The sequence below is a fragment of the Hakea prostrata genome, chromosome 1 (genome assembly GCF_041222555.1).
Source record: "Hakea prostrata isolate BN-2017 chromosome 1, UWA_Hpros_2, whole genome shotgun sequence".
NCBI classification, from domain to species: Eukaryota; Viridiplantae; Streptophyta; class Magnoliopsida; order Proteales; family Proteaceae; genus Hakea; species Hakea prostrata.
Window position 1 is genome coordinate 38041745 of NC_142600.1, and position 72089 is coordinate 38113833.

The 72089-nt window shown below is 39.3% G+C and overlaps 1 protein-coding gene across 1 annotated transcript; it reads left to right on the forward strand.

Annotated features, from left to right (window-relative positions):
* The first annotated feature begins 17024 nt into the window (after positions 1–17024).
* On the forward strand, positions 17025–52942 carry LOC149028913 (T-complex protein 1 subunit alpha). The gene is made up of 17 exons (XM_089139367.1): positions 17025–17200; positions 17275–17339; positions 22466–22555; positions 22822–22908; positions 23021–23080; positions 23181–23231; positions 23668–23763; positions 33722–33787; positions 34496–34713; positions 35545–35641; positions 36470–36556; positions 38087–38221; positions 38612–38716; positions 39716–39844; positions 39955–40058; positions 52426–52516; positions 52608–52942. Exons 1-17 carry the CDS (start codon positions 17128–17130, stop codon positions 52692–52694), a joined length of 1641 nt encoding a protein of 546 aa, XP_088995493.1. The 5' UTR covers positions 17025–17127; the 3' UTR covers positions 52695–52942.
* Positions 52943–72089: the final 19147 nt, after the last annotated feature.

Here is a 72089-nt window from a genome sequence, read left to right on the forward strand (position 1 = left end):
ATTAAAAACTCTGCTTTCTGCAGGCTTTTGGGCAAAAGTACACCATTCTAACACCTTGTCAAAATTGCCCATCATAAAGTCAAACTTTTTCAACTTCCAAGAAGGCTTGTACACTTCATCGTCGGGATGCGGACATTTTTTTCCTGGAAATAGCACCTTTGGCCTCCTGGTGAACCTCCTGATTCTTCTTCATCAGAGTGGAAGTAAGATGCACAAATACCTCCAAGACTAAGGAAGACTTAGCCGAAGGCACTAAAGGAGCCGTAACTGACGCCTTCAGGATCTAAACTTTGGAGGGTGGAATCACGCCCTCCTCTTTGGACCAAATGATTTGCTTCTTGGCCGAAGCAACCTTCTTAGCAGCATTGGCCTTAACAACGTCAGGGTTATATTTTGAAAAAAAAAAAAGGAAAAACATTATTCAAAAAACAGAATGACAAGATCCTAGGGTCTACGGGGCAACTAGAAAGAAAGTTGAAATGAAAATTTCAATTTTCTCTTGGAAACACTCCTGAGAGGTTTGTTGGCTTCCAAGGGATGAGATTCCTGCACCCAACAATGACTCTCTCACTTACTACCAAGTAACCCAAAGTGCATGAGTGGTTGATAGAGCCTGCACCCTCAGGTAGAAAAGTGATAGAATCACTACTTTGGAACCTCTTAGAAGGAAAACCAAGGGAAGACATCAAAAGGCTATTACGAAGGAACAACGGAAGGAACAAAAGAAAGGAGGAACTTACTTCTGCAAGTCTTCAACCGAAAGGAGTACCGAAACAAAGAGAGTCGCGAAGAAGAGCTCTGGGACTTCAAACACTGATGAGTTTGCAAAATGAGGAAACAAGAGTTGATGATCAGCAAATGGGTTTAAATAACCTCAAGAAATAAGGCATGGAAACATGATCCAATCAAATCAAGGGCAAAGGATGAGTGACGGTTTGAATACCGATCATTCAATCCAAGATCAACAGCTAGCAATCAACGACCCTTCGGATTTGACAAAAGGAGAGATTAAAGCCATCATATGCATCCACGTGGAAGTTTCGGCGCCTGTTATGAAAGATGTGCGACTCGAGAAGTGAACCGTCAACCAAAGGAACAAATGCGAAGGGATGTTTGATTTTCTTTGGGTGATTAACCTGGAAATAAATGCGAATGGACATTTGAGTTTCTTCAGATGATTAACCAGAACACAATACTAGGAAAATATGAAGAAGTAAAGGCGGACCAACAAGAATGGGAATCGGAATGTGAAAAGAAAACCAAAAGCTTAGGGAAATTCCAAGAAACTTCCAGAAGTACGAGGCTTCAGGAACATTCCAAATGTGACCTCCGAATGAAGCATCGGTTTCAATTGAATGAGACTTCCGAAAACGAGGCTTCGGGAACGTCCGAATAAGACCTCCTAAACGAACATCGGTTTCGACTGAATAGACTTCCAAGAGGTAGACTTCGAAGCTACCAAGTAAGGCTTCAGTACGGAACATAGGTCACGCTTGAACAAGGCTTCAAAGAATAAGGCCTACACATTCTGGATGTCTATGAAAGGGAACCCCAATGGATTTATCATGACTACAATTACTAAATTCCAAAGACAATGAAGTCAAAAGATCTTTTCGTTACAGCATAAAGCGGCCATAGGGGGCCAACCCTTACAAAAAAAAAAAGAGAAAAGGAAAAGAAGACATTTCATTCTTGAGCAGGTTCGTGAACAGGCGTGGCCGAAGGATCCACTGCTGGGGCTTGCTCCTGAGGGTTATGATTTTTGCTAGCCACTTCATATTTAGGGAGAGTTGGAGAGTCACTAAGATAGAGATCTATGTCTGGGTTGGCAGGACGAGGATCATCATCAGACCGAGCACACTCTAGAAGAGGCATTTCAAGCTTCTCGAATGCTTCCGGATGGCAAACTGTCTGAAAAGGAGTACTGTCAAAGGAGGGGTCAATCGAGAGAATGGCTTTCCATACGTCATTCTGTCCATCTCTATAGGCTTGAGTGTTGTAGGGAATCATCAAGTCACTAAAAGGAACGCTATTCAAGTATTTCTGAATGCAGGTTTTCTTGGTGCTCTCGGGAATCATCTACTCAGTCGTATCATGTCAGATTCGGATACGTCCATTCCTCCCATCCCGAGATCCTTTCTGGTATCCTTCACACTAGAGTCAACGTATCCGACTCTCTCAAATACGGACTCCTCAACCCTATTGGTCATCCACAAATAGTATATGGGAAGCTCTCACGTCCTTTCACGGATATAACTCACCGGTCTCAAGCGCCCGTGAGCCCAAGTCTAGCTATTTGCAACCCTACCAATGAATGGCCCCTTTCGGGTATCCACAGTGTGATTTATGTCCTCTCACGGATATAATTCACCGGTCTTGAGCGCCCATCAAATCACACTACTACCACGGGTTGTTCGGTCTCAATGCCCTTCCGATTCGGGTCTGATACAACAAGGACATCCTAGCCAACACATCTAGACAAGTCCTATGTATATCATCCAATAATCCAGGAAAGCGTCGATGGGCATCTTCGAAGAACATCCCATACTATTCCCTCTGATGTCCAAGGACAAAAATGTCAAAAGGACATTCCCCAATCCCAAATCATACTTATCCAATCACATTCTCAATTTCATCATATCATACATACATGATACATCATCATATTGAAAGATACGTCATAACATCACATGATCAAGTGTATAAGTAAATAACAAGAATGAATAGACATGATAAACAAGAGTAAATAAACATGATGCTACTGTCACAAGGTACCTGCAGTAGTCATATGATGTCCAAATACAACCAATAAGCTAAGCCTACTAACTGGTCAACATCAGTGTAATAATCACATGGTCTATGTTATATGGGTATAACCATCCTTACCTTAAGTCGCGACGATGATAATCCAATAATCTCAAAAGAATGATCCAAAGATGGTATTAAGACCCTAGACAAACATAAATGAAAGATTAGAAAAGAAATCGGGAAAATCTGAGGTCAAACGGGTTGATTGTAACAGATTGGTTGACTAACTTGGTCGACTGGGTCAGTCGACCAAGTGAACAGTGCGGGGCTGAATAGTGAATTTTTATCTGAAACCTAGCTTCTGGGGCTCGGATCGATCCGAAACTTGGACGGATTGATTGTAACAGTATAAGAACACTATCTAGCAAGTAATTAGCATAATCTAATGGTCTAAATAGAAATCCCCAAATTGAAACCCTAAGTTCTAAAGACAAGAATCATCGCATCAATTGAAACTAAATGAAATTGCAATGGAAATGAAGGAATTAGCTAGGGGAATTGATGTGCAATAGATTAGGATTATATGCTAGCATAGAAAATAGACTTAGCATACTACATACTTCAGTTTAGGACAAGAATACAAGAAGTTAAAAAGAGAATCATAGAAATGCATATGCAAGAATCAGAATGATAGCATAGCATAGGTAGAAATGAAATGAAATGAAATCATGCATTAGCAAGGAATTAACACTTGAAGTGATGGTTGCAAGGTTGCAGCACCAACTCCAAGGTTACACAGCATGAAGAAGAAGAAGAGAAAAGAGTAGAATAGAGAGCAAGAGAGAGGAATCATACCTTGTAGGTGCAAATGGAAACAAGAGGCAATGATTGGCAATGAATTGAATGGAATAACCTTCACCACTACCAAGGAAGTGCCTTGGGAAGCTCTCTCCTCATTCTCAGCAAGCTAGAATTTTAAAATATGGTTCAAGACAGGAGGCTCCCTTAAGTAGAGAAGAGAATATCCAAAAAGCATCCTTTTCTCGGATTTGGGCATCCTTTGGTCGACTGGCTTGGTCAACTGGCTTGGTCAACTGGCCCAGTCTGTCACATCCTCCCAGCCAGTACCCTAACTGGCATACCCGAGAGTGTGATCCACAGCCCCGAAGATCAAGTATCGAGGAAATCATCCTCCCACATATTCAATAACATAATCATAAACAAGAAATAATCAAGGTTTAATATTATAAACAAGGTTCAATATAAGAAATGAATAAATAACATAGTCGATTACGGAAAATGATACCCAGATACCTATAGATATCAAAAGAAGTAAAGTGAGGCGGAAACTCACTCCACAAATACAGCGAAACGTTGTATAAGTCTAAAAGGAATAATAACTGAAATCAAAAGAAAGATAAACAAAACTAAGAGTCTTCTATCCTATAGATGACGTCTTCAAAATAGTGGACTTCATCAATCCAACTGAGATGTTCCAACTCCACGTTGCCTTTAATCGTAGTACGGAACTTGATCAACTGAGGGATCATCAGAGTAATCTTGATTGTCGCCAACACCTTGCGTGTAGTACGCTTCATCGACTTGCACTTTAGTGTACTGTCCGTCATAGTAATCAGTACCTGTAGAATAGTCTAACAAAACAATATACAAAAAGAAATGAGTTTCGAAGAAACTCAGTAAGGTAGTTAATCCATAACAACAGAAATAACATGTGGCAAAACATAGCAAGATGCAATGTAGTATGAAACAGATAATGTATGTATGCATCTAAACTCTATGTATGTTGGTCTCTATTGGCAGACATGCTTTAAGTCATAGCACCATACTTCTTTGGGTAGGTCACGCATACGGCTCCTGTTGGTAGTGGGTCAAGCATCCCTCTCGGACATTCCATGGCTGGGGGTTAAGTCATCTCTCTCTCACATTAACATTTGGTCTAAGTACCAGCGCATGTCAGGGTAAAGCCTATCCCAATGCAAGTCATCTACTCAGTTACATCAACTCAGGTCCAAATACTTCCATTCCTCCCCTCTTGGGATCCTTTCCGGTATCCTTTCCACTAGAGTCAGCGTATCCGACTCTCTCAAATACGGACTCATCAACCCTATTGGTTATCCACATATGGTAAACGGGAAGCTCTCATGTCCTCTCACAAATATAACTCACCGGTCTCGAGCACCCATGAGCCCAAGTCTAGCCATATGCAACCCTCCAATACATGGCCCCATAATGTGATTCCCGTCCTCTCACGGGTTGGTTACCAGTCTTGAGCGCCCGTGAATCCCCATTGCTGCCACGGGTCGTTCGGTCTCAATACCCTTCCGATTTGGGTCTGATATAACGGGGACATCCCAGCCAAACACTGCTAGACAGCCCTAGGTATGACAAACAATAATTCGGGAAAGCGTCGATGGACAACCCCGGAAACATCCCATACTATTTCCGATAATGTCCAAGGACAGAAGTGTCAAAAAGACACCTCTCAATCCCAAATCATACCTAATCAGATACAATCCCAGATCAGTCATGACATACACAGTCAACACATCATCATATAAAATAGAGTATACAATCATGATCTAATCATTAGACAATATAGTAATAAGCAATTCTTATAAGCTTGAATAATGAAAAGAAAACATAAGTAAAGTGCTACTATACTTACAGTAGTATATCAGAAGTATAAAGTACAAGAACAGTAGTTAAACTCAGAGTTCCATAAAGTATAAACTCAAGAGTATGCGATCTATGTAATTAAAGATAACTGTCCTTACCTTCTAACTCGTAAAGGAACTTAGGGAAATCGAGTAAGACCTTGACTAAACCTGAGAAGAAAGTCTTAAACAAGTGTATACAACATGTTAGGAAAGATACATAGAAGGAAAGATCTCAAATTAATCAAAACAGACCAAGAATGAGGTTGTTGTACTCATTGGTCGATTGATTGGTCTACTGCCTCAGTCGACCAATGAGTCGACCAATAGAGACAGTGGCCTTCAAGAATCAGAATTTTTAGATTAAGAAACCAAATTTGGTGGTTCAAAAGGGTACAAAATAAGGGGGAAACTATAATGGTAGCATCCTAGTATATAGAGGACATCAAACCACCACCCAAACCAAGTTTCCAAGTTACAACTTAGGAACCAAAAGGTTAACCTAATTAGGTTAAATCATGGATCATGAAGAAAATACAGTATGATCAAGGATAAAGAATTATAGGATGATAGGATAAAATTCTTGTAAGGAAAACACATTGATTGGCTATTAACAGGGTCAATAACATATATCCAAGAATTAGGGTTTCACCCTTTTTGGCTCCCATGAAAAGGTTGAGATCACAGGAGGAAGGGAAGTAAATTGTTGGCCAATAACAACAAGAAAAACTATAGAATATTAAATTTAGATCAACCTAGATATTACCCATGAGGTTTCCCTCACATGGGAGGTTACCGAAAGGTTTCCAGAAAGGTCATACAAGGGTTAGGGTTTCAAGGGTTAGTTCGGCTAGGGTTGAGATCATGACGATGATCATAAATCTCAAGGAATCGAATGAGATCATGGAATAGATGGTTGCAAGAATGCAGCATCATCTTCCTGATCTCAACCAAGAACAGATAGAAAGAAAAGAGATCATAAACATACCTTTGATGCGGGAGGATGAAGATCACTTGAGTTCTTGCGAGATATCAACCAAGGATGCTAGGGAATTGATTAAAATGGAGTTCTAACTCGTTCCAGAGGCTTAGGAGGCAGATGAGGCGGAGTATTCCCGAGATTAGACTTAAATAGAGTAGCCACGACCTAATTTTCAAAAACATAATCAATTGGTCGATTGATTGGTTGAGTGGTCCAGTCGATTGATTGGTCGACTGGTCCAGTCGACCAATAAGTCGACCAATCAGAACAACAACTTCAAAACAGGGAATTGAAGGCTCAGATCAAGTCCAAACATCAAGGGGTTTTGCACACACCTAAAGTGACATACCTAGTAGGTAGAAATGCCTTCGAACCAATACAGAGAGCACTCCAAGTCCATCAACTAATCCGATCTTCATCAGGGTGCAGTTTCCATAAATGGAACACTGACATCAACACTCATAGATTTCAATTCAGCCACCAAGTCTTCTACTGAAATGGCCCAAAGCTGACTTCTTGCCTTACTTCGGGTTGCTGGACCTACAAACAACAGGGTTTCCGGGTCAGGGTTAGGGCTGGGTTTCACACAGTCGACCAATTCAATCGACCAAGCATGGACAACATGCTTGATCCAGGGAATTGAAGGGCTAGATTGATCCGAATTGAGTTGGGTTTTCTCCTACAAGTCAATCAACAAGTCTAGATTAGAGAAATACCTTCGAAACAAGACTGAAAGCACACCAAGAACTTCAACTAAGATTCCCCTTTTCTAGGTGCAGTTTCTCATTGAACACTGACTGTCACATCCTCCCAGCCAGTACCCTAACTAGCATACCCGAGAGTGTGATCCACAGCCCCGAAGATCAGGTATCGAGTAATCAACCTCCCACATAAACAATAACATAATCATGAACAATAATAATCGATGTGCAACAGATAAACCAAAGATCCAAATAAGGAAAGAATACACCATGTATATGATCAGAGTACGAAAGATAATCAGAATGTCTAAATCAATAAGTAAAGTGAGGCAGAATCCCACTCTACAACCAGCGGAAAAGTAGTTCTAAAAGAAAAGGAACAAGATAAAATCTAATCCCAATAGCAGGTACAATAGGTAACTAAATTGTTCTCAATCTTATAGACAACGTCTCTATAAGTATAAATCTCATAAATGGCAAAAGGGCGCTTCCATTCTATGGTCGGACTAAGCATCGTACGGAGCATAACCACCCGCGGAATCTTCAGTGTAATTGTTGTAACCGCAATCACCTTCCTAGAGATATGCCTCTTCTCCTTGTGCTTCTTCATACGAGCAGTCATGATACTCAGAACCTGTAGAATAATCTAACAAAACATTGTACAAAAGGAATGAGTTTCAAAGAAACTCAGTAAGGCAGTTAAACCGTAATAACATAAATGGCAGGATTTCAAAGCAAACATAAATGCAATATGGTATGAGACAAACAATGAATGTATGAATCTAACTCTATGTATGCTGGTCTCTATTGGCAGACATGCTTTAAGTCATAGCACCATACTTCTTTGGGAAGGTCTCATCACACAACGCCTTTTGGTAGTGGGTCCGGCATCCCTCGGGACATTCCATGGCTGGGGGTATAGGTCACCGCTCTCTCACATCACCATTGGTCTTAGTACTGGCGCATGTCAGGGTAAAGCCTAGCCAAATGCAAGTCTTCTACTTAGTTATATCAAGTCGGATCCGAGATACGTCCATTCCTCGCCCCGGCGATCCTTTCCGGTATCCTTCACACTAGAGTCCTCATAGTCCCTGACTACGGACTCATCAACCCTACTGGTTATCCACATATGGTAAACGGGAAGCTCTCACGTCCTCTCACGGGTTGGTTACCGGTCTTAAGCGCCTGTGAGCCCAAGTCTAACCATATGCAACCCTACCGATAAATGGTCCCCACAATGTGATTCCTATCCTCTCACGGGTTGGTTACAGGTCTTGAGCGCCCATGAATCCCCATTGCTACCACGGGTCGTTCGGTCTCAATACCCTTCCGAATCGGGTCTGATATAACGGGTTATTCCTAGCCAAACACTGCTAGACAGCCCTAGGTATGAAAATCAATAGTTCAAGAAGGTGTCAATGGGCATCTTCGGAGAACATCCCATACTATTCCCTTCGATGTCCAAGGATAGAAGTGTCAAAAGGACACCACTCCTTCCCGAACCATACTTAATCAATCACAATCACAAACCAATCATATCATGTACATTTACAGTATATAGAAAATATACCATAATAAGATCCATCTCATATACAGTTAACAATTAAAGACATTCATAAACTAAAGAAAGCAAGTAAATAATACAACTGTAATTGAAGTAAATACAACAGTAATATATTCATAAAAGAATCTAATTATGGTAACAAATCCGAAAGATTCTAATATAGAAACTAAAATCACACAATCTATGCTATTATAGAAGTAACCATCCTTACCTTTTATAACTTGCAAAGGAATTTTAAGAATTCAAGTAAGACCTTGACAAACTTGAGAAGAAGGTCCTAAACAAGTGTATACAACATATTAGGAAAGATCCCTAAAAGAAAAGATATCAAAACATCCAAAACAGACCAAATGCGGAGTTGCTTGTACTCATTGGTCGATTGGATTGGTCATCGTCTCGATCGACCAACAGAGACAGTGGCCTACAAAATCAGAGTTTTAAGAATAAAGAACCGAATTTGGTGGTTCAAAAGGGTACTAAACAAGGGGTAAACTACATTGGTAGTATCCTAACATAAAGAGGACTTCAAAACATCAATCGAATCAAGTTTTAGAGTTACAAATTAGGAAATAAAAGTTACCATAATTAGATTAATCATGGTTCTTGAAGAATTAAAAATAAAAATCATAGACACGAACAATAGGAGAATGAATCGTTGATTTTGATAAAGATATCATAGAAGGCATACATAGGTCTTCAAGAAATAGATCTAAGAACCTGAATCTAAATAAGGAAACAAAACTTACCATAGATGTATCAGTCATGATACTTGAAGAAAGCATGGTATGATAGAGGAGAAACAACTAGAGATTGATAGATCATGGATCATGTAAGGAAAACACAGCGATTGACTACTAATATGGTCAGTAAAATAGATCTAAGAAGATCAGAATTTAAATCAAAGACAAACGAAGACAAGATCATGATTTAGATCATGATTCCTTCAAAAGCTTGCAATGATCATGATTACGGACATTGCTTTAGCCATTAATCCTTAGGAAGATCATGAGAGATAAGTTTAGAGATGTTTGCAACAGAGAATGCAGCATCTCCTCTTCTGTCTCAACTCAAAAAGGAAAGAAAACAAGGATGAAGAAGAAGAAGAAAGTGTAAACATACCTTTTTGTATAAGAACACAAGTTTTGACGAAGATCCGTCAAGATAAACACCAAGAGTGCAAGGGAGATGACTTGCAGAGGTCTTTGGTTCGTTCCAAAGAGTTTGGAGGCAGAAAATACGAAGTAGACTCGAGATTGGACTTAAATAGAGCAAGCAATACCTAATTACCAAAGACAGAACCCATTGGTCGAGTGGATTGGTCGACTGGTCCAGTCGACCAATGAGTCAACCAATTAGTTCAACAAGTTCAAAACAGGGAATTGAAGGCTCAGAACAAATCCAAACATAAAGGGGTTTTGCACACACACCAAGTGACTTACCTAATAGGTAGAAATGCCTTCAAACCATGATAGGGAACACTCCAAGTCCATCAACTAATCCGATCTTCATCAAGATTCAGTTTCCATAAATAGCACATTGTCATCAACACTCATGGATTCAAAGCCAGACACCAAGTCCTCCACTGGGATGGCCCAAAGCTGACTTCTTGCTTTACTTCGAGTTGTCGGTCCTACAAACAACAGGGTTTTTCCGGGTCAAGGTGAGGGCTGGGTTTCATACTGACAATGCATCCAAGTAAGGCGCATCACTGTCAATGTCCATGGGCTTTGAATTATACACCGATTCTTCAACTACGAGGGCCCACAAGTCTCTTCTTCCACCACTCCGGGTCTTCGGACCTACAAACATCAAAGGATCCGGGTCAAGGTCAGGGTTAGGATAGGGCTGGGTTTCACAAAAAGTCTAAGTAGTTAACAAATTGGTTGGTTTTAAAGAAACAGTTATGGCCTTCGGTTATCAGAGGGAGCAAATTTTGACAAGAACTTGGATGAGTTCAGTAGGATTTTGACAGAATTGTGGGCTCTTGAGCACGAGATCAAGGAGGAAGACTATGTGTTACTCTTGTTGGCATCATTGCCTCAATCATTTAATCATATTGTGACTACATTACTTTTTGATAAGGATACTTTGAAATTTGATGATGTTATAACCGCATTGTTGATGAATAAAACAGGGTGGAAAAATAGCGGTGATAAGGAGTCATACGAAAGTAGTGCCTTGGTTGTAAGGGGTGGCATAGTAGAGGAAGATCAAATGGGAAAATGGAGGGCTCTAGCAAGTCAAGGAATCACTCAAAGTCTGCTTGTCGCAAAGTAGTCTGTTACTATTGTAAAGAGGAAGTTCATATGAAAAATGGTTGTCCAAGACGTAAGGAGGATAGGAAAAAGAAGGACAAGAAGAGTGATGAATCATCTGCCATTGTCTTATGGAGTGATAATGGAGGAGATGATGTCATTTTGACTTCATCATCAGGTTTGGATACTTCAAAATGAATTTTAAACTCTGGGTGTTTGTTTCACATGTATTTAGTCAGGGATTAGTTTGCTACATATCATGCATGTGATGATGCTATTGTCAAGATGACAAATAATGCGAAAAGTAGGGTTGTCAGAGTTGGGATTGTATGGATTTGCATATTTGATGGGATTGTGCGAACTTTGAGTGGGGTTAGACATGTGCCTGATGTAAGGAAGAATCTGATTTTATTGGGTATCCTAAATTCTAAAGGTTTCAAATGGTCACTCTAAAGGTGGAGTTCTCAAGGTTTCAAGAGGGTCCATGGTTGTGATGCAAGGAAAGATGGTTAGTAAGTTGTACAGCAGCTTAAAGGGAGTGTTGAAACAGGTGGAGCTCTAGTTGACACTTGGGCAAAATGTACAGTTAGGTTGAATTTGCAGGTTATTCAGGAGCCAAACAAGGCAAATCTGGAAAGAAGCGGGTGACTTTCACTTCGGATTTGGTGAGTGGTGATGATCTCTCAAAACCGGCTGTGACAAAAAGGAAAGGTGGGGCCATGTCACATCGTATAGCAGCGATGAGCTATATGGACACCCCTGGTGGGGGTGTGTGCCACATGTTGGTTTAGTGATGGCGATTAAGAAAGCATCCTTAGAGGGGATGTGGGCCATGCGGTAAGGTGTGGTGGATACACAAAGACGGGTGATTGCAGAGAGACATCATCAACGGTTTTCTTCAGGGTGGTTTGTCGAATTTAAGCTAAAGTGGAGATTGTTGGGTTTGGGTGTCTTGTATTCTGTGGGTCCATGTAATTATACTTTTTGTTGTATTTGTAATTGAAATAAGGTATGTGTCAATTACTAGTACTGGATTAAAATTGTAATTATATTGAGAGTAAGATTTTATGTTTCTATGTTTCCCTATAAATAGTCTTTGTGGATAATCTAAGGGAAAAAAAAAAAAAAAAAACAAGGCAAGCAAAGGGTAACACTTGTGGGTCTGAGGTTTTTTGAAATAGTGAAACTTATTTTTCTCTCTGGTGGACGTAGGCAAGTTTTTCCGAACCACGTTAAATCTCTCTCGTGTGTTTTGTTTATGTTTCTTCTTTGTTCGTATTTGGGGATACAGCGGGTCAAATCTGAGTATCTCCCCAAAACCAATTTGGTTTCTAGGTTTTGCTCCCTTTCTGAATCATTTGCAGATCCTTCACGCTTCGTCTTCTTCAAGCTTCATCTTCATCTTCTCCATTGTGATTTGCACATCTGAGAGGTAAAACCATTTGGATCGAAATGGGGGACTCAAAAAAAATACAATATAAAGACTCAAGTGCTTTAACAAACGTTAATTTCAAGTTAATCTTATAGGCCGGATCAACTCGGTTATTGCAGGTTTTCAAGTAGCAAGTTGGACCATCACAGGAAGCGTGTTGGTTGGGAAGCTAACAAGTTGCGATTCTAACTTGCAATTAGGGCTTTCTTCTATTCTATCTTTTATAGCCTTAATTTTGCTCGGAAATTAAGATTTCTTTCTTTATATATCCACTGAGATTCTCAATCTGATTTGCAGGGATAAAGTAGAGACTAAAGATTGAAGAAACCTAAAATCTCCCATCATTGTTAGCTATTATTACCAAAAAGAAAATATTGGGTCTTCATCCACAACGTAGATTTCAAATCTGGTTTGCAATTTTTACCAGGGTTTGGTGGGTTTTAGTGGGGCGGAGTTTTTTTTTTTCCCACAAGGGTTGAACCCACAACTTAGAGGTGAGGTTTACAACCACTCCACTAACCCTCCATTGATTTAATGGGAGTTCGGATCAGCTAAATACACTTTGTGCTCCCCGATAACTTTATCACCATAAATACAGGGGGACCTAAGGGTTGGGTGATGGGATCTTTTTTTATTTTATTATTTTTTACTTGTGGGTTCTGTTTGCAAAATAAAATAACCGCAAGTGCACAGTATCGTGTAGCTAATGGGTCGATCTCAGGGAGATATGCCACCTATAATTCAATTTCTTAATAGTAATGCGAGAGTGGAATGATTCAATTTTGTTAACTAATTAATTAAACTAAACCAACGATCCTAATCTATACATCTAATGCAATCGAATTAAAACGAAAAATAAAGCAAACATAACCAACGCATAAATAAAAGACAAGAAAAAAATGCGAACAATAAAAATAAAAGGGAAGTGATCCGAGTGCCAGCTCTGGATCAAGGAAAGGGGAATATAATTATAATAACTTTGACCGTGGACCTTTTGCCGTAGCTTACAGTCCACTGATCAAGGGAATGAATATTAAAGAAAAAGAAATTACATAAAGGAAATAACAGAAAGTAAATAACAAAATAATAAACAAAGCAATAAAAAGGAAAAGGGAAACCTTAACCAAAGAGAGGCACGACTGTAGGCATCTTTGATCAAGGACCCATGAGGAAGGGAGAACAATAAATAAATGCTGAAATTAAATCCTAAATTAAGAATATGAAGGGGGTAGATAGAAGCGGGAATGAAGGGGGGAGAAAAGATTATTGAAGAATGTTACTTACATCTTTGAATTTCCAAAAAAAAAACTTGAATAAACGATTCGAATCTCAACCAACCTTAATAATCAGATCTAGAATAATCTAGATCTGCAATTGCTAGACCTAGAGAGAAAACGAATCCTCAAACTTGAAATTTGAACTTGAACTTAAAATTGCATTGATAGAAATAAAGGAAATACACTTGCATCAAATAAATTATACAACTTCAGTCTTCCTTGCAAAACATTAAAGCCTAAACATTTAATCTAGAATTAGAACCCATACATTAATCAAAGAACTAGAGAAAACCTAAAACAAGCTAAAGAAAATAGAAAGTGCAAGACTAAAATAAATTAAAGAGAAAATAAAGTGTCAACTAGACCTAAGAGGGGAGGTAATATTTATAGAAGAAGGAGAATAATTTACACACAAAGAAATAAAATAATAATAATAATAATAATAATAATAATAATAATAATAATAATAATACTAATAATAATAATAATAATAATAATAATAAGAGTAAAATAGAAAAAGAAAAACAAATAAAGAAAGAGGAAAATTCGTTCGGAATAGAGAGAGAGAGAGAGAGAGAGAGAGAGAGAGTGAAGAAAGAGAAAGAAAGAGAATAAATGGAGAATTAAATAAATAATTAAACTTGATTTTAACGTGGAGAAAAGTGGAAGAAAGAAAGAAAAGGTGGAAAAAGGAAATAAGGGAATATATATATATATATATATATATATATATATATATATATATATATATATATATATATATATTAAAAAAAAAGTGATTTTAGGTTAATTAAAGAAAAAAAATAGTGAAAAGAATACAAAGTGGGAAGAGAGAGAGAAAATTAATTAGAGAACAAAAAAATCTAAAAAAAAATGAAATCTTCTAGTAAATATAAAATCCTAATCTGTGACTACTTGTGTGGGCCCATACATTCATTCAATTACAATAAAGAAAAATAAAATAAAATTCTAATATAATTTTATAAGATATTTTGGAGTTGGTCCATAATTACATCTTTAGCCCATCATGCTCTAAATCAGGCCCATTCGCGCACTTGAGAATTTGAACGGACCTCCTGATGTGTAAAATCGCACGTTTCATACCCAAAACTCCAAATATTTGCTAAGTCTTATAAATTCATAAAATCTGCAAAAACAACATAAAACTCAAGGTAGTTCTACTCTAGTATGTAAAATGCATGTTTTATGCCCAAAGATTTCACACATAAATGTGCTCATCAGATTCCACAGAATTTGTGATGGTAAAGCTGCTGGGGAGCACAGAGTGCTTCCTTGACAGGGTGATGATTCAGATTCACGGCATGTTTAGACGAATCTCTTACACGTGTATTCCCTCGATTGCTAACCCACTATATTTCTATGTGGGTTACAACAACTGAGAATTCATTAAATTCTATGGATTCCCATGTAACAACTACACAAACCATGTAAATATATCTCTATCCTACATGTAATTCATGGTTTTTACTCCAATGAACTAAACACATAAATCCCCTCTCAATTCATTATGATTAACAAATCAGTTGATTAGTGGCCAATTAATCAAAAGCATGAAGAATAGAAGTAAAAAATTCAATCAAATGAAACAATATTCAAAATTATATTGATGAATTCAATAGTGGGAATTCGAAGATAGGCTACATCTAATCCCTAGAAAAAACTAAATTAGTTCATACTCGAAATTAAAAACATTACAGAGGAGTTCAAGAACATTGAAAGAAGATCAAGAAAAACTTATTCCTAAGCTCCAGATCTCCAAAGCCATCCAACATCTTCTGGTTCGACCTCTCCGCTCCTCCAAAGCTCCAAGAAGGTTCTCTCTGGTGTTCCAAAGCTCCCAAAAACGTCCTCCCCCTTTTTCTGGAGTTTGCTATCCTTTTATAGATTAATTAAACTCAGAGTTTGAATCAAACTCAGAGTTCTTATCTGACTTAACCAAGGAGTGTTTTGACGTATAAATCGGACTAACTTAGAGATCTCCAATGAACAAACTCACCGTTGGCTTTGAAGATCAAGAAGTCGTGAAGCTCTCCTCCAAATATCGGCTCGATCAGACACCAGATGACTATCCGATGAAGATCTTGATCAAAACTGGACAGAGACACTCAAAAACGAGATTCTTCTGTCTTTCTTATTTGAATTGGATTTGTCTTCCTCTTCTTTGATCAAATCCTAAATAAGAAATAAAACATAGAAGCATGCAAGGACTCATTCTCTCTATGTTTTTGATTTGAGTAGGCCTCTTGCAATAATACCCAGATTTGATTGATAATTTCCTACACGTAAAAGTAATAAATCTTATTTAGAATTTGTTAGGAAATATATAAAATTATCAAAATTATAGAAATTAAAGGAAAAGGTACAACATATTCATTTTCATATCATATTAGGGTAAATTGATATAAAACAATTGTAAATACATGGAAATATAGTAAACTAATCATATAAAATAGGGATAATTACTGTTGCCCCCCTGTAGTTAGATTTTATTATTAATAAACCCTGTCCTTTACGAAATTACTGTTGCCCCCTTCCTTATAATGGTGTTAAGTTGCCGTTAAGTTTGAATATGTAATGTCTAATTTGCCTTTCATTAAAATTAAGAAATCAAAAGACGATGCTACCTCATTTATAAAACCAGATTAAATGTCAATTTTACCCTAAAATTCATTTATTTTGAATTAATGAAATGGGCAAAATCCAAATCTGATTTGGTTTCCCACCTTCACTAAACTTCATTTATTTTGAATTAAAGAAATGAATAAAATTCAAATCCAATTTGGTTTCCCACCCTCACTAAACTTCATTTATTTTGAAGAGATTTTAGGTGATATTTAGTTTACAATTTGAGTTAGAATTTGATTTTCCTTCCTCTTCCATTTCTATTTGAGTTTTATTCAATCATTCATTCTTCTTTATTTCTTTATTTCTTTTTCTTTTTCTTTTCCTTTCTTTCTTTTCTTTTCTTCTTCTTCTTCTTCTTTTTTTGAGAATAAAATGGATTATAGTTTTTTTTTGTCCACAGTTAATTAAGGGTACTACTGTAACTTGACAAAAAGATAACTAAATAAAGAGATAAGTATAAGGGTATTTTGGGGTTTTTAAGAAAATATAAAGATGCTACATCATCAGTTTACTAACGAAACTTAATGGTAGGGGGCAATAGTAATTATAGGCAAAGTTGAAGGCTGGTTTAGTAATTTTGAAAAGTACAGAGAATACAATAGTAATAAAATCAGAATATAAGAGGTCAATAGTAATTATTCCTATAAAATAATATGCATGAAATCAACTTAGCAAATTATCTTCTCAGCTTCACTGCGCACGGAGATACTCTCCTTGTGAGAGCCGAACCCGGTTTATTTCCGAAATTTATAAAGGCTGGATCGAGGTTTTGCGCCGTTTCTGGAGACCTGTTTGCGCAAAGCTTCATTTTAACAACTGAAGCTCTCTCTATTGTTCTCTGTCGAAAATGGCGATTGCGGCACAGACTCCTGATATCTTGGGAGAACGGCAGTACGGACAAGATGTTCGCACTCAAAACGGTAAGCTTGTCCTTTATTCTTCATATGAAGCTTCTCTCTTTCTGTCAAATCTGATGAGGTTTTGGTATCCGTAGTGGTGGCTTGTCAAGCTGTGGCAAACATTGTGAAATCTTCTCTCGGACCTGTTGGGCTGGACAAGGTAACCGTGCTGTTTTCCAGATGACATACATTCTGAAATCTCTCGTTTTTGCAGTAGTACAATCAATTTTGCGTTTGGGTCTGTTTTACTTTTATTTATTTCTGTTATGGTGATTGGACAGTCAATGTTGCATCTTTTAAGGGTTTCTTACTTTTTCCAAGTTAACTGGTTTAGCCTTTGTAAATCGAACTTGTAAAAGGAAGAGTTCTAGATCATTTACCTGATGTTCTGCAATGATCTAGACACGTGCCTCTTTGCGTTTCCTTCTTCAAGTTTGTGTACTCTATAGGTTATTTTCACGCTTCCAAATCGACAAACTACACTGATGGAGGTTCAGGATTAGCTTGAAGAATTCACAGAGCATAAGAGAGTATTATATTGTCGGTGATTTTCTGTTCATCCCCAAGGTTCATTGTGTCGGCGATATATCGCCGACACAGGGCGATATATCGCCCTGTCATCGCCCTGTCGCTGGGGGGCGACACGACTCCCCCAGCGACACGACATTTACCATATGTCGGCGATATATCGCCCTGTGTTTGCCATATATAACTGTATTTCGTTTGTTTTTTGCCGATTTTTCGTTCGTTTTTTGCCAAGGTGACATAGGGCCTCTAAAAGCTCCGGGGGCACTGCCCCCACACCCCCGCCGGGGCGGCCTCCCCGGACCCCCGTGTCCGTCGGCAACAATATGTGAAGCATGAGCCATACTCAACATAATTGTATAATGAATTGTAAACTTTAGTACATCTCTTTACTAATTGTGTTAGTGTATTTGTGTTCTCTTTGCATATTTACATTAGTTTATATGAATTTTCCAAACTTCCAGTTTTGCCCGCATATAGCCGGACATGTGCCATTTATAAACTTTAGGTTAGGTGATGTTTTAGGTCAAAATAACACTCCCAATGTGTTTATTGGCCTCAAATTAGGTTACACGTCAAATTTCAGGTCAAAATGACCGAAATAACCCTTCGAAACAGGGGTTCGATTTTTCATCGAACCCCTACCAAAAGTCGGTCGACTTTCGGCGATATGTCGCCCATGTCGACATTTTGAACATTGTTCATCCCTCTATTTATAATATTTTCCCTTAAGCCTAATTCCTTAATTAGGGTTTTTCTTAGACTCATACAAGAGAGGAATATTAGAGTCCTGCTTAGATTCAACTAAATAAAGTGGTAGTTATCTTAGACTACATAACTGTCTTGCCACCACTTATGGCGGAAATTGTAGTGGGACCCACCCACTACGTTTAACAGCCCTAATCAGCTTTCTAGAATGCAAGTGAGTTTCTGGAGTTGGGGCTTTCCAATCTGGATGTAGTACCAATACTTACGAAAAGAACCTCGTTTTCAAGTTGTCTTTTTTATACTGTACTTAAGGGGCTTTGGCTATTCCTTTTTACATTATTACCACTGAAGTGGATACACAATCTCTCTTCCAAATAGTTTTGGCATGGGATAGGAATTCCATATACCAGATTAGCTAGGTAGCATGAGAGTGATTGGGTTCTGTGTTATGATGTGGTTTGCGATGGCATGGACAATGCCTAATTAAAGTAACAGATGCTTATGAGTTACAAGTAACAGATGATTATGAGTTGCAACATGACTCTTATGTTGCCTTTGTTGAGTTGGCCATTCTCTTTCTAACATTGTTTCTTTTGCTGCATTTTGGGGGGCATAATGGTAGAACATAACTTCAAAATGAAGAAATGGACTGAACTTTCCTAGTGGACTGTGGGTAGGTGGGCTGGGGCCGGGGGAGGGTTGGAGTGGCCCTGCCCTACCCACCATATTCGATTTTATTTATTGTCTTGCTTCTTTTTATTGTGGTCCATATTCTACAGTTCGATATCCTCTTAGGAAAATCCATAACTGTTATGTTAATTCCTTTCCCAACACAAGAACGGGAAGGAAAAGGGAAAAAGAAGTTAAACTTAAGAAAGCTGGTATTGCAAATAAGGTTCTTTAATTTGATAAATAAAAGGAATTTTAATGTCTGTGTTGGAGGAACCCATTCAATATTAAAGAGGAGGCGCCTGATCCTACTATAGTAGGGCTAATCTCCAATTCCATTTACACAAAAGGTAGGTCCAGTGCCTTTGCTGTTATAATTTCCAAAACGTTTACAAAAAGAAGTATTAAGAATTATTAACTGGCTTTAGCTGGCATTTAATAAGCTGCATAGTTCTAACTGTCAATTCCAAGGGCCCATCATTTCAAGCTTGACAAGTGCAACAGATCACTCTTCACAGAATGGAGTCTGCCTTCCAATGTGAAACCAGCAATCTCAAGGAGAGGGTGGTCTTTTTACTTCCCTCTCCACGACCTGATACAAGTAGAACAAGTTAACCACATCTTCCTACACTTCATGGGAGACTGCCTATTTCCTTGGAGGGTGTTTCTTTATAGAATTTGAAAAAGAATTTTCCAATAATACTATAATAGATGGACAAAATGGATTAATTGTTGACATTTGGTTTCCTTGTTTACCAATCATCATTACTTCTATTTATTATTCCCTTTTAGAAGGGCTTTCAAAATCATCAACTTGAAGTGCTATGAAGAGAAGAGTCTTTATCCCATCTGGTAAATGGGTCCAGATAATTATAGGAGCCATTTGTGTATGTCTGGGCAGCTATTGAAGTTGGGAAAGAAAGCAATTGGACAAATTTATAGATATTTTGTCCCTTTGATGTTGTTGAGGAGGTCAAAGAGGATGTCAGGATGTTAAGGCATAAAACACATGATTGTGTTGCATGACAGGAGCACAAAATTGGTTGACAAGGTTTGTGCCTTAATGAATGAGAAGGAAATTGGTGGTGATATCTGTGGCTTCTGTTTTGGATCATGATTCCTTGGTCTCCTCTCATTGTGTAATATATGAGGTTCAACTTCAACATTCTTCTTGTGCATCAGCTGTACCTTGGGATTCCCCTTGTAAACTGTACCTTGGGATTCCCCTTGTTTTAAGAGCTTGCCATTTCACTTTGTTCCCTGCTGTCTTTGGGAGCATCAGTAAAGTTTAGGTGCTGGGTCCTATAACGCTTTCTTGATCTTATGATCTTTGTAAGAAGATTTGGCTCTCTGCTTTGAAGATATATGAGATATTGACATTGGTACCATATAATGTTAACATGGGAAATGCAGTAAGAGAAATTGCATGGATGCTAGAGAGTAGGAGAGCCTGTCAAGTTCCATCATGAATCATTAGTGGGGCATTGATTGCCATCTGCTGAATAGTTGATTGGTTGGATCACAATTATGTCTTCTGGCAATGGGACTGCTGGTGCCTATCCCTTTTTTTTTGGGTGTGTATGCGCCTTGCTGGCAATGGGCAACTTAATGAAGGTGAGTGAACCCTTCTGATGCTTTCTGACAGACATATTCTTTGTTGGGATTATTGCCTTGAAAGGATGATTACAAAGAATCTTTCTTACTGCATAAAAGCAAGGTTCATAAAACTTATCTCAAACAGCTATCTCAACTAGGCTTATTATTCAAATTGCAATGTAAAAAGGCACGCAATTTGGCATTTTGGTTTTGCATCCTTGGTTAGTGGTAGATATCAGAACCTGAATGTAAAGTTGCCTGTTTTACACCTTGTTTGAATGTTAGGAGACATGGTTTTGCTAATACATATAGAAAGATTCATAATTACTAAAGAAAAACTTAAATATTCTGCTAAAAGCCACAAGATCAGTGAATGCATATACGCAGATACCCAACCCAAGTACGGGGAGAGAGAGAGAGAGTAGAACTCCATAACTTGCCGGCCGGAAATCTGGAGCTACCCCACTGCTTCACCTGAAACTAAAGAGAGAGACCTGAAAAGACTTAGACAGATATCGCCGGCAAAGTGCGAGAGAGAGAGAGATACTGTAGAAAAATGTTGCAGGCTGGAGAAGAACAGCAGTGGGGAGGTTTTTCCGTCGTCAGAGTCGGAGAAGGTGAAGAGCCGGCAGTGAAAGTTTCGATTTTTTGCCGATATTTCGCCGGTCCGATGATTTTCCGGCGATTTTCTGGCAACTTTTAGTTGCTGTCATATCAAAGCTTGGTTGTGTGTTGCCCTTCAGCGACATGCTGACTTTTTGCCAAAATGTCGCGATATTTTGGTGACATAATGTACCGTGGTTCCTATGTCCTGTCTAAACAGGGTAGGTATTTCATTTTATCCATAGTTCTAACTTCTAATGGTGTCCAGACGTGTTAGGAACTTGGGGTGGAGGGACACCCAGGTGACACAAATTAAGGTGACAAGGCATTACATAAACAAGTTGACACCTGGATGTGTAGGCGCTACAAAAGAGCCAAGATGCCTAAGTGACGCCTTGACAACTATGATTTTATCTTACGTAATTGTTTCTATTTATAATGCTAAGTTTATCACAGTTCAGTCTTGGCACATTTTTTAAGTTGAGCTTTGGCAGCCTGTTCGTTGTGGGTTCAAAACCGGGTAACAGCCTCGTGCAAAGCAGGGGTTAGGGGCTGCAACATTTGCCCCTTCCAGACCTGGAGTGGAGACAGCCTCATGCATTGGGTAGCCCTCTTATTATGGTTGCACTTAAATATCTATGGGTTCATCATCTGTCCCACTTAATATCTGTAGCGGATTCTGTATTGAGTTAGTCCACATATATGAATTATTACTTTATTTTTCTCAATTCAGCTGATGCTATAAGAGAGATATTTTGGTAGGATCATGCCTAGGTCCTGCAATCTAGATCTGGACACATCTCCTTGCATCTTGGTCATATTTGCCCTGCAAGTTTGACTGGGAAATTAATTCAGCTGATGTTATAAGAGAGATATTTTGGTAGGACCATGCCTAGGTCCTGCAATCTAGATCTGGACACATCTCCTTGCATCTTGGTCATATTTGCCCTGCAAGTTTGACCGGGAAATTAATTCACCTTACAGATAGACACTGATTGTGCCTTCACTTAGATTGGTATTTCTTCCCTGTTTTGGATTTCATATTGCTGATTGGTATTTATATTTATTCAAAAAATTCCTGAAACCAGCTGCAGATAAATGTGTCTATTCGTGTCACATTTCTCTTGGATGCTATTCATCTCTATTACTTGATCATTCTTTATTATGCCCTTTGACACTGTTCAGATGCTTGTTGATGATATTGGTGATGTAACAATAACCAATGATGGTGCTACGATACTGAAGATGTTAGAAGTTGAGCATCCAGCTGCCAAGGTGAACACATTCAATTATTATTTTGCTTCTTATATATTATGTGTTTGTTCACATTCCACCTCTCTCTTTCCTCTTATGCTGTTCAACTGTATTCAAACTTCACTAATAAATTGATAAAATATCACTCCTCTTTTGGGTGATTCCTTTTAGAAAATCAAATTTGGCAAAAATTCTCTGTACGTTTCTGTGTGTGTGTGTGTGTGTGTGTGTGTCTTACTCTGTAGTCTCTCCTGCTTACATCTAATGTTTTTTCTTGTGGAGGATAGGTACTTGTGGAGTTGGCTGAGCTTCAAGATCGAGAAGTTGGGGACGGGACAACCTCAGTTGTCATTGTAGCTGCAGAGCTACTCAAGGTAATTGTAATTAACTATGCATGTTCACTATTTTTGGATGTCTTCCCAAAAACTAAAGGATCCTTCTTAGGATGATCAGTTAATTTTGATTCTCCAAACTTGTATCTGGCAGAGGGCAAATGATTTAGTGAGAAACAAGATCCATCCAACATCTATAATTAGTGGATATAGAGTGAGTTTTTTAAGTTCTCTGAGCAGTTTCCTTTTTATCAAATTTTATTTTATATATTTCTCTTGTTATATTCACCCTGGAATTGTTTTTGTTTCTGGAGCTTGCTATGAGGGAAGCATGCAAATATGTTGATGAGAAACTGGCAATAAAGGTAGGCTTCTTGGATCAGACTCTGTTTGTTGACTTATTTATGATCTCTGTCCTTGTGAGAAGTAACACTGGGCATGATGGAACATAAACTTCAGTTATTAGGATGCATTGCCAGAACCTAAATTTTGTGAATCCATGATTCATTGTTCAGTAGTTCCACATAGGTTGACATAAAACTTGGCTAATTCTGATCATCGTAAAGTTTCAATTATCCATGATCTTTATTCATTTAGTCCATTTTGACCTAAACCCCTCAGGATGTACCCAATTAATGGACTTTCAAAGCCCCTGTGCATGTGCATGTACCAAGTTTGTTCATTCGAGCCCTATTTATGCACTTTATATGGATGTCCCTCTCATATTGATACCCCCATCTTGGTTGTTTGTACAAGTACTCTCCTATTAGTTGGCTTAATACTTATAATTTGCATTTCCAGGTTGAAAAGCTTGGGAAAGATGCCCTCATAAATTGTGCCAAGACAAGCATGTCCTCTAAGCTGATAGCTAGGGACAGTGACTTCTTCGGAAGTTTGGTAAGCAGAATTTTCAGTTGTTACTGCATGAATTTTATTTCATCTTACTTTGACTTCTTTTGGTTATCAGATTATGTTGTACTTAGGATTGAACAATCTTGTGAATCTTTATATTTTATTTATTGATCCCTGTAGGGTATGTGTAAGTGAAGTGATAACTAGTCTTAAGTCTTAACTTCCTTCTAATGATACGGAGATGAGCAGATATGAGTTTTCCAAGCATGTTTCCTTTTAAATATATCAATATAGGAAATATATATATATATATATATATATATATATATATTTTTGAGAGGAATTGCACGCTTTCTTGATTTTCTTCCCACTGGGGTTTAAATAGTCATAATTTGCAATGGAGTTGGTCGCCAATGATTCAGATCCAAATACCTAGATTGGTCAATTATACACTACTCATCCACCTTATGGGATCCCTTGGGACTCGGCCATTTTATTTAAGGCTAGTGAAATTCTATGCAGCCATGGACAAGGTATGGGTGCTGCACCTGGACACGTAAAATGTTTGGTGCCTTGAAATTAACACTATTACATGGGGTTTGAGGGTAATTCATGGTGCCCAAAGCACATTTTCTATGTGTATCCCCTCCACCTTATACATGATGTGGCACATTCTTTTTCGCTTTGTTTAATAAAATTAAACTGAAGTTCCTCCATCTTTCCTTTGTCCCCTCCTCTCCCTTCCCTGCTTTCTGCTTTGCCTCCTGTATTCTCCCTGATTCTCCTTCTCCCTATCTTTGCATGCTTTGATGTGGATTCCAAGCTGTTTGGCAAGAAATATAATAAAAGAGTTTAGAAAAGTAGGGCTGATTCACCTTTGATCCAACCCCTTGGGCCATAGGGCCAATTAGTTGCATAGCCAAGCTTTTAGAAGAGCCAAAGAACTTCTATCCCAGCGTATATCTTACTTTGAGAGCACTTTTAGGGATCTATGAGGTCCGTCGCTTTTGGAAACAGTGAAGACTATTTTGAGTTTATTGACTTTCTAAATCATTAGTTTCTTTTTAGTAATCAAGCATGGGCTGACTTGTAAGTTTAGTTCTAGGATGCTTTTACTTTTGTTATTGCTGAGAATATTAGCTAGCTCAGAGCCTAATGGATTCTATGTTCCATGTAACTTGGACAAATGTTCTATTAAATTATTGATCTGAATTAGTTTCAAATGATAAGTTAATCTTTAGACTTATTGATCATCTTACAAAAAACTCTTAAATAGTAGTCACTCTTGGTGATGGATAACTATGGGGAAAGAAAACCTTTCTAGAATAAAAAAATAAAAGAAAAGGTTTTATTATTCTGATTTTTTATTATATTCTATCTTTTCATATTATTATTGTGTTGTGAAAAGTAAATCGGATTGATGGGGAAGATAACAATCCTCATCTCGAATACTTTAATAACATACTAAACGGAAGGGGAAACCAAAAAGTTTTTATCTTGGCTTTCTACTTCTTTATCTATTTATCTATATCTATACGTACTCTTCTTATATAAATTTTTAATAAGAAAATTAGGATCTTTTTTAGAATTTGGTAGATTATAATGATTTTACATATACGTATCACACCTTCTGATCAGTTAAATCCGTTAAAAAGAAGAAGTTAGTATTAGCACTCTATAAATATGTAAGAGGTGTTCTCAGCCCACATATATTATTAACTGATTAATGAAGCTTTTGCTTTGAGTTTCTTCTCGTCTCTTTTCTGCTTGATAAGAAGGGTGAGGACCTTCTTGTTGGGAGCTAACCACCTAAGGCTGAATGAGCCTTGCTTTTGAGAGCTAAATCTACCTTTCACCAGTCTCTTTTCTCTTGTTAGATGCCTGTTGCTGCTCCCTCAATTGAACCTGGTGTGTAGCTTGAAAATTTAGTTGGTTGAACTTGAATCCTCCTTTATCCCCTCCATCTCACAAATCCTGTTGTGTGTACTAGCCTCCCATTTCATCTCATATTCCCATTAATTCAAACCACAAGATCATCCATCTATCACTTCATCCTATCATTCAATGTAAGCTTTCTATTCTCAGCCCATTCTCATATTTGAGAATCAGGTCCTCACATTCACTTCAAATTTGTAACCTTAGCATCCTCTCAGTTGGACTACATTTAATCCAAGTTTGAGAGCCATCTACTGACCAGTTTTGTTACAGCCCAGAAGTTTCTATTCTGAAATAAGGTTCTATGTTGGTTGTTAGAGCCATAGCTTCCAATCCAACTGTTGGAATTATTTGGAACTTAAAACGGTTGCTTGCTACCACACAAGCTTCACTTAAGCCCAGGCTGATCATATCTCTGAGAATTTGTTTGTTTCAGAAACTAAGTTTATTATTATGTCCTTTATGCGACCTCCATGTTTATGGGTTATTTGGGGCTAAGTCATCCTTGATTCTTAGCTTTACATTTCCTTGCTGTTGGATCTCCACCGCCACACCGTTTTCTTCCTCCTGTGTCCCACTTTAAGAACTCCTAATTTAGCTGATAAGCAATCAAAACTCCCCCCCCCCCCCCCCCCCAAAAAAAAAAAAAAAAAAAATAATAAAAAATTAAAAAACCCCAAAAAAAAGATGTGTTGACAGAGGACACCTGTAGTAATAGGAGCACCTAAGTAGCAAGAAATGGAAGGCCTGATGGGTCAAGTTGACAGCAAAGGATCCAAAGAGAGCAGTTCCTTTACAGTTGCCACAACCTCTATGGCTGGAAGTGGGTTAGTTCTTGAAACAGTCTGGTTTCATCATTTAACCCAGGTAAGCCTTTTTCCTCTCATTTGACTACCTTCCAGTGTACTCTATTTCTATGATTCCTGATTGTGTAAGACTTCCAAACCTTAAAATGACGTGGTGACTGGAACTCCCACCTCATAAAACTCTTAACTTCTTCATCTGCAATCAGCCTTAACTTCTTCATCTGCAATCAGCCTTACTATGGAAAATCTTAGTATTTTGTTCAATGGCCTTTGCAACGAACCTTGATGTCCTTGTATGAGAATTCAATACAAAGAACAATCAAGTTTTTTGTTTTTACGTCCTGTGGTTATGCTGATTTTGTCCTGTACGAGCTCTCTAGCATGCTCTCCACTGACAAACTCTATTCCATCCACTGCTTCAGCATCCTCTTCCTCTCCTGTTTGGTTTTGTCTCTCTAGTTTACTCTTCACTCTAATTCTCTGATGCAGTGGCACTAGAATACTTGGATAAGCATGACCAGGTTTTGAAGTCCAAGTCCATATAGAATTGTGGAGATATAGGATCCTAAATTCTAAGGTTAGGGTTTTAGGGCATTTGAACTAGGCATCAAGGAATTAGCGTTTAGGTTGAAGGTAATGGGGTTTGGGGAACACATTGAATTTGATGTGTACGGAGGAGAGGTAGATGTAGAACTGTTATTTAGTAGGATTTTGATAGTGGAATTGGGAGATATGGGATTTAGGCTTCTGATGATGGAGAAGGGGTTAGATGGGTTACGTTTTCAAAAGTAGAAAATGAAGGGGAAGAGGAAAGTGGGATGGGTATAGCTGGCTTGCGCTTACTTGGATGATGAGCCACTGATCAAAGAATTAATATCTTTTGGGGTAATCCATACAAAAAAATTGGATGTTCCAAAGAAGACTCACAAGTAGTTGGTGCTTTGAAGGGCCTCTTGGTGGCTTAGAGCACGCATACAGGAGCATTTAATCAGGGTATGTAGAAAGACTAATTGGAGTGAACTATCTCTGTTTCTACCTCTCCCCTCAAAACCTATCCCTGTCTTTGTACTTATCGAGTTTTTGACCTAATGCTGATAGGGGTTTTAACATCATAGTCGTCAAAGCATCTACCTAGGCGCCTAGGAGGTATGCCCATTTTTGGGTCAAGGCGATCTGATGTCACCTTGACACCTAGGCTATGCCTTATCGCCTTGCTTGGTGTTGCCTTGGTTTTTTTGTTGCCCTCTATCGACCAGTCTCGCCTTGACAACCATGACTTTGTTTGTAGCATGTTATTAAAGCCTCCAGCCTACATGCAGTATGTAACTCCTGTTAATTACTAATTAGTTATTTTAACCTTAAAAAAAAAAGAAAAAGAGGAGCATGAAAAACATCTTGACTGATCACAGACATGACAATCATCGAAAAAACACAGAATGAGAAAAAATTTGAAAGAAAAAACTAAACGTGAGTTACTCATCGTCGTTGGAGTCTAAATCTTTGGATAAAAGTGAAGCGAAAATAGAACAACAAAAGGAAAACACGAAACCGAGGCTTTAGCATCATGGGATTGAAACAAATAAAAGGACGCAAGGATGAAGGATCTTTTGATGCAAAAGTTTTCTTCTAGAGGTTCCTTCATGATGGTATCTCTACTAATAATATGGTTTGTAAATGGATCAATAGTTCGTGTTCTTGCCTTTTTTGCAATAGATCTGGTGAACCGGGTTGGCACTTATTTTCCTCTTGCAGTTGAGCCAAACACATTTGGGTTTCAGGATTATTAGGCTTAAGAACTAACATGTTGCAGCTTTGCATCAAGCTTTCTCATGCTTTCGGCAGCTGGAATAAGAAATAGATGAATTTATTCTTTTCGATTTTTGCTATTGCTTGCTATTATATTTCAGAGTTTACAAACAGATTAAGACTCCAAATATTAAAAGTTACTCTATTGGCCATCCTTAGAACTATAAATGGTTAGGCACAACAACTAAATCTTGCAAATAAGTCTTCTACCAAAGAGAACCGGGGGGGGGGGGGGGGGGGGAGGAATTGAAAACTAAAGTCTTTCTCTAATGATCAATTGCTTAATCCATATTACTGCACTCCTCTTCAGTGGGACTTATCTTCTAATTTGGATTTCTAGATTGCAGGACATGGGGTAAATAAGTCTATTTTAATTTAATCTAAAAGTTCTTAGAAAATTCTTCATATTTCGTCATTCATCCTAAGTCCTTTGTTTATTTCAAGTCCTATGATGCTAAAGCTTCAATTTCGTGTTTTCTTTCTGCTGTTCTATTTTAGCTTCACTTTATCCAATGGTGGTGAGTAACTCACGTTTTAGTTTTTGACTTACATTTTTCTTATTCTATGTTTTTTCGATGATTGCCATTCCAGTAGTTAGTCAAGATGTTCTTCATGCTCTTTCTTTCTTTTTTCGTTTTTGTAAGTTAAGATTACTAATTTACATACTGCATGTTATAGGATGGAGGCTTTAATAATATGCATACAAACAGATTCACTATCATGTTCTATTGATAGTTTAAAACCCTTATTAGCATAGGTCAAAAACTCGGGTAGTACAAAGACAGGCAGATTTTGAGGGAAAGGGAGAAACAGAGATAAGATTATGAGCACAGGGAAAATGCCAGATGAATGGAGGAGAAGCGTCGTATTCCAATTTACAAAAATAAAGGAGATATTCAAAGTTGTAATAACTATAGGGGCATTAAATTGATGAGCCATACGATGAAATTATGGGAGAGAATAATTGAAACTCGTTTGAGACATTTAACTACAGTTACGGAGAACCAATTTGGGTTTATGCCGGGAAGATCTACAACGGAGGCTATTTACCTAATTAGGAGACTTATGGAAAGGTATAGAGAATGCAAGAAAGACTTTCATATGGTATTTATTGACCTAGAAAAAGCTTATGATAGAATCCCTAGAGGGTTAATTTGGCAAGTACTAGAGAAAAGAAGTGTTGCAAGTAAATGTGTAGATATAGTTAAGGATATGTATGATGGTTCGATGACTAGTGTTAGAACAGTGGGGAGACAAAGTAATGAATTCCTGATAACAGTTGGGCTACATCAAGGGCTAAATTTAAGCCCATATCTATTTGTACTGGTAATGGATGAATTAACCAAAGACATTCAAGATGAGATACCTTGGTGTATGCTTTTTGCGGATGATATTGTGTTGATTGATGAGACCCAAGTGTGGATTAATACCAAATTAGAATCATGGAGAGTAGCTTTGGAATCAAAAGGCTTTAAACTTAGTAGATCGAAGACAAAATATATAGTTTGTAACTTTAGTCATGATCGGGTAAATGATGAGGTGGTGATACTTGACAATATAGAGATTCTTCAGAGTGATTATTTTAGGTACCTAGGTTCAATCATAAGTAAAAGAGGTGATTTAGAGGATGAGGTTTCCCAAAGAATTAAAATAGGGTGGATGAAGTGCGTCCGGGGTCTTATGTGATTGGCGTATTCCATTAAAGCTTAAAGGAAAATTTTATAGGACCGTTGTTCGACCAACTATGATGTATGGTGCAGAGTGTTGGGTTGTTAAAAAGAATCATATAGATAAACTTAGTGTATCAGAAATGAGGATGCTAAGACGGATGAGTGGCAAAACTAGGATGGATATGATAAGAAATGATCATATTAGAGTTGGTTTGGGAGTTGGTCCCATAAGTGATAAGCTTCGAGAAAGTTGTTTGAGGTAGCACGGCCACGTTCAACGGAGACCTATAAATGCCCTTGTACGGAGAAGTGAGATAATCCATATTGAAGGAACTAGAAGAGCTAGGGGTAGACATAAGATAACCTTAGGAGAAGTGGTGAGAAAGGATGTGTATAGCTTCGGCCTTGTATCTAGCATGGCCTCGAACAAAACTGATTGGAGGGCAAGAATCGATGTAGCCGACCCCATTTAGGTTGGACAAGGCTTATTGTTGTTGTTGTTGTTGGAGGAACAGAGATAGTTCACTGCAATTAGTCTTTATACATAGCTGGATTAAGTTAACTCTTGTATGCGTGCTCTCAAGGCCACTAGGAGGCCCTTTGAAACAACAACCTCTTGTGAGCAAGGTTTAAAGTATCGGTATCGAGTATCATATCGGTCAGGTGATTTTAAGAGACGTATTGTCTTGTATCGAGTATTGTATCACTCTGGCTGATGTATTTTAGTGTAATTCAATGGAGAGGCATATTGAGATGTATCGTATCGGTTGGGTCAAATATGGATACGTATTGGCAAGTATTGTATAGTATTGTGGGATACTTTAAACCTTGCTTGTGAGTCTTCTTTGGAATATCCCTTTTTTTATTTATTTATTTATTATTATTATTATTTTTATGGATTACCCAAAAAAGTATTAATTCTTTGATCAGTGGTGAAGAAATAATGGTGTGTAGAAGATGAACTGACTAGTGACCCGAATGAAGGCTGTCCACAGCCATAAGGGGAAATTCTGATTGGTTTCACAAGAGACCCAATTCGGTGCACATGGAATTTCCTTACCAAAGCTGAAACCATGGTACTAAATTTTACGAAATTTTGGTCATCTCGGGCCTACCAAAATGAAACCTGGTCTGAAAGGAAATTTAGTCAGTTGACTAAATTTCAATATTTCGGTGAAATTTTGGAAATTTCAAGAATTTCTTGGGGTTATATTTGTAATTTTTTATTGAGATTTGACTGCTTCTCAATATTTGTTCTTGCATTTTAATGGAAATTTCAATGTCTTCTTGTATATCCATTGTTTAGATTTGTGAAAATACATGTTCCAGTTTTGTCCCCATGCAGCCGGGCATGTGTGAATAAAAAAAACCTTTTTGTGTAGGTTTTAGTACAAAATAATGTTGCCACTGTATTTATTGGCCTTAAATTAGGCTGTTTACCAATACTGGATAAAAGAACCACCTTAAACCCACCAAAACCATCTTCGGAAATGTGGTACACCATTATACCATTATACCATCTGAAATTTTGATAACTCAGCTCGAAAAACGGCATCGACAAAGTTTCAAACCTTGGCTGATACACCATTCTCTATGTGATGGGACAGTAACACAAACACAGAGGCAGTGCTGTTGAACTTTATTTATCATAAAACTTGACTGTAATGATTCAGCTGGTGGACTTTTATAGCCTTAGAATTAAAGAAATCCTAATAAAATTAAAAGATCCATGGTAGACTTGGACTCTAGAACTGAAATTAGAAACTAACTGTAACTAACTTTACTGAACTTAGAAACTAATTTGAAGTAGAATTAGGAGTTCTAATTGGACCTGCGTTTTGTAGCTGAACCCTAACAAGGAGTCCATTGTGGGGTTACCAATCATAATTGGGCAGAAATATCATACTACTCATTGTGCTGCTGGCAGCAAGCTGAGGTTTTCCCTTGGGCCTTGGCCTTCCAGTTGGGGTAGGGCCTACATCATCCTACTGCCAAGGAGGATCTCTTTTTTCTTTCTAAACTTGAGTGTTGGCTAAGCCACTTGATTTCTTCTTATTGGCATTCTTCGATTGATTCATCCCCTCTACAGCTTGGATTTGCTTGATTGGGGCTTGGAGGTACTAATTAGTACATAAACATGGTGCTGGGCACAAAGTTATGTTGTGGATATATATGTGCTGCATTCAGAGGAGTGTTAAACTAGTTTATTTTAGATTTCCAGTTAAATTATCTATATTTACTGTGTAGCTACAGCAGCATTCTACGTACGTTAGTAACCTTGGTTCAAACTTCAAAGCACAAATAGCATTTTGGAACCCTTTATTTGGTGCAACTAATTGTAAATTTATTGAAATAGGCAACTCAAAAAAAGAAAAGAAAAAAGAGCAGGGATGGGGGTTCAAGTATCCCTTTTTTGTTGGCATTCAGAACCTATGTTTTGGTAAAAACCTGAGATGTCTCAGTTTTAGCTTGGGCCGCAACCAGCCCTGAATCCAAAACCACCTTTTTTTTTTTTTTTTTTTTTTTTTTGGGGGGGGGGGGTTTGGGGGGTGGGTGATCAAATCTACCTCAGGCAACACCAACCCCAGGTTTCACTTTCAAGATCCTTTCTGTTCGTAGATAATTACCAGCACTCATGTATGTGTGTTTATATATGCGTATATGTACATATATAGGGGGGGAGGGGGTGTGAAACTGCAAGAAACAAACTATTGCATTATCTGACTGAGAGCCATAGGGCCATCTATAAAACAAGCTTCCCTTTAAGTTAATTTTTGCACTTATTGGGCCATAAATAAGCTTGTCTAAAGGGCCATGAATTAATGCAAAAGTTTGTCCACATAAATAAAATAAACCATTCGGCTAAAGTTTAAAATTAAATTTTCGTTTTCTGGCTGGATCTACCCAAAAGTTTGTCCCTTTAAAATCAAACCCCCCTCCCTCACCCAAAAAAATAAAATAAAAATAAAGAAAGGAGAAAAGAGAGAGAGAGTGAGAAAGATCTCCATCCAAGTTGGACATCCCCACCTAACCAGTGTCACAAACAGGTAAAACTCCCAGTTACAGCATATAAAACACGTTAGTCTACAATCTACATCCTTACGGATCATTTTAAGAGCTCGACAGGCAGCTCCTCAGGTATTCACTCTAGTGGTCCATTATTCATATTTATACTGCTGGTTGGTCCTGTTCTCTCCACACATGCTTGAATTCCCTTTCATGCAGCTAGTTGACCGTATTGCTGATCTTGTTCCACGTAAGTTCCTTATTCCAAAGCTTTCTTTTAGATGAAACCATTATATTTTCTGAATGTTTTTCGTATCTTGTGAAACGGGAAATCTTCTATCTTTGTAAATTGTTCCCTTTCTGGTGGCAAACCCCACAAATCTTCAGGAAAGACATCTATGAACTCCTCCACCTCTTTTAGGGACTAGTTGTCGTTTCTATTTTTCATCCTTTCCTAAGTGAACACTCCCCAGCCCCTTCAAGTGTGTAGGTATATTTATAAACATTAATGTATATCTTTGACCTGAGGAAATTATTGTTCTCTTCTGGAAGTGTAATAATATTTCTGATATTTCTACTGATGAATTAACTGCCGATCCTATGTTAAAATAATTGTAGCTTCTGCCTTATTTTCAAAATGTATAGAGACTATTTGGGAGTTTTTGTGAATGATGCTAATAGATGGGTTAAATTGGTCATTAAGATAATCAGTATCTCCTCTGAAGCCATTAAGTATAGTTTCATACTAATTTCGTCCTTATTTGCTCTTTTCTTCTCCAGGTTGTAGATGCCGTTCAAGCTGTCAAGACAACCAATGCTCGGGGGGAGATAAAATATCCAATCAAGGTTAGTTGTTTCATTCTCAATGGGGTGCTTTTGAGGAGCAATGTAGATGTCTAAGAGTCTGTATGTTTTGGAAAGGATGTTCCTTTAACTCAATGGGGTCTTTTACAAAGGCCAAAATACCATGTCCTAACCAGTCTAGGAGAATTTAATATTCTCAGCACAGCCTCTTTATAAATTGTGGGGAGTCGGCCCAAAACACAACTGAAAATAATTCCTGGACAAGTAAAAAATGATTTTCTAACTTCACTTAAATTGTGTTTAATGGTTCAGTTTAAAATACAAAATAAATATGATGGGGGATCTACTATAGAAATTTACTACACTAGTTGGACATCGATTACTTGTTCTTGTTCTTGTTCTTTGTCTTCATTTGTGGATGTAGGCCTACGGATCTACATTTAAATTTCACCCCCCGCAAATAGTCAACATTCTGTATTAGCTTGTCACATACTAGGTGCTTCTATTGAGTACTGCCACAAACAGAATCAGTTTTGATATACTTCTATCTTTTTGATACATCAGATGCACTGCATCAAAGGGTAAAACAAGCGTATTGTCCATGTAAGGCTGGTATGAGATCAATGCTGGTCTTTCTCCTACGTGGACTAGTCCCAGTTCTCAACTTAGAATCCTGTACAACCTAGTGGAAAGCCAAGTGCCCACTTTTCATGCTTATGTATAAAATATTGTTCTTCTCTCACGTTTCAGGGCATCAGTATTTTGAAGGCACATGGTAAAAGTGCAAAAGACAGCTACTTGCTGAATGGTTATGCTCTAAATACAGGTCGGGCTGCCCAAGGAATGCCGCTGAGAGTAGCCCCTGCAAGGATTGCTTGTCTAGATTTTAATCTTCAGAAGACGAAAATGCAAATGGGCGTTCAAGTCCTTGTCACTGATCCCAGGGAGCTTGAGAAAATTCGTCAAAGGTAATTTTATAAACTTTGGTTATTTGGATAGTGTTCGGGAATGTGAAGTAAAAGATGAATTTGGAGTGGGTGTAAACTACACTTACATGTTGCACCCAAGGTTTAAAGTATTGGTATCGAGTATCATATCGGTCAGGTGATTTTAAGAGACGTATCATTTGTGTCGAGTATTGTATTGCTCTGACTAATGTATTTTAGTGTAATTCAATAAAGAGACGTATTGAGATGTATCGTATCGGTTGGGTCAAATATGGATACGTATCGGCTAGTATCGTATGGTATCGTGGGATACTTTGAACCTTGGTTGCAGCAGTTGTGGAAGGAGTTTATACTTTTGCACTGTAGGTATTTTGGGTTTGGTTTGTGGAATTGGATAGGACAGACCTGCTAGGTTTGATTGAGTTGCTATGGTTGAGGAGCTTCTACGTAGCAATTGATGTACACCTTTTCTTCTTAAAGTACCTGGTTCGTGCCTCTGTGTGATTTGTTCTCAAATGTGGACCTGACTCAAGCCTCGTGACAAACACGGTTTGTAAGTTCTGTGCAATTCATTAGTGGAATTTGGTATGCTGGATGAAACAGTATGTTATTTGATTTATCTCAGGTGATGAATGTGTCTTACGTCTGATCAAGTTTTCCAGGCCATGAAATTATCGCAGTTTTTATCATAATATGAATAGCATTGCATGTCTTGGAATACCACCATGGGCTGATTGTGAAATACCACAACTCTTCTTGGCATCAAAGAGTTCCCCTTCTGTATCATGGCCATAGATGTTCTGCTTCTTTTTTTTTTGTAGTGCAGCACTAACAGTATGTCTACATCTGTAGAGAAGCTGACATGACTAAAGAACGTATTGAAAAGATTCTGAAATCTGGAGCCAATGTTGTTCTCACATCAAAAGGGATTGATGACATGGCACTTAAGGTAATCTTGTTGTCATTTATTTTCTTTTTATGTGTTTAAGACACTGTGTGTGTGTGTTATCCAGTGTACAGCGCTCCAAGATTGCTACAATATGAACTTCCCTTTCTTGGGAATGTTGACATGGTCTACAATGGTCTGTATTATTTGTCTATTTTGTTGGTGTATCTTGGCTGTTTTTTAATCTTGTATAAATTCTGGTACTCCCAAAAGTATGGTAGCTCATGTCTGGATCGTGCATTGTGATTGTGTATCTACCCTTTGAGAAGAGAACAGAACTGTGTGCCTAGGGTCAAATTTCTCCTCAATCCTTACCGTGGAGCCTTCATGGAACTCATGTGCCCGTCTTGACCTTGCAATGGTATGAGATTGGCTTGGATGTAGCTGGCATGCACTTGTAGTTGGACACTTGATACCATGATGAAGAGAAAAATGTTTACTTCTTTCTTTCTTTGTTTATATTATTATTATTTTTTTGGTGACACAATTTCCTGTTTAGTTACATTGCAACCCCCCCTCCAGCCCCTTTTTCAGTTAAATTAACAGTCTTTCTTGACACGTTTTAGCTGTGTGCTGTTGCTTCCTTTCATATACATATCCTGTATTATACCAATTTGGTTATCAGGTGTAGCCAGCCTTCTTGTCCCATACTTTTTATCTATCCCTCTGAAACAGAAGGCTAAGTTTATGTAGTGACAACATTTATTTTTTCAATTTAATGTGCTTAGTTTTTAAGTAATATCTTGTCTACTCCTGACAGGATTTCTTGGTTTTACATTTGATATCTCAAATGATCCTGATCAAAATTATTGTTTCAATTTGTTATTTCAGTACTTCGTAGAGGCAGGGGCTGTTGCTGTGAGGCGTGTTCGTAAGGAGGATTTGCGCCATGTTGCTAAGGCAACTGGTGCCACAGTGGTATGTTTCATGATACTTCTAAGTCTCCCCTGCAAATGACAAATGTGTTGGTGCTTGTGGATTTTTTTCCCTCTTAGAACCTGCTGAGAGATAAGTTTAGAGTTATTCTACTTTGCAGCATAGCTTGTTATGATGGGTCATTGGTATATTGTACTTTCCACTGGTTTTTCAGTAGTTGTGTGGTGAGGAAATGATCAACAATTTTATTTGTGGTGCTTGTCCTGCTTGCTCTTGTTTCTCTCTCTCTCTCTCTCTCACACACACACACACAAGTTTAAAATCAAGAAGCTGTTGATGAGTTTTGGTGAAACCATAACTTGACACGAGACAAAACATCATTGCCTACTCCCATAGTGCCCAGTGCCCAGACACACACGCGCACGCGCACACACGTTTAAAATCAAGAAGCTGTTGATGAGTTTTGGTGAAACCATAACTTGACACAAGACAAAACATCATTGCCTACTCCCATGGTGCCCCCCCCCCCCCCCCCACACACACACACATTTAAAATCAAGAAGCTGTTGATGAGTTTTGGTGAAACCATAACTTGACACGAGACAAAACATCATTGCCTACTCCCATGGTGCCTCTGGTAAGAAATTTGGTAGGTGTAGGGTATTTCCAAAACCTACAAGACACTGATCTTGGCTCTTCCTTTTTATATCTGTTTCTGTCTTCTGTAAAGTTGTGGTTCACTGGAAACGTTGCAGTCCTGTGGGACCATTCGTCATGGCAACAAAGCAAGGCTAGGTGACAGAGGGCAACGAAAACCAAAGCGAACCAAGCATGGTGACAAGGCAACACCAGGTCTCATTGACCCAAAAATGGGCCTGGGTGCCTAGTGGATGCTTTGACAACCATGTTGGGACCTCATTGTTTCACTTTTCTGCCTGTGCGGTCTTTTTCCTCTTGCACTCCCTTCTGATTTTTCTCAGCTGCTAACTATATATATTTTTTAATTCCCTTCATACCCTGTTTCCAGAAGCTAACAGGAATTGAAATCCATTCAGTCAGGTCTCACTGCAAATTGCTATTTTATTCTGGAAATTTTTGCTTTTAAAAGCTGCTGAATCGGTGAGGCGTTCATGACAGTCTTGCAGTATTCCCTCCACCCCTACCCCTAACGCCCCCCACCCCCCCCCCCCCCCCAAAAAAAAATGTAAAAAAGGAAAGAAAAGAGAAACAAACTAACCTGACATAGTTTTAGTTTCTGAGTAGTCATCACCCCATCTGATCCTTCGACTTTCCTGGCTTAAAAATTTTATGACATGAAATGTTTCTAGTATCCAAAGCTTATCATTCTCATGGTGTTTACTGATGGGGAGGTGGGTTTTCTGTGCTGTATAATTCATTTAACTTTAAAGAATGGAAAACTAAGCTTCACTTTGAGTTTATGATGGAAAATGTGAGATGGGTCATATATGGTAAAATTATTGGATATCTATTGGTTCAATTTCTTTTATTTGTTCTGGAAAATTAGCATTATTTGCTCTTTGATTGAATTTCCATCTTCAATATGCACTGTAGGTTTCTACATTTGCTGATATGGAAGGAGAGGAAACATTTGATTCATCAGTTCTTGGGTCTGCAGATGAAGTTGTGGAGGAGCGCATTGCAGATGATGATGTTATATTAATTAAAGGGACCAAAACCACTAGTGCAGTATGTGTCTTCTGTACTTGATAATGTTTCAGAATTACACTGATCGAATAGGCAACCTGCATTCTGTTTGCTTTGATTTCAATTATGGCAGGGCAATGCTTATTTGAATCCAGGGATATGGCCCATGCATAGCCATATGGGGTATACCCATTGTTTTTACTAGGCATGGGAACACAATATTTCAAAACTGAAAATTTTTGGTTTTGGTTATATGCTGTATATATATATACATTCATTTTTTTAGGGATGGCTAAATTCAATACTTTGGCCCTAGCATTCTCATAACTGTGCCAGTAAATTTTCTCACATGTAATTTTAATTGCAGTAAAGACAATATGACAGGTTTTGATTCTTCTTGGCTTCCTTAATAAATTGTGTAACTTTTTACAGGTCTCCCTGATCCTCAGAGGGGCAAATGACCACATGCTTGATGAGATGGAGCGAGCTTTGCATGATGCTTTGAGCATCGTAAAGAGGACACTTGAGTCCAGTGTGGTAAGAACCCTCACTTAGTGGTCTTTCTTTTTCTGTTTAAACTTTATAGTCCCTCATTTTACTGATTACTATTATTTTTCTTGTTTTTCTTTTAAGCTATGATGTACTTGTGCGAGTGTTGGGCTGTTAAAAAGAATTATAGATAAACTAAATGTAGCAGAAATGAAGATGCTAAGCTGAATGAATGACAAAACTAGAAATGATAAGATAAGGAATGATCATATTAGAGTTGGTTTGGGAGTTGCTCCCATAAGTGATAAGCTTTGAGAATGTCGTTTGAAGTGGCACGACCACATTCAATGGAGACCTATAAATGCCCCTTTACGGAGAAGTGATATAATCTAGATTGAAGGGACTAGAAGAGCTAAGGGTAGACCTAAGATAACCTTAAGAGAAGTGGTGAGAAATGATATGCATAGTTTAGGCCTTGTATCTAGCATGACTTCAAACAGAACTGATTGGAAGGCAAGAATCCATGTAGCCAACCCCATTTAGTTGGGACAAGGCTTATTGTTGTTGTTGATTAAATCTTTAAAATATTCAGTTGTATTTTTTGAGAGACTGCCTACTAGAACTCTAGTCATCCTTCATATTCAATATAAAGGAAATGGGAAACATAATGCAAAACAATATAAATCAAGATACTACAAAATTATCTGCTAGCTCAAAAAGGAAATTACCAATTGATCTCCGTCCTAAGCTGCTGAAATAAGTATAGTAAAAGATTGCATCCTATTGGAACTACCGGCCTCCTTAACCAAAAAGACGAGTTTTCCACTTGAGACTTGGCTTAGATACTCAAAGTGGGTTGATCTTGTCCGACTGTGCTATTTAGACAGCATCAACTTCATAGATTAAATTTCATCTAAAAATTGAACATATGAATTGTTCCATTACCTGTGGGAAGTATGCCTGGAGTTCCGGGTAGAAAATTGTTCATTGTTGTCAGCAATGAAGTCCTTTAATTTACTGTTATGGACTAAATTTGGGGCAATACAGGTGGTTGCTGGTGGCGGTGCAGTTGAGGCTGCTTTGTCTGTGTACTTGGAGTATCTTGCAACAACTTTAGGTTCTCGAGAACAGTTGGCAATTGCTGAATTTGCAGAATCACTTCTGATTATACCAAAGGTCAACTTGATGTCTTCCTATTTTATTTTTTTATTTTATGGTGTCATTTCGAGCTAATAAGATAAGAGATAAATTCGATGGTGAAAGGTGACACTTTTTGTCTGCTGCAGGTTCTTGCAGTGAATGCTGCAAAGGATGCTACTGAGTTGGTTGCAAAACTTAGGGCATACCACCATACTGCACAAACCAAGGCAGAAAAGCAACATTTGTCAAGGTATTTGATTGGACCCTCTTGTGGTCACCCTGGATCTCTCCCAATCACCAATGGAAACAATAACTACAATCATCCACCATTACAGAGTAGTAAGAACAGCAACAAAATAAAGCTCATTTCATTGAATAAACTCTGATAATCCACACGAATGAATACAACTCTGAATTCTATTCGATGGGATTCAGTTCTTGGAATCAGAAGAAAAATAACTAAACTCTGTAATCGACACACATTACAGACTCCACACACATTACAGATTCAATACCCTGCCCGAGAGGTTGCCCTCTCCTAGCTTGCTCCTTTTCCTTCGTCCTCCTCCCCCTTTCACACTCCTCCCGTGCCCTCTGTTATTCTCCACTCTCCTAACAAACTCCCACTGCTCATCAATCTTTCACTGACGTGTGGAGGCTCCTCTGCATGCTCCTGTTTCAGTGAGGTTATGGATGCTGAGTAATAGTATCATGCCATTTGTCCCCTGCTGGTTGGGTTCCCCCCGCCCTCGCCGCCATCTGCTGGTGCTGATCCCCTGCTTCCCTTCCTATTCTTCCTTTTGTAGACGTGAGTTATAAGGGGCTTATCAACACTTACTCCCTTAGGTCTCACCTTGTCCTCAAGGTGGAATTCTGGGAATTCTTTGTGCAGCTCCCAAAAATCCTCCCAAGTGATCTCACATGAAGGTAACACCTTCCATTTTATCAACACTTAAGTAGCGAATATCCATTAATTCCTCTGGTCTTAGCTGTAATTCTCCATCCTCAGGTAAGCATGATGGTAGTGGCTGCATGTTGATGTTGCTACCCTTAACTTTCTTCAATTGGGAGACATGGAATACGGGTGTACTTTATAGCCGGCTGGAAGATTGTACTTGTATGCTACGGGGCTAATTTGAGCTGTAATCTGATAGGGGCCGTAGTAACGATGGATGAGCTTCTCCATAGGCCTCTTGGCCAATCTTTTGAATCGATATGGCTGAAGTTTGAGAAACACCTCTTCCCCTACTTGGTATGAAACCTCTTTGCGGTGCTGGTTTGCTGAATTTCTCATTCGATCTTGTGCAACCCGCAAGTTGTGTTTCAGCTCCTCTAAAATGTTATCTCGTTCCCGAAGATAAACGTCAACTTCATTCACCTTGGAAGAATCTCCCTCCCACCTTAGTAGTGTTGGTGGTGCACGCCCATATACAACTTGGAATGGGGTTAGCTTGGTGGCTGAATGATAAGTGGTATTATACCAATATTCCGCCCATGGAAGCCATGTGGTCCAATTGCGAGGCTGCCTAGCACATAAACAATGTAGATAGATCTCCAAACTGCGGTTTACAACTTCGATTTGGCAATCCGATTGGGGGTGGTAGGCACTGCTGAATTTAAGTTTGGTCCCTGCTAGTTTGAACAGCTCAGTCCAAAAATTGCTCATGAAGACTCGATCTCTATCAGAAACAATGGAGTGGAAACCCATGCAATCGAACAACCTCTTTGCTGAAAACTATAGCAACATCCTTAGTTGTGTATGGATGAGTAAGGGGAATGAAATGTGCATATTTAGAGAGTCGATCGGCCACCATGAACACCGTGTGCCCTCCTTTAGTCTTCGGCAGCCCACCAATGAAGTCCATGCTGATGTCCTCCCAAATCTGATATGGGATAGGTAAGGGCTGAAGTAGTCCCTCTGGTTTCATCGATTGGTGCTTGCTCCTTTGGCAAGTATCACAATCAACAACAAACTCTTTAACAACCCTTTTCATCCTTACCCAATACACCATAGCAGCCAGTCTCTTATAAGCACGTAGGTATCCTGAATCTCCTCCAAATGGTGTAGTGTGAAACTCAGCCAGTAGTCTAGGGATGTATTTCGAATTTTCAGGAATCACCAAGCTTCCCTTATAAAAAAGGGTCTAGTTCTTCAGCTGATAATTTGGGAGTTCTGTTGAACCACCCAATAGTGACTGGGATACACCTCTGTACCGCTGAGAATTACGTACTTCTTCTTCTAATCCCTCTTCTTCTTCCCAAATTGCTGCTATTAGGTTAGAGAGTTGAACTTCCTCCTCCGTGCAACTCGACAATGCATCTGCAGCCTTGTACTCGCAACCTGGTTTGTAGATGATCTCAAAATCAAATCCCAGTAGCTTCATGATCCACTTCTGCTGATTTTCTGCCATTTAGCTTCTAATCCATCAAGTATTTCAGGCTTCTCTGATCGGTGTGCACGTTGAAGTGTCTCCCCAAAAGGTTATGTCGCCACTTCTGTACTGCCAATACCACAACCATCAATTCCTTTTCGTAAACTGACTTGGTGCTAGCTCGAGGTGAGATTGTCTGGCTCCAGTACACAATGGGATGGCACTCTTGCATCAACACTACACCTAGGCCCAAACCCTATGCATCTGTCTCCACTACAAACTCTTTAGAAAAATCAGCCATAGCTAACACCGGAATGGTAGTCATTGTTGCTTTTAGAGCTTCAAATGCTGAAGTGGCAGTAGCATCCCAGTGAAAAGCATCCTTCCTCAACAAGTTTGTAAGGGGAGCAGCAATTTTCCCGTAGTCCTTAACAAATTTCCGGTAGTACCCTGTCAGCCCTAGTAATCCCCTCAAAGCCTTACGTTTCTTGGGTATTGGCCACTCCAACATGCAACTTATTTTGCTCGGATCTGCTCCATGTGCTGAAATTACATGTCCCAAATAGTCTAGTGTAGTAACAGCAAAGGAACATTTCTTCTTGTTCACCACCAACTTGTGCTGTACCAGCTAGCTAAAAACCACACGAAGGTGCTGCAAATGTGCCTTCATGGTCCTACTAAACACCAAGATGTCATAAAAAAACCCCAACACAAATTTCCACAAGTGTTCCCGGAATACCTCATTCATGAGTGCTTGAAAGGTGGCTGGAGCGTTGGACACCCCAAATGGCATTATAAGGAACTCATAGTGACCGTCATGAGTCCAAAATGCTATCTTCTCGATGTCCCCTTCAGCCACGCGTATTTGATGGTACCCGGATTTGAGGTCTAATTTGTTGAATGTCTTTGCACCTCCTAGCTCATCGACCATTTCGTCGATTGCAGGTATAGGGAACTTGTTAGGTATGGTTAGCTTGTTGAGTGTTTGATACTCCACACAAAATCGCCAATCGCCGTCTTTCTTCCGCACTAGCAAAACAAGGCTGGAATAAGGGCTTACACTAGGTTTTATTAAACCTGCTCCCAACATCTCACCAACCAACCTTTCTACCTCGTTCTTCTGAGAGTGTGGGTAACAGGAAGGTCTGATGTTAGGTGGGTTACTTCCCTCGACCAGTAGTATCGAGTGATCATACATTTGCTGGTGGGGGGGGCAAGCCAGTGGGATCAGTGAATAAGATCTCATACTCTTTTAGTAGCGTATGCACTCCCTCATTTCGGTCGGTCCTTGAGGTAGAGTCTTTCATAAGCTTAAGCCAAAATCCTTCACCTCCAGCATGGATAGTTTGCCAAGCCTGGCTCGAAGTAACTTCCAATTTGAGCAGTGAAGGATCCCCATTCAATTTCACTTGTTGCCAATTCCATTCGAACTGTAGTGTCTGAGTCTTTCCAATTGTTGTGATGTCGCCTAGCGACGATAACCATCAACTCCCCAGTATCATGTCCATGCTACCAAGTTCGAAAGGGCGTAAATCCTGTATGAAGATGGCCCTTCAATTTTGATGTGAAAACCTTGGCATACCCCCTGTCCTTTTACACTCTTCCCATCTCCCAGTACTATGTGAAATGGATGTACGCCTTCTACCCTCAACCCCAGTGGCTCTACCAATTTTGGGCGATGAAATTATGTGTCGCTCCGCAATCCACCAAAATTGCCACTGTAGATCCTCTTATTCGAGCTCTAAACTTCATTGTACGCGGTGAATCAAAACTGCCAGTGAACTGTGAGAGAGCTCTACCCCCAACGGCTCGTTTTCAACCCTTCTTGCTCAGCTGTTACCAGGTCATCTCCTTTGTTGTCCTTTGTTGCTTCTCCTTTGTGGAACAACGTAACCTTCAACTGTTTAAGTGGGCATTGATGCCCTTTTGAATAAGGTGCATCGCATCGAAAACAGATCCCCTTGTCCATTTTCACCTTCATCTCTTTGGGCGTTAACTACTTCGACCGATTGTTGCCGCTGGAAGGAGTTGCCGTCGTAGTCTTTGATGAAGACGAGGTTGCGGGTGCAATCGAAACCCCTGTTGCCCCTTTATTGCTTTGCCCGCTATTAATTGATTTATGTCCAGTCTTGTCACACCCCGCCCGCCAGGCCCGGTTACCCGCCTGACGACCCGTGGGTGCGAACCGTCACAGGATCCATGGTTTTAGTCTATCAATAATAATAAATACAAATACCTGTAATCAAGAGCAAGAATAGTGCAATAATTAATAAAAAGGTTACAGGAGTCCAAATACTCCAATAAATATCCAAGAAATAATCAAAGGAAAGAATCAAGAATCAAATGTAATATCGAGTTCAGCGGAAGCAAAATAAAAAACTAGGTAATCTTCATCTTCAGGAGGCTTCATGCTCTGCAAGTTCATGTATCACTGTCTGTGCCACATCAGCTTCAAACGAGAAGGCTCTTTCATACGAATCATCTCCAACTTCCGACGTTGTGCAACCATCTGTACAGTTTATATAATACATACAATGAAAGGAATGAGTTCCAACGAACTCAGTAAGGAACAAGCAATTCTCATATATATGTCAATACAATCCACGAATGCACATATGAAATGATATGGATGATATGCAGAAATATGAATGCTACTAAGATCTAACTATGCAAGTCTCTAATGTCTGACATGCTTTAAGATATACACCAGCCCTCCTTTGGGTAAGTCTCATCACTCCGATCCGGCAAGGACTGGTTACCCTCTGTAGGGATCCTGGGCAAAGGGGTAAGTCCACACTGGCTCTCAAAACCGTGGGTGGGGGTTAAGTCAACACTCTCTCACCACGACCATTGGCAATGAGTACTTGGCGCATGTCGGGGTTTCTAATCCAATGCAAGGTCATAATGGTAACATACTATATGAAGTCCAGATACTTCCCCTATGGCACCAACCAACTCGGTTCAGTATCCTTCGCAACCTAGGAGTGTGAATCCTCACGGACTGGCTACCTCTGTTGGACTCCACTCCTTAACCCTATGGTCATCCACATATTATTGGGGCGGATGCTCTCATGACTCCTCGCGACACCCGGTCCGCTCCTTGGACGTCCATGAGCCCAACCCTAACATATGCAACCCTACCATTACATGACCAATAGTGGACCACTGAGTCTCCGCACGGACTGGTTACCGCTGTTGGATGAAACATAGTCACGTCACCATTGTCACGGGTCACCCGGCTTCAATTCCCCTGCCGAAAGGGTAATAGCATGTGGGGTACCTAGCCATGCAATTCTAGACTCCCTAAGTATGTCATCAAGTAATCATGATAGTCTTTGGAGACATCAGCAGGCATGTGTCCCATTCCACAGCCTTCTGATATCCCAAGCCAAGATATCCCAATGGAATACCCCTTCCATCACAATCACACTACAACACTCTTTATCATACCATGAACAGTTGTGCATTATCATGAAAGATGAAGTACATCAAGGAATACCACAAACAGCAAGTGTATAATAAGATTCACATACTTTATACAATTACAGCAAGTTACATGATCAAAGAATAGTAAATAGAACAACAGAATCATCATGTATATGTAATTGCATATAAATAAGAATACATGTCCTTACCTGTAATTTAGTAAAACTCCTCTAACTTGAATTCCAGAAACTATTATAAGACTTCTACTTGAAACAGAGAACACCTATATAGAGGGTTACAAGAATATATAAGTCACATAAACCAAATTGAATCAAAACCGAAATCTATTTGGTCACTGTTTACCAGCCGGTCGCTTGAGCCGGTCGCTTAGGTTGAGCGACCGCCACTAGTGACCGCCCCAAAAACAGAGAGTTTCAAATCCGAAACTCAGGCTTCTGATCATCCGTTTTCAATCCGGATTTCAAGTGATCATGGCCAAAGTCTCGAATCTAACACTCTAAGAGACACTAGGTGAAAAGAAACCTAACAATTATCATAAATGGATTACCCAGAAACTCTCCCCTTGACTGGATCTATCCATTAACAAATGCAGGGATTCGTTTCTGGACAGGATCTCATCAAGAACATTGGAAAGGGAGTACAACAAATCAAATGGGTAACCACTAACAAAAAGGGGATGGGTTCATATCAATCAGAGGTTAAAAAGAAGAGAATTGCAGATGGAGATTCATTACCTTAATAAGAATCACCAAGAATAGAAGAGAAAATGTTTCATATCATTAACAGCACTTCAGACCTGAATCCCGCACGTTTCCACAGCCGCCTAATCGCCCAAAATAGCAATCCCGAACATAATAATGCGTTAATAGGGCGAGGGATGCTATTTATAACGAACAGGGGGCAAAAGAGGGCATTTTCCCGCAAGCAGAACCGGGCGGTCGCTTAAGGCGGTCGCTTGGTTTAATCAACCGCCACTAGTAACCGCCCCCAAGTATATTGCTATACAAGGGTGCTTTGCTCATGGGGTTGAAGACCAAGTACAACCAAACCCAAATGAAGACATGGGGGAGATCATAGTCCGAAAAATCAATCACAATAGGTTTGTAACAAAGAGGTTAGGGTTTCATCATAACATATGGCTCATGAAAAGGTTATGATCACGAAAAGAGAGGGAAAGATTGTTATCAAGAAATCATAGGAAATCTAGTTTATGTTAACAGAAACATTACCCATGAGGTTTCCCGCACATGGAAGGTTACAAGAGGTTTCCAGAAAGATCATTCAAGGATTAGGGTTAAGGTTTCAAGAATCTATTAGCTAGGGTTAAGATCATGATGATGATCATAGATCTCAAAGAATAGAATGAGATCATGGAATAGATGGTTGCAAGAATGCATCATCTTCTTCCTGATCTCAAAAAGAACAAGAACGAAGAAAGAATAATTAGAAATCCTAATTAGGTTAAACATGGATCATGAAGAAAATATAGTGATCAAGTTTAGGTTAACACAAATATCACCCAAGGGAAAGAGAAACAACGAATCAAGATTCACCCATGGGAAAGAGAAACAAAGAATGCACAATCTGAAAAAGGTGTTGGGGAGTTTCCAACAAATAAAAGAACAATAGGGTTTCATATATGGTTACCTCTCATAAGAGTTGGTTACCTCTCATGAGAGTTACCCATAATTAATTCTCACAAAAACAACCCAAGATAGATAAAGGAAAATCTCATTAGTATTTCAAAATAAAGAATGGAATTAGAAAGGGTCTACTAATGAGAGAAAATAAGGTTCTCAATTAAAGTGAAGGGAAACAAATTCAAATCATACAATTAGGGATTACTAACAAGAATCCGTGTATCCCACGAAAAGACTAAGGAGAATAAAGATTCACCCTTAGGGCAAGGAATTTACAATCAAGAAAGGTTTTGGGGAGGGTCCAATGAATTAATAGAAAATAAAAGGGTTGCCAATTGTTCCAAGGAAAAACAAGGATCAACTCCTCAATCATGAGGACACAAGGGAAGGTCATGGTAATAATATGAGACCTTCCCCACAATAATAAAGATAGGTAGGAAATTAGGGAAAGTATCATTAAGAGCTTTGGTGGAATCAAAATCAAGGATCATCGCCATATGGCTTCAAGATCATAGCGTGAATTGGAATTCACTCTAGGGTTAAAAGAATTAAAGAAGAGACGAATTGAATACCAACCTTTTAGAAGAGGAATCGATGAAGAAATCAGAACAGACGCTTGAGGATCTTTCTTGGCTTCAAAGGAGAGGTTCTAGGGATCTTCCCACGTTCTCCCAAGGCTTAGAAACAGATTGAGAGTGAAACACATGGAGTTCCCCCTTTTAAATAGCACAAAGAGTTCAAGAGTTACTAGGGTTTCACCAAACTGACCAAACTGACCCTGATGGTTGATTGGTTGCAAAAGAGGAAGTTCAAAGATCGATCCCACACTATCTAGAGGTTTAGAAACATGGTGGGAATAGTTTACCACGAAATTAAAGGAAATAAAGCTTTTGAAAACCTTCAAAACAGATATTTACCAAAATGCCATTGCCTGGACAGTTTGTTCAAAAATAGGGATTTAATGGGCTAAACTTCAATATTTTTGGATGGGCTTCTTTCAACACATCATACTACTTACCTAATATGGAGGGATGTCTTCAAACCAGGTCCAACTAAGCTTTAGGTCCACCAACCAAGTTCTTCTTCACAAATAAATAGTTCAACACCAAATCAAGTAAGGTTTTCATAAGGAAACACCATCATCAATATCCATGGGTTTTGGGTCAAACACCATATCTTCTACTGAGACGGCCCACAAAGACATCTTCCTCATTTTCAAAGATAGTGAAACTGAAATCACGGTCAAACTTCAAAGTCAACATTAAACAAACCCTACTTCACGCAAAACAGATCGGGTTTCCGGGCTAGATTTGGGCTGGGTGTCACAAGTCTAGTTCGAAGAACCTGAGTGGTTATTGGCTTGTGGTCCACCTAACATGCCCCCTCCAATACCCACTCCTCGTTGGGCCCTATTAGATCCCCATGGTGGGATGCACTGCCCACTCGAGAGTTTTTTTGGCCCATACAACACTCCATTTTTCGCCTCTATGGATTGGGCCAAGTCCATGATATGGGCTAAGGACTTGGGTTTGAATAACTGAACTTCAGCCCTAATTTCCTCCCCAAGCCCAGACATGAAGGCTCCCTTCAACCATTCTTATTCTTGTACTCCGGCGGCTGTTGCTAGAAGCTCGAATTGGCTTTGGTACCTTGTGATGGAAGTGCTGTGCCTTAAATCCACAAGTGCTTCTTGTGGAGACTTCGCCTGAGGTGATGCAAATTGACGATGCAACTCCTCCTTCAATTCTGCCCATGACTGAAAAGGACGTTGCAGCTCCCTGAACTGAACCCATCCCAACGCTTGGACCTTCAAAGTAGATGAGTGCTACTTGAAGCTTATCATCTTCATTCAGTCCTTGTATTGCGAAGTATCGCTCCGCCCTACTCGCCCACCCGTTTGGGTCCTCACCCTTGAAAACCGGTAGCTCAAGGTACCCTGGAAAAAAATCGCGTCGACTCGTCACTGTTGGACCTCTCTGCTCTCCTCGAAGGTTGTCCCCGACGGTGGTATGCTCGCTTTCTCCTCTTCTCCTAGTCAGAATCTCCGTAGAGTTTGACTCCACTTCCATTGCCTTTTCTTCACTAGGTATTCTCAACTCACTCACAAATGCTAAATGGCTCTACTCGACTCTGTCGAGTTTGGAGTCTATTTCAGACATTTGGTCTTGTAGTTCCCTCATACTCGATTCAAGAACTTCAACTCTCGTCTCCATCCTGCTCCTAACCATTCCTTGGACAACGTGCTCTGATACCAGGTTGATAGGACCCTCTTGTAGTCACCCTGGATCTCTCCCAATCACCAATGGAAACAATGACTACAATCATCTACCATTATAGAGTAGTAAGAACAGCAACAAAATAAAGCTCATTTCATTGAATAAACTTTGATAATCCACACGAATAGATACAACTCTGAATTCTATTCGATGAGATTTAGTTCTTGGAATCAGAAGAAGAATAACTAAACTCTGTAATTGACACACATCACAGACTCCACACACATTACAGATTCAATACCCTGCCCAAGAGGTTGCCCTCTTCTGCTTGCTCCTTTTCCTTCCTCCTCCCCCTTTTACACTTCTCCCATGCCCTCTCTTATTCTCCACTCTCCTAACAAACTCCCACTGCTCACCAATCTTTCACTGCCACGTGGAGGCTCTTCTGCATGCCCCTGTTTCAGTGAGGTTATGGATGCTGCCTAATAGTATCATGCCATTTGTCCCTGCTAGTTGAGTTCCCCCCCGCCATCTGCTGGTGCTGATCCCCTGCTTCCCTTCCTATTCTTTCTTTTGTAGACGTGAGTTATAAGGGGCTTATCAGTATTTTTCTTTTCTGCTCAGTTTATTTTGTTATATTTAAGTTTAAACAGGTTATTGAGCTAGAAGATGGATTTGTACTAATAACTATGACCATAGCTTCTAAGTATAAGTGATTGTGGTGTTCAGGCTTTGAATAATGCCACCTTGCATGTGTGTAGAGATTGGGTTCATAGATCTAGATGAAACAATAAGAACAACTTGCAGTATTGTCCTTCAGAAAGAATGGTAATAACTACTTAATTACTGAAGAGCTAAGGTTGTCAAACATGTGATTGCAGTTCCAATATGGTTATCTAGTTTCTCAAAGCTGGGAACCGATAAACTACAAAGTTCTATAACAGCATGTCATAAGATTTGGATCAAAGTTTAGGTAGAAGGCTTAGTTGGCAGTAGTGATGATCTTCCAAAAGCAGGAGGTAGTCGGATGGTCAGATATGAAGAAATCAAAGGGTTACCAAAATAGAAAGTTGCGGAAAATAGAAACTCAGTTTTAGAAACTTCATAAATGGTGATCTAAACTAAATGAATGGCAAGTAGGGTCTCGATATAGAAACTGAGAATTGGATTAGTAGTGAGGCTGAACACAGTTGGAAAGTCATCTAGCTAGGAAAACTAGCAAGTCTAGCGTGACAATAGAAAGTATGAATTAAAGCAATGCTATAACAGGACACAGGCTGGCCCATAGGCTGCCGGTAAAATTTCGAACCAGTGAACTGAACTGAAGGGTATATCAGCACTATAACCAGATCTGGAGTTGAGACAGGATAGTACAATCACAATAGGATTACATGGCCAAGTTCTATTACTTACCCACACACGTGGTAGGTCATGGTGCATAATTCTGCAACGGCTAATATCCGCTAATCAGTGCTGCTCTGGTTGGTAGTAGACTGCTTGCCACGTAGTGTAGGTCCTACTGGCATGGATTTGAGGGATGATAGCTACTGCCTACAACAGTCTTTTTCTTGGGAGAAGTCAGTTTCAGTCAGCAGACCACAGGCTAGTGGTTCTTCTGTTCCACCAACATTGCCAGTTTAAACATAGCTGTTACGGTTACAGTTTTATAGAAAAGACTTGAGAAATAGAAAGGAGAGACAGAAGAGACAAGGAGAAGAAGATGGTAGAAGACCGTAGAGATAAGAAAGGAATTTAATATGAAGAGAGTGATTTCTTGCTTATCTTCTGCTCAAGCTGTCAGTACATTTATAGTGGGCCAAGGCCATTACAGATCTGAGATCTGGCATAAGAAACAACGTGAAATGAAAAACAGGAATTTAATATTCTAAATTGGATAATCTGCCCAGCACTAACCCCACTTGCTGTTCTACTCATAAGCTTCTAGAAGAACAGGCCGTTTGCCTTTTTGACACGAACACCTTACCTCTTGAATGGTGTCAAGTCCTGATTCTTGAGCACGCTCAACTACAGTGGTCATAACACCACACCTTCATGAGGTTTTGGTGGACTCATAAACTCAGTTTCCTACTTTGATTAATTCTCTCTTTTGATTTCTCCCCCTTATACTTAGGTTTCTATTCACATGCAAGAGTATTTTATGTTCATTTATTGTAACAATAGGGCATGGATTTGAAGTTCAATGGATGTAGTTTGGGTTTACGAAAGTGGCTTTGGTTTTGTTGCGGATTTTCACATTATTCCTTTTGTGAATCTCTCTCTCTCCACCGGTGCAACTTTGGTTCTAGGAGTTTCCCCTTACCATCAAGGTTTAAAGTATTGGTATCGAGTATCATATCTGTCTGGTGATTTTAAGCGATGTATCATCCCGTATTGAGTATTGTTTCGTATGGGGGGATATATTTTAGTGCAATTCAATAGAGAGACGTATCGACATGTATTGTATCAGTTGTGTCTAACATCGACACATATCGGCTAGTATCATATCGTATCGTGGGATACTAAACCTTGCTGACCAGTCTAGGTGTTACTGAAATTACTATTTATACTTTGTTCTATTTTTCTTAGAACTTATGATTCCAAGGTTGATCTTGTTGACTCCTAGTTTCCAGCTTTGCATTTAAACTGTCTTATGCTTTTGTCAAGCTATTTTGCTGTAAAATATTTTTGGAAGAAACAATTATTATCTTATATTTTTCTGCCATTTTTAGATGTTATGTTTTTATTTTTGGTTGGACATAATTAATATGCACATTTTAACATAATTGAGTGGAGAAATTTACTTCATTTCCTAAGTTTGGGGGTAGACTCCTCTATCAGTGTCAGGAGTACCATTGATCAAGATGCAATCAGTTTTGGTTTAAAGAAGTCATGAAAATTTTAGAATAGAGTTCGTTTTTACTCTCTTGTTTTTTGTGTTGCAGCATGGGGTTAGACTTATCCAAGGGAACCATCCGCAATAACTTAGAAGCTGGGGTGATTGAGCCTGCAATGAGCAAAGTGAAGATTCTACAGGTTGAGACAGAATCTTATGTGGCATTAATTTGGATGAATTAAAATTTGGTTCTCCATGAAATATATTTATTTTCTGAGTTATCTATTTCAGTTTGCAACCGAAGCTGCTATTACAATTTTGCGAATAGATGACATGATCAAGCTTGTCAAAGATGAACGTGACAACAATGAAGAGTAGAGTTCCCAAGTGAAAGTTTTGCTCGGTATGTGCAAGTTGTTGCTGTGAAACCTGAATTTGTGGTGTTGGGGGAAAGGTTCTGCTAGAACTTGGAAAACGCTAGTTTTGGATGCAGTAGTGGCGATTGACGTTGAAATTTTGAAATATCTAGCATGGATGCGATGGTGGTGATTGGCGTTGAAATTTAAAATATATAGCATGTGTCGACTTGCCGCTGTTCGTATACTCTTGGCCCTTTTTTTTTTGTTGAGTCCAAGCAGTTTTTTGTTTTGGTTTGCTCGACGCAATTGCTGTCTTAATGGGTTGGGCAAGGATTTAGGTTCTTCCGGAACTCAACCAGTGGATGCTGGATTTCGGATTTTAGATACTTGAATCCCCCTATTACCTCCTGCTGCAACGACTTGCCCCCGCAGCTTGTTCTGGTGCCCACCCAAGCCCAAACACTAATCCTTGCCCTACTTACGTCACGGTCCATCCTGCCTCTTGCTTCAGGACACCACCTTGCTCTCTAATATCTAGCCTCACCACCATAACAGTGGACTTCCTGCTGCTATTGATGACCCTTTTTTTTCGCATCTTCCTGTTATGGACCTGGCAAGGAGGGTGTAGAACTCTCAGTAGGAGGATTATCCCTTTTCTTGCACAGTGAGGTAGGTTATCTAAAAATTCCATTTTGCTTGGGGTTCAGTGCAATAAATGTGCTGAACCATTAAGTGAAATGTCGAAATTGAATCTCGGTTGAGATTTCAATCTAACAGCCTGAAATCTCACTAAATGTTTTGAACCCAAGCAAAATCTGAAAAAAATTAACCTTTGAACTGTAAGATACAGTGAAATCTTTGGCAGCCGGCAGGGTGGACAAGCATAGCTGAAGATAGGCAGGCCTAATCTGCGGATTTCTGTTCGCGGCTGCATGGATATCCATCCGTGTAGCCGTCAGAACTTGATCCGTCGTGTGGAAGTGGAAAAAATGAATGATTCGGATTCTCTGAATATATTTTATATTTAAAATATTTAACATATTACAATTATTGGTCCTTTAAATCTAAATTTACAAAAATCAATCTTTGCTCATCTCAATGACAACAAAATCCTAAACTTCATCCGGCCATACAAGTTCCTCTAAGCCTCCAACATTGACCTTGGCCTCGCCGGAAACCACCGATGGGCTCCTACGAGATGCCGCACCATTGGTACTGTCTGTAACTCCGGCCTCCACGGTGTCCCACCATAGTTGTGACGACATGAGAAAATCTTATCCATTTAGCAATTAATCAACCTTTAAATATTCATTCTTTCAAAGATTTGTTACAAATCAAAGAAGACCAAACCCTTTGATCGTTTTTTTTGCTTCACAATGCTTTACCATTACAAAACCTAGAAACCGGAAACTCAAAACAACTATTTCAACAACTAAAGTCTAAAGCCCACAAATTTACACCATCCATCGAAGACCAAGAAATAGAGAAGCAACAATCACCCACAACAAAACCCCATGGATCCTACGAACCAACTAGATATTCCAGGGGCATAATAGTATCCCTCTTTGCGTGAATAGAGCGATCTCACGTACAAGACACTGGAAAGGCAGCTTTCTCATCAACAGTTCTTGGCTTTTCTAATACTTCCTGATCTCTCAAAGTGCAAGCCTGAATAGACGAGGTTTCTTCACACCTTCGGTTTCCAGGGCTAACATGCGAGCAGCTTGTGAGGGGCCATTCCTCTGGCCGATTTTCTTGCGATTTGTTTTGTCCTATTCACTGTGGCAACGGACACAGCGGCAAGGATGCACAGAGGAGCCCATCGGTGATTTCTAGTAAAGCCAAGGTGAACACCGGAGGGGTTAGAGGAACTTGTAAATCCGGATGAGGTTTAGGATTTTGTCTTCATCTAGATGAGCAGGGATTGATTTTTTTTAATTTAAAAAATCTAACGGACGAATAATTGTAATATGTTAAACATTTTAAACGTAAAAATCTATTCATAGACTCGAAATCATTAATTTTTTCCACACAATTGTCAAGTTCTGACGGCGGTACGGATGGATATCCGCTCAGCCGCAAACAGAAATCCCTAATCTGCTGTATGTGAACTTTTCGCCAAGGAAGACCTCTATTGAGACCGCATGTATGTACAAGTGTACAACCAATGGATTTATTTAGAGTCATAACGCCACAGAATGGAGAATGCCCATCTTTCTTGCACACGAAGAAATGCCTTTTTAACCAGGGTCGCTGCTATAGATTTGTGGGAAACCCTTTTCCCTCCCTGTTGCGTGATTGTGAAAATTCCCTCGTGTTTACTCACCCAGAAAAAAGGGGAAAGTTTGTTCGTGATTGAATATATTTGTCTAACTAGGGTATTGAATTTTTGTTTGCTGTCATGCAGAAAATTCCTTGGATTTTTTTTTTGGTAGAAATCCCTTGGATCTAAGATGCGGTATTCTTGAGGTCGAATGGCTATGATTTTCCTCGTCCTTGTTCGCAACTGTCTTATCGTGAGAATATCATGTGTTGCAATTAAGTGCCACGTGGGAGAATCCCACATGGCAGCAAGCAAAGGCTTCTCCCTGGGATCATCCATTTACTACCTCTTTCATTTTCTTGGAATTTTCCTTATCCGTCTGATACTTTCACATGATAACCAGAAGGTACAAGGAAAAATTGAAGGTTCTACAAAACTATTCATAAACGAGGCAGCAGATGTTTATGACCATTGATGGCTGTGCAGTTCTTAGGGAAACCAAAAACTTCCTTTAAACGTTAAATATCCTGATATTTCTCAACTGTTGTAGTCTAATCTAAAAGATGATGCAGTTTTATGGGAATGTTCAGCCATTCAAGTCATCATAAGTCCAAAAGTTCTTAATACTCAAGGACCAATACTTGGAAAAGGGTTTTGGGGAACACAATTTGTGAAATCCTCCAGATTTCTATCCCTTCAACTCATGGTTTCAGGTTCGTGAATTCGAGACTTGAGTAGACGACAACTGTAGGCCATTTGAGTTTAGCTCGAAGGGTCGGAAATGGACCCAATGGTAGTGGATGACCCTATTGATGACTCGACCACTCTCTTAGTGTTTAAGAGGAGAGAGAAGGTCAATCACGAAAGTGTTAAAAAACAATTTTTGCACGTCCAAAAATCAATGAATGATAATCCAAATGACGAGGTAAATATACCCAAACGTTGGTCTTGATCCGCGGATTCGCACGGAAAGACTAGAATGAATGGAGATTCATTTTAGAGATAAGAAAACAGTAGATCATGCTTAGAAAGCAACCTAGGAATAGATCTAACATAGATTATAATCAAATCATAATAGTAAGAATGTATCATGGTCTCATGCTCTGTTAAAACATCGAAATCACATCGTAATGTCTACGGAGAGAATAGAGTGAATGAGAATTCACTCTAAGACTATGAGGATCAGAGATTAGGTCATTACAATAGTGTAGACCTTACTCACAATCAAAACAAATAGTAGAAACAGTAAAGAGAAAAGATCAATGAAGCATATGATTGAATACTAACCTTGTAGAAGAAGAATCAATGGAGGAACTTTGCTAGGATGCTTGGAATCAACCTTGGGCTTGAAGATGATGCTTTAGGGTTCCTCTCACATTCTCCAAAAGTTAAGTGGCAAAGTGTTTAGGTTTAGTCCAAAATTATATATATATATATATATACATAGGACTTTAAAACCTAAAACTTCCAAAAATACACAATTCTGCCCCGAGGTCGCTTTGGTCGATGCTCTTGGTTGATCGCATCAACCAAAGGATCGACCAAAGGGTCCCCCCTTGCAAGTTGCTGAATTTCGGTCTCTAAAAACCAAAATTGCCACTTGGATCCTCAACCAACTTAAGGAAGGGTCTAACCTGACTTCATAGGACCTTCCAAAGGTGTCAACATTGTACTCAAAGTCCACTTCCCAAGTCCAACTTCATTTAAGTCATCTCTTTTCCAAACCATTCGGGATTTCCATACTAGGATCTTCATTAACAACCTTCATTGGTTCTAGGTCAGACCTAATGGGTTCAAATGGGATGGCCCTCAACTGTCTTCTTCCTTCCCTTCAGGTCTTCGGATTTACATTATGGATTTTCAAATTGAGATTTTTTGAAGGATTTCACATTCTCCCCCCTTAAAAAAAAAAATTATCCTCAAAATTGAGAGCGTACTTGGCTCTCCAAAGAGATGGGGATACTTTTCTTTCATCTTGATTTCTTTCTCCAAAAATTTCTCCGGGGTTATGATTCTGTCCCACAACAGGTTGACCTTCAAATCTAGGATCTTGGCTGGCTCTTCAAGTTCTATCATTACCCATTGCCAACCGGAGAACCTAACAGAAGTGCATCAGAGTCGTGAGGGAAGAGTGATTTTGGACCCTACTGATGAACACATTTATGTGTGAAATCTTAGGGCACAAAGTATGCATTTTATATACTTAGAGTGGAGCTACCTTGGGTTTTATGTTGGTTTTGCTGATTTTATGAATTTTTAGGATTTTAGAAAATATATGGAGATTTGGGTATTAAACATGCGATTTTACATGTCAAGAAGTTCATTCAAATTCTCGAGTGCAGAAATGGGCCTGATTTGGAGCATGGTGGGCTATAGATGCAATTATGGGCCAACTCTAGAATATCTTATAAAATTAGATTAGGATTTTTATTTTATTTTTCTTTATTGTAATTGAATAAATGTATAGGGCCCACAAGTAGTCAAAGATTAGGATTTTCTATTTTTTTTTAGAAGATTTCATTTTTTAAAAAAAATTTATTTATTTCTCTAATTAGTTTTCTCTCTCTCTTTCCCCTTTCTATTATTTTCACTATTTTATTTTATTTTTTTCCTTAATTAACCCAAAATCGTTTTTCTAATAATATGGATTTTTCTTCCTTCTTTCCTTCTTCCACTTTTTCTTTCTTTCTTCCACTTTTTCTCCACGTGAAATCAAGTTTACTTTATTTTATTTAATTCTCCATACATTCTCTCTCTCTCTCTCTCTCTCTTTATTTCTAACGAATTTTGCTCTTTCTTTATTTGTTTTTCTTTTTCTATTTTACTCTTATTATTATTATTAGTATTATGTATTATGTATTATTATTTTATTTCCTTGTTTGTAAATTATTCTCCTTCTCCTATAAATATTACCTCCCTCTTAGGTCTAGACACTTTATTTTCTCTTTAGTTTATTTTAGTCTTGCACTTTGTATTCTCTTTAGCTTGCTCTAAGTTTCCTCTAGTTCTTTGATTAATTTGTGGGTTCTAATTATAGATTGAATGTTTAGGTTTTAATATTTTGCTAGGAAGATTGAAGTTGTGTAATTTATTTGATGCAAGTGTATTTCCTTTATTTTTATTAATGCAATTTCATGTTCAAGTTTCAAGTTTGAGGATTCGCTTTCTCTCTGGGTCTAGCAATTGCAGATCTAGATTATTTTAGATCTGGTTGTTAGAGTTGGTTGAGATTCGAATAGTTTGTTTAAGTTTTTTTTGAGAATCAAAGATGCAAGTAAGTAACATTCTTCAATAATCTTCTCCCCCCCCCCCTCTCCATTCCTGCTTATATCTACCCCTCCATATTCTTAATTTAGGATTTAATTTCAACATTTATTTATTGTTCTCCCTTCCCCCTGGGTCCTTGATCAAAGATGCCTACAATCGTGCCTCTCTTTGGTTAAGGTTTCCCTTTTGCTTTTATTGCTTTGTTTATTGCTTTGTTATTTATTTATTTTTCTCTCTTTAATGTCCTTTCCCCCGATCGGTGGATTGTAAGCTATGGCACAGGGTCCACGGTCAAAGTCATTATAATTATACTACCATTCCTTCGATCCAAAGTTGACACTCGAATCACTTCCTTTTTATTTTTATTGTTCACATTTTTTTTCCTGTCTTTTATTTATGCGTTGGTTGTGTTTGCTTTTTTTTTTTTTTTATCTTAATTCGATTGCATTAGCTATATGGATTAGGATCGTTGGTTTAGTTTAATTAATTAGTTAATAAATTTGAATCATTCCACTCTCGCATTACCATTAATAAATTGAATTCTAGGTGGCATATCTCCCTGAGATCGACCCGTTAGCTACACGATACTGTGCGCTTGCGGTTATTTTATTTTGCAAACACCTACTCATGGGAGTATAATGTAACAACCCCCGTATTTCTAACCCGAGATCCGTATTGCAGGTCTAAGAACCCGAAAGTCTAGTCGGGTAAAGTTGTGGAGTGTCTGGATAGAAGTCCATGATCCATACCATGAACCCATGGATCTGGATCCTCTGTCTGAAGAGCCTGCCTTGCTTGGTAGTTGGTCTTCTGGAAGACAAGTGTTGTTCGGGGATGTCCGGAATGAAGGTAAAATCTCCCCCATCTCTTCTTTAGGGCTAGGTTGTACTTGGATATCAACCCCCTGCAAAAGCACCCTTGTATGGCAAATTACATGGGGGCGGTTGCTAGTGGCGGTTGATCAAACCAAGCGACCGACTGGAGCGACCGCCCGGTCTGTTTTTGGGGTTTTGCCCTATTTTCCCCCTGACTTCTATAAAAGGTAACCCTCGTCCAACTTACGAATATTTTATTCGTGGTTTCCGTTTTTTGAGGTCAGACGGCTGCGGGGAAGTGCCGAAAGTGGATCTGAAGTGCTAGCAGTGATCTGGAGATCAGTCCTTCCCTTTTTCTGGTGTTCTGAAGTGAGGTAATGGATTCACCCTTTATCCTTTATCTCCTTTGTCTTTTAATTTCGTGTTAACCCATCCCCTCATCATTATGGTTACCCTTTTGATTCAATTGTGACTCTCTTTCCAATCTTCTTGAGGTGATTCATCCGAAAGCGAAACCCTCAGGACAATCCATGGCTGGGGTATAGGTCATCGCTCTCTCACATCACCATTGGTTTAAGTATTGGTGCATGTCAGGGTTAAGCCTAGCCAAATTCAAGTCTTCTACTTAGTTACATCAAGTCAGATCCAGATAAGTCCATTCCTCGCCCTTTGCGATCCTTTCCGGTATCCTTCACACTAGAGTCCTCATAGTCCCTGACTACGGACTCACCAACCTTATTGGTCATCCACAAATAGTAGACGGGAAGCTCTCACGTCCTCTCATGGATTGGTTACCGGTCTTGAGCGCTCGTGAGCCCAAGTCTATCCATTTGCAACCCTACCAATAAATGGCCTCTCGCAAGTATCCACAATGTGATTCCTGTCCTCTCACGGATTGGTTACCGGTCTTGAGCGCCCATGAATCCCCATTGCTACCACGGGTCGTTTGGTCTCAAAACCCTTCCGATTCGGGTATGATATAACGAGGTATTCCTAGCCAAACACTGCTATACCAGTCCTTGGTAGGACAATCAATAATCCGGAAAGTGTCCATGGGCACCCCCGGAAACATCCCATACTATTTCCGTTGATGGCCAAGGACAGAAGTGTCAAAAGGACACCTCCTAATCCCAGACTATACCTATCCAATCATATTCTCAAATCAGTCATATCATACACAATTCCAGTAACTCATCATAAAGAAAGATTCACATAGACATGATCAATTTCATAAGTAACTGACATTAATAGATATTCATAATTAAAGAACACATGTATGTAATGCTACTGTAGTTAAGCACTTGCATCATTAGTACAATAATAAGAATGTACTTTTTTAGTAGAGAATCCAAGAAAATCCAAAAATAGAAACTAAGATTCACGCAATTTATATAATTATGGAAATAATTGTCCTTACCTTATATAGCTTCGAAGAATATCCCAAGATCAAATAGAGGTTCCAAACTTAGCAAATAAACCCTAAACAGTCATAGATACCTTATTAGGAAAGAGACCTAAAAGATAGAAGATCAAACAAGTCAGAAAGGACCAAGAACAGAGCTACTGACTTGCTTGGTCGATTGGTTGGTCTACTGACCCAGTCGACCAACTGAGTCAGTAAGAGACAAAAATGATGTTTCTGATCCGAAACTTGATTTACATGATCTGAAACATAACTATACTTGGAGAAGATTACTATAACATTATTCAAACACTAGAGAGCAAGACTAATCACCATCAATGATCAAAACACAGAGATACTGAATTGGAAAACAAAACTTTCTATATTAATAACAATCAAGGTTTTTGATGAAGACATACTATGAATTCAAAGGGAAAACCAGAGATGAAAGGATTCTCATTCTAGTAAAAGAAATCAGAATTCATACACTAGTCTATCATGAAGAATAGATCTAATCATGCTAAGAATCGAATCAAAGAATGAATCAAAGGATAGACATTGTTTCGTGAAGATTCCACAATGATCATGGCGAAGATCAATATGAAATTATGAAACAAAAGAACACAAAGATATTTTAGAAGGAATGGTTGCAAGAATGCAGCATCCACTTCATAATCCCTAACATAAAGACATGAAAACAGTAGAAGTAGATTACAAGAGAGACTACAAACCTTAGATGGAGGAATAGGAGATGGAAGCTTGAATCTTCGCAAAGATCTTCACCAAAATGCAGAGGAGAGGCTTGAGAGAGAATCTTCACACGTCTCAAAGGGTTTGGGAAACAGAGGAGACAAAGAAGACTCAAGGTTCATTTAAATAGAAAGCTAAAAATCCAAAACAGAAGGTTTTCTCGGATTTCAGATCTTGTTGGTCTACTGACCCAGTCGACCAAGAACCCAGTCGACCAAGTTGGTCAGCAAAGCCTAGACAGGGAATTGAAGGCCCAACTTAAGCCCAAATCTAATGAGCTTCTCCCAACACAACATATGACTTACCTAGTATAGAAAAATGCCTTCGAATCATGTCTAACTATACTTCAAGTCCATCAACTAGACTCACCTTCAACAAGCTGCAGTTTCCTTTTTAGTTCAGAACAAGTTTCAAATATGGAACACCATCATTAACTTCCATGGGTTCTGGGTCAAACACCATGTCTTCTACTGAGAGGGTCCACAGTTGGCTTCTTCCTTTACTTCGGGTCTTCGGACCTACAATTTTGGGTCAAGGTCAGGGCTGGGTTTCACAAAATACTTGCTGAGTTCTTTTGAATACACTCCTTTTTGTAATATCTTCTGTTAGACTTTTCTGCAGGTACTATTATTACTGTTGACTATGATGGTCAGTACTATGAAGACCAAGTTGATGATTCATATGGTACTCAAAGTACTGGTTATGGTGACTACGTCGGTGAAGACTATCAGTATAAGACTGATACTTATCAGGAGCAATTCAGCTTTAGCACTTTTGTGCCAGCGATGGGATATCATTTTATCCTCTTTTTTACTTTTATTAGCTTTGTTGAGACCTTAGTTGTTCGTTCCCCTTTTTTTGGAAACAGTTGTAATATACCTTTTTTATCTACATTTCCGCTGCTGCTGTGGAGTGAGTTTTCGCCTCACTTTATACTTGATTGGTATCATTTTCCACACTCTGATGTTCTTTTGTGATCCTTCTGAGATCCTTTCTTGGCTTCTATTATTAAATTACTTGAATACAATGATTTGTTCCTGCTTTTGATTATATTATTGTGCTAAGTAAATATGATCATTCCTAAACTTGATCTTTGGGGCTGTGGATCACTCCTCCGAGTATTCCAAATAGGGTACCGGTTGGCTGGATGTGACACCAAGCCTCTGTTGTGAGGACTCTTCCATATATGATACAGTTAAAGAAGACATGGGAGATGATAGTGGACCATGGTATGACTCGAGTGCCAGTTTGGAGTACTATGACGATACCCATTGATAGTGCTAGACATTGTATTGTTCATCATTGGGAGCATGAGTTGGATGTTGATCCTCAAATGCAAGTGCACAATCCCAAGGAGAAGAAGGCGAAGGTCGTGGAAGAAGAAGAACCGATGGAAGACTTAGATTGATTCTTAGACTTTCGTACTTTCTTTAGTTTATTCGGTTGTAATACTTTAGAGTTTCGATCTACCTTTCTGCTTTGACTATAGAGTTTATTGCCACTATACTCTATACTTTGATTTATTATTAGTATCATTTTATTCCGTACTCTGATAATTCTTTGTAATCTTCTGACATTAAATCTTGATTACTTATTAATAGTTAAACAGTGATTGTTCTTTGCTCTTGATTATATTATTGTGTTAGTATCGCGGTAAGGGTACTGGCTAGGGGGATGTGACATTAAGCCTATCATGTGTTTATTAGATCTTCATTTTGATGACCATGTTTGATGCTTAGATCTTTATAAATAGTCTCCTTATACTATTTCAAAATTTACCTATTAATTTTGGAATGTTTGGAACTCAAACAATGAATTTTTGAACCAAGTTTTGGTTTTCTTTCCGTACACAGAATGCTTGGTCAACTGCCTTGGTCTCCCCAAGTGACCAAGCCAAGCGACCAAGGGGTCTTGTGATAGCAAGGTTGCCCCGTTTAACCCTGTTTCATCGCCGATCCTTTGGGGTTTGTTTCTAATACTTGATCCTTATATGTTTAGGGTTTCTTTGGTATTTTCGACCCACCCTTTGATCTTTTCTCCGGAGATTTTGATTCAAGATTAAGGTGAGTATGTTCACTCACAATTGACATGATTACATTCCTTATTATGTTAGAATTTGTATGCATATGTTAATTATTCTCTTAGGACTTTTTTATATTTGTTACACTTTTGTAATTTCAGAATATGTTTTAATATGTTAACTTGCGGCGTACTTGTATGAATGTGATTGATTCTATTGTGGTTGGACCTTGATATGATATATTTGTGGAATCATATTGAGATATGATTGCCTAGGTTGTAATTGTGAAATGAGGAACACCCTTTTGTTATTTTTATCTTGGGACATCAGTGGAGATGGTATGGGATGCTTTCCTATGTTAGCCTTTGATGCTTTCCGCGATTACAGGATGTCATACTTAAGACTTGTCTAGATGTGTTTGGCTAGAAAAGCCTATCATATCTCACCCTATCGGCGTGGGTATTGAGGTTGAGTGGCCCATGGCAGCAATAGGGATTATAGGTGCTCAATACTGGTATCCAATTCGTGAGAAGACATAATCACACTGTGAGGACCATTCATTGGTTTGGTCGCACATAATAAGCCTGGGCTCATGGGCAGTTAAAATCGGTAGACAACCCGTGAGAGGACATGAGAGCTTATTGTTTATTATATATGGATGTCCAATATGATTAAGAGTCCGTAGTCCGAGTTGGTTGGTGCCATTGGAAACGATGACTCTAGGGAGGGAAATACTTGAATGGACTGCCTAGGCACGGAAGGGAGGTAAAGATACCGGAACGGATTGTCTAGGGCAAGGAAGGGAAGTATTTGACTCCAAGATTAATATGACTTGCATTGGGCTAGGTATAATCTGACATACATCGATACTCATACCAATGGTGGAGTGAGAGAGTAGTGACCGAACCCTAGCCATGAAATATCTGAAATGGATGCCTTGACCCAACTACCGTAGAAAACCCAAGATACAAAGATTGCTGGGGGAGAGTGATTGAGACCATGGAAAAAAATTCGCTCGAAATGGTCGAAATTTCGACCTAAATGCCTGCAAAATTCCAAATCGAAACGAAATGTAGTAGTAGGCACGAAATGTATCCTGTATCGTTTCGTATGGACCGATATTTCGGTCGATACGAGTTGATATTTCGGCCTGATACCATATCGGGCCAAAATGATACCTGCGTAGGCTTTAAAGTATCCAAATCAACCCATTTTTTCGACATTTCAACGCTATTTCGACCTACCGAGCCATATCGCCATAGCCATTTCGACATCCTTTTGAATTTTTTGCTGATTTCTCTTGTTTTCATCCCCTTCTACACTACTTTCTAGTATTCCATTTCCATCAAACACTTGATTTGCTCATCCATTTGTGCATTTTCTCAAATCTTGCAAGGTGAGTAACCAACTTCCTCATTTTTTTATTTTTGTTTCATTTGTGCCTTAAATCATGTTAGATTGCTTCCAAATTTATATATGTTTACTTTAGAGTGTTGATCTATGAATTTGTAGTGTCAAAATTATTTTTTGATTCTTCCTACTATTTTTTGATTTTTTGGTTATTAAAAATTATTTACTAAATTATGTATATTGCTAAAAATGTATATGTATAGTACATGTATAAGCTTCAAATGAATGTATGTGAGAGTTGAGACATCATATTGCTATGATGGTGTTGAATTAATTTTTTTTCTGTTAATTATGTAATTTTACTGTATTTGATATATATTTAAATAATTAAAAAAAGCAAACCAAAAAAAAATAATTAAAAAAAATATTTAAATATTAAAAAAAACCAATTAATTTCTGTTTTAAATTTTAAAATAGCGGAGTATTAGTGGAAGCATGTATGCAATTTTTGGAGCATGTTGTGGATATTTTTAAGATAGTTTGTGTGTATTTTATATATTTTAAAATTATTTATATATTAAAAAAATACTTATATAGTTATACATATATATTTTTTTCTATTTAAAAATAGGAGGTTATTATTAGAAGCATGTATGTCATTTTTGGAGCATATTGTGGAGCTTTTCAAGATACTTAGTGTGCGTTTCTTGTATCAAGCACTCTATTTTAAAGATGTCAGACATAGCTTGAGAACATGGGAGGCCACTGATAGCTGATAGGAGGAAGAGCGGGTGTAATTTTTGTAAGAAACAAATAGAGGAGGTGGGGCCCCTAGATTGAAGGTGCATCTAGCTGGTGGCAACAGGGATGTAACAGGGTGCCCAAAGGTGCCTGTAGAGGTCAAGAGGGCAATGGCCTCATATATACTGGTACAAAGCAAAAAAGGAAAGAGAAGAGAACACAGAGGGATGAGTTCGAGGATTCCTGCTTAGATGACCTTCCAGATCTTAAGGGTTATAGTAGGTGATATGGAGAAATTATGATCGGACCGGGTTCATACCTGGTTCGACCCTCGACCCCGGTCGAGACAGAGGGAACCGACTCGTTCCCGAGTGAACCGGATCCAGAAGATGGCTTGCTGAGGAAGAAAACTTATTCAGCTACAAGCACGCCCTAATTCAACTGATGAATTAGGTTAATTACCCTAATGATGGCAGATTCAAATTGACGGCTGCGGCTAATCATTATCAAAGGGATAATCATCGCATAACCTAAAGGTTATCTCAGGAGTCCTCTACTAGTCCAAACTAGTAGAAGTCTATCGCTCAACGGATCTAATTGTTAAGATCCAACGACTACATGAAGAAGGCTCAAGTGCATCCAACGAAGGAGATTCGAAGGTACACTCTATATAAACCTCACTACCATACGAGGTGAGGAGGACACAATCTGAGACTCAGACTCAGATTCAGATACATAATGATAGACGTAAACTATCAGAGGCTTACGATCTAGATCACCTTTCCCAATTCTTTATTCCTTAGCTCTGTGCTTCTAGCAGAGCCGTTTGTGATTAAGTTCATCAACTGACTTAGCCTTCGGAGGTGGACTCCCGACCCCCGCGGTGGGGCCACATCTGACGCTTTCATTTTTGCAGGTCATCACGAGGAGATCTAAGGGCTGAGCAGATTTTGGACGCGCCATTTGGCGCCGTCTGTGGGAAATTACATGTAAAGCCATGGTGACTAGATCGGTAGCAGCCGTTGCACAGCACGATTCCGGTGTTCAGATCCCTGGAGTGAATAATCCAGATGTTCCCCAGGGAAGCCAAAATCCTATCAAAGTAGATAGTGGTCAGGGAGGACGTAATCCTCTTGATACATTCCAAGATCAATTGAATCAAGTAAAGATTCAACTCTTGGAGGTGAGCCAAGCGCTCCGCATGCTCACCAGACAAGTGGTGTTACCACAAGAACCTGACCATCGTGATCCAAGGAGGCGCGTGTTACCGCGTGATCAAAGATTGGCTGAAGACCGGAATATCGGTCAGAACTTTCGTGAAGGTGACGGAGGACCTAGGAGAATTGACGATCAACCTAGGCGAGATGATCGGTTCGACAGACCGCAGGAAAGTACAACCGATTCAAATACAAGGTTGGACACAGGGGTGAGAACTCACTCACCAACTGTCAGAAGAATCGGTCCCGATGATCGAGCAGTTCGTGACGAGCGGAATGTTCGGGAAGGACGGGCTGTTCGTGATGATCGAATAGCACGTGATGATCGTGTTAATCGAGGTCGTGGTCATATCGCTGGAGATCACCCGACCCAGATTGGTCAGGAATTGGCCAACATCAATCAGAAGTTAGGGCAGTTGGCTAAAGGAAGGATGACTTAGGATATTTACTTAGTCATTCGGAAGACCCCCTTTGCCGAGCCAATTGCGGGATATCAGTTTCCCCATAACTTTCGTTTGCCTACCTTTTCTACATTCGATGGCTCCGGAGATCCAACGGCCCACATTGGCTATTATCAGTGAGACCATGGCAGATCGGGTAATTTCGATGAAATTTTATGCGGGGTTTTTGGTTCATCTTTAACCGGAGCAGCACAAAAGTGGTTTTCGAACCTCCCCTCTGGAAGGATCGTAAACTTTGATGAATTGGCGCGCAAATTCATAGGGCAATTCCAGAGTGGAATACATATCAAGAAAACAGAAGAAACCTTGTTTACTGTCAGACAAGGAAGAAGCGAATCGATCAGAGAGTTTCAGAAAAGATTTAACAAAGTAACGATGGAGATAGAAAATTTGGATGAGCAAGTAGCCAAAACTGCTCTATTCACTGGACTCACTAACCGGAAAATCCTGGAGTTATTACTAGAGGATATGCCTGCAACTTATGCTGAGTTGGTACAGAGATGCCAGAAGCAGGCCGAAGTCATGGAGATACTAGATGCGCGGCAAGGAGATAACAAAGTCTCCAATAAGGAACAGAAGGCTCCTGAGCCGAAGCAGAAGCCAAAGAAAAATGTCCGTGATTGGGTTGGAAAATCTCAGGCTTGGCGCCAGAGGTCTCCCAGTAAAAGTGAATATACTCCATTGAATGTTCCTCGGGCTGATATTCTAAATATCATCAAAAGGAAAAATATTTTGAAGTGGTCACCTAAAATTCTTTTGAAACCTGGGGAGCAGCAGGATCGAGAAAAATATTGCCGATTCCACAAGGACTATAGTCATTATACAAATGACTGTCATCATCTGAAAGCAGATATTAAGATATTAATATCTCATGGACACTTGTCCAATTTTGTTAGCAGAAGGAGGGATGAGCCACGTGAGCCACGCACGGCTGCTTCTAAAAGGGATCGTTCGGTTAGTTCAGGACGATCAAGGGAGGCTCCGAAGTCTAAAAAAGGCAAGGAGGTGACTGAAGCTACTCGGTCACCTATCCTTACCATTTTCGGAGGACCAGAGCCCGAATCACTTCACAGTTTGAAGACAAAATCCAAATTTGTCGGAACCGGAGAGACATAAAAGCGAAAGAAGCTGAATGGTGAAGATTCTATCACCTTTGGCGAGGAAGATGAAAGAGGCGTTTGTTTACCTCATGATGACGCCATAGTCATCAAGGTAGAGATTGCACGTCGGGAAGTGCATAGAGTTTTGGTTGATACAGGGTCTGCAGCTGACCTGATTTCTTATGAAGTGTATCAAAAATTGAAGGTGGATGAGGACTTGATGGAGCCTTCATCCACGCATCTATATGGTTTTGCAGGGTCGTCTGCGGTGGCGGAAGGATCTGTCTAGTTGAACTTATCTATTGGAAGTTTTCTTAAGGAAACAACCGTCCGAATCAAATTTTTGGTGGTTCGGGAGCTGCCAGCTTACAATGTTATCCTCGGGCGACCATCTTTATCCAAGATAGGTGCTATTGTTTCGACAAAACACCTGAAGATAAAATTCCCGACTGATATGGGAATTGGTCAAGTTTCCTCTGACCAGAGGATCTCTCGGCAATGTTACATTGCCTATTTAAAAGACAAGGAGGGCCCGAGGAAGGTGACTGCCCTACCTATAGAAGTTCGAGACGATCGGGAAGAAGCAGAGATGCAAAGGCCCGAACCAGTGGAAAAGCTGGAGCAAATCCAACTGTGTACTGAAGATAAGAAGAAGATTACTTATATCTGGTCTAAACAGCTAGAGAATTTCAAAGATGAGTTGAAGTTATTTCTTCAACAGAATAAAGACGTATTTGCATGGTCTGCTGAAGACATGCTAGGAATCAATCGGGCTGTCGCAGAGCATAAACTCTGGATAGATCCGAAGGTGAAACCAGTGATACAGAAAAGGAGAAATTTCTCCATTGAAAAGTATGAAGCCGTTCGGGGCGAGGTTGAAAAACTGAAGAATTCTGGTTTCATAGAACCAATTGAATGCCCAACCTGGTTAGCTAACGTGGTAATGGTAAAAAAGGCGAATGGGAAGTGGAGAATGTGTACAGATTACACAGATCTCAACAAAGCTTGCCCTAAAGATTGCTATCCGTTGCCTTGGATTGACCTCTTGATAGATGCAACTGCAGGATATGAAACTCTAAGTTTCATGGATGCCTACTCAGGGTATAATCAGATCCTTATGAATAAGGAAGATAAGAAGTTTATGGCTTTCATGACTGATCGTGAAAGCTACTACTATAAAGTCATGCCATTTGGCCTGAAAAACGCAGGAGCTACATATCAGAGGGCCGTCAACAAGATTTTTAAAGATCTGATAGGAAGGAATGTTGAAGCTTATGTTGACGACATGCTAGTGAAGAGCTTTACAAAAACAAATCATATTGCAGATTTGATTGAGGTATTCTCAGTACTTCAAAAATATCAAATGAAGCTGAATCCAGAAAAGTGCGCCTTTAGAGTTTCCTGGGGCAAATTTTTGGGCTTCATGGTGTCACAGAGAGGTATTGAGGCTAATCCTACCAAAATACAGGCTCTAATTGATATGGAGGCTCCCAAAACTGTTCGTGATGTGTAGTGTTTAACAGGGAGAGTTGCCGCTTTGAATCGATTCATCTCCAAGTCTGGAGAAAAGTGTTTGCCATTCTTCAAAGCACTCAAAGATTTGAGGGGCAACAAGGAGGCAAAGTGGACCGAAGAATGCCAGAAAGCTTTCGAGGAGTTAAAAGAAGCACTTGGACAACCGCCGATTTTGTCCCGACCAGAGAAGGGAAAAATATTACAGCTATATCTAGCGACGTCCCTTTCAGCAGTCAGTGCAGTACTTGTTCGTGAGAAAGATAAAAAACAGCGGCCGATTTACTATGTGAGCCACGTATTGCTAGATGCAGTGACACGATATTCGCAGATTGAGAAGCAGGCTCTGGCTCTCATGATAGCCGCCAGGAAGCTAAGGCCATACTTTCAGGCTCATCCAATTGAGGTATTTACAACTTTTCCTCTCAGTAAAGTTCTTAATGAACCTGATTTATCTGGAAGGATGGTGTCCTGGTCAGTTGAACTCAGCGAGTTCCAAGTGAGTTTTAAGCCCATAACGACAATCAAGGCTCAGGTGCTAGCCGATTTTGTAGTAGAAACTACTGCACCAGTGGAGTCCACCATTGAGGATCCCATTATACCAACCACTTGGGAGGTATATGTGGATGGTTCGAGTAATAAAGATGGAGCAGGAGCTGGAATTCTATTGAAAAGTCCAGCAGACTTTATTATTCGATATGCTTTGAGATTTGCATTTGAAGCAAGTAATAACGAAGCAGTTAATGAGGCTCTGATAGTTGGACTTCGGTTGTCAAAAGCATTATCTATCGCTGATGTTACTATTTATAGTGACTCTCAACTTATAGTCAACCAAGTCCAGGGGGAGTACGGTATTAAGGAACCACGCTTGCAGAAATATCAAGAGATAGTGCAGGCATTTCAAAACCAATTTCGAAATTTGAAGATATCTCATATTTCGAGGAATGAAAATTCAGTGGTAGATGAGCTATCCCGACTAGCCAATGCCAAAGAAAAGAATCTAGACCCTTCGGTCTATATTGAAGAGATAACATTTCCAAGTTATCATGAGAAAGAAATTTCTTATATTGAAGCAGAGCGTTGCTAGATGGATCCGATAATTGAGTATCTAAGAGATGACAAATTACCTGAGGATCCGAAAGAGGCAAGGTTGATCAAGATATGATCGGCAAGATTTGTCATTCAGAATGGGAGACTATACAAAAGATCTTATTCTGGACCCCTTATGAGATGTATAGGCCCCGAAGGAGCAAAGTCAGCTTTGGCTGAGGTTCATGAAGGAATTTGTGGGGCTCACATGGGTGGACGAGCCCTGGCCCACAAAATTCTAAGACTTGGGTTATATTGGCCTAAGATCCAAGAGGCTGCTATGGAGTATGTTCGTCGATGTGGCAACTGTCAAATTCATGCTACAGTATCGAAGCGCCCGGCGGAAACCATGACTTCAATTCTAGATCCCATTCCCTTTGCGATGTGGGGAATTGATATCATGGGCAAATTCACCAAGGCGTCAAGCGGACGGGAATATTTGATAGTAGCAATTGATTACTTCACGAAATGGGTTGAAGCCAGTGCACTGGCAACAATTACTGAGAAAAAAGTGGAGAAATTCGTGCTTGAGTCAATCATATATCGCTTTGGGATTCCAAAGATTATCGTCACTGACCATGGTACTCAGTTCGACTGTCCGCAATTTGAGCAATTTTGCGGAACATATATGATCGAGCATCGTATGTCCTCAGTGGCATACCCCCAGAGCTATGGACAAGTAGATGTTACTAATCAAACGCTACTAGAAGGAATAAAGAGAAGACTCGAAGCTGATAAGGCTTCTTGGGTTGAAGAACTTCATAACGTACTGTGGGCCTATAGAACTACGGTTCGAACACCCACAGGAGAAACTTCATTTAGGCTAGCATATGGATCCGAAGCATTGGCACCGCTGGAGATAATGGCGGGGACATTACGGGATCGAGAGTTCGAGGAAAAAGCAAACGATCAAGGACTGCTTGATAGTCTTGATCTGTTGGATGAAGTTTGGGCAAAGGCAATAGCACGAACTCAACATTATCAAAGAAGGATAGCGTCTCATTATAATACTCGAGTGAATAATCGTCGGTACTTAGCCGGAAATTTGGTGTTGAGAAACACCTTAGCTTCCGACCCACGTCACCAAAGAAAATTGGACCCTTCCTAGGAAGGACCTTATATGGTTGTAAAACCAGTTGGTTCAGGAGCCTATAGGCTGAAGAACATCAACACCCAGAAAGAGTTGGATCGTTCGTGGAATGCCAGGCATCTCAAAAAGTTTTATCCTTGATGATGATTTCAATTTTGTTCGTGATGTAAACATTTTCAACTCAATCAATGCAATTTTTGGCTTTCAACAAATTATCTTTTGATTGGGGGGCATCATACACCACATTCAGGAACAAGATCCAACTATAAGGCATCGGATGAAAATCCGTGTGGGTCCTTCAACACTTATGGAATTTTTTTCGGAATCTCTTAAGTCG

Coding starts and splice junctions, on each gene's coding strand:
- LOC149028913 (XM_089139367.1), top strand. CDS start 17,128: ATGGCGATTGCGGCACAGACTCCTGATATCTTGGGAGAACGGCAGTAC. Junction 36,557..38,086: donor AGGCAACTGGTGCCACAGTG/GTATGTTTCATG, acceptor TATGCACTGTAG/GTTTCTACATTTGCTGATAT. Junction 39,845..39,954: donor CACTTCTGATTATACCAAAG/GTCAACTTGATG, acceptor TGTCTGCTGCAG/GTTCTTGCAGTGAATGCTGC.